This window comes from Watersipora subatra, chromosome 6 (genome assembly GCF_963576615.1).
Source record: "Watersipora subatra chromosome 6, tzWatSuba1.1, whole genome shotgun sequence".
Taxonomy (NCBI): Eukaryota; Metazoa; Bryozoa; class Gymnolaemata; order Cheilostomatida; family Watersiporidae; genus Watersipora; species Watersipora subatra.
In genome coordinates this window covers 4,640,909-4,712,997 of record NC_088713.1, presented here as the reverse complement: position 1 = coordinate 4,712,997, position 72,089 = coordinate 4,640,909, and the positions used below count along the sequence as shown (strand labels likewise).

At 34.9% G+C, this 72,089-nt stretch overlaps 1 long non-coding RNA gene across 2 annotated transcripts; it reads right to left on the bottom strand.

The window, feature by feature from the left end:
* Positions 1–29,647: 29,647 nt before the first annotated feature.
* Positions 29,648–51,452, bottom strand: LOC137398594 (uncharacterized). 2 transcript variants are annotated; one of them, XR_010978973.1, is made up of 7 exons: positions 51,356–51,452; positions 48,770–48,826; positions 46,958–47,014; positions 44,792–44,924; positions 41,699–41,815; positions 34,090–34,227; positions 29,648–30,617 (listed from the first exon to the last, which is right to left on the bottom strand). It is a non-coding gene; the product is annotated as an uncharacterized lncRNA (long non-coding RNA). The 2 variants fall into 2 exon arrangements; XR_010978974.1 differs by lacking the exons at positions 29,648–30,617; positions 34,090–34,227 and adding an exon at positions 39,823–39,859.
* Between the last annotated feature and the right edge of the window lie 20,637 nt (positions 51,453–72,089).

Below are 72,089 nucleotides of genomic sequence, written 5' to 3'. Positions count from 1 at the left end.
ACAAATAAAGGTTTTATGGTATATATATATATATATATATATATATATTTCAGTGCGCAACTAAAGCAAATTTGTTTGGAAACTTTGCTTTCATCACTCAATATCATAGCTTTTTAACAATCTGGTCAGTATACTTTGTTGGAATATTGATTTGTATGATGCAATATTTGTATTTTCCACTGTATTAGCTCATTACATCATTCATGGCAGTGAACTAATCAATGCACTTCATTTGATAAAGCAGTTATCAGTCTGCCATTATGTTAGTTTAGTATAGTTCTCACACAAAAACTTAGGGAATTCCTCGCTGTTGAATTTCCATCTAAAGTTGGTTAAGGGGAATGTTTTAGATGACTGAATGCGGGTCATGCTTGCAATACTGTTGGCCGCATAGGCCTATATATTGTAATTTATTTATAAATATATTTCTCAAAGTCTGTCCGTTCATTTAGATATCTGTTCGTATACCACTATAAAAATCTTAAATATTAAGATTTCACATTCTGCTGGACTCAAACTCACGAAGATTACAACAGGTTTGCAATCCAATTTTCTATCCACGAGACTACAAAAGCTCTTACGGTTCATATGTTTAACTATATACTATATACACCCTTTTTTCGATTGCACACGCTAAATGCTGCATTAATTAAAATTCTATTAACTCTATGAAACCCGACAATTTTTCAAATTTTTGTGAACTCCTATTTCGTGTTTTTTGGTGAGGTTCAACTGTTACATCACGGTTAAGGTCAATACTCTTCACGTAGAGAAGTACATTATCTCAAGTAGGAACAGCCTCTACATTCTCTTTCTATTTAGTCAGAGAAAGACAGTCCGATATCTCATTTTTACATTTGTACCAGTGTTGAGAGCTTATAGTATCAGCCTATTCCAGTAATCAGAGTTTTGAGGGAGAGCTTTTACTGGGACCGTAATTTTTTTATACACACACACACGCACGTACGCACGCACAAACACACACACATTATAAATCTCAAAGTTCGTGTGTGATTCTGTGTATCCAGCTATAGCTATTAAAACCTTGGAATGAAGAATCTGTATTGCTGAAGATTTGATGTCAGAACCTCCTGTGCGCCAGACCAATATCTTATTCAGATTGATGGATTTATCGGGCAATATACACTGTATGTCACTATGTGAGTGGAAATACGCTACTGCTATCAGATATGGTACAACACCATTCTATGCTTGCTCTCACAGCTCTTATTTATAATAGCCGTAGACAGCTAGCTTTTTCAAATTTACCATTGGCATTGTGCCAGAGTAATGGCAAGTGTTCGGCAACTACATCTACTGTTTATAAGCTGATTTCTAATACCCAAGCAATGCCATGCATTTCCTTAGTTGTTACATATTTTGCAAAAAGGCAAGACAAGGTTTATGTGGTATTTTAACTTCTGTTGAGTGAAGAGACAATGAAAACATGTATAATGCTAAATGGTGCTGTGGGGCACTTGTGCATTCCAGTGACACTAGGTGAATCTTGAGAGGGTACAGATACTAAGTTGTAGCCAATAACAATACACCTTTCTTGTTTTATTTTGTGTAAAATGGAATATATTGCTAGAAAATAAACTATAAAGCAACATGTAAATGTATAATATGATAACATATAAAATACTGCCGGCACTTGAGCTACTAATATGCTGGTGATAAGTAAATGAAGCAATGTTTCCTGTAGCTCAATGTTATTATTAGTTTGACTGAACAAGGGTAGAATTATCTGCTGTCCTAAATCTATACTCTCTTACTTAGCTCAAATTGTTCAGAGCGGAAATGAGCCCACAGGCTTTGAGTACAACGAACATAGCAAGTAAAGCTCTTCAAATAGTGCGAAAACAAATATGCATAGGTCTTTGTGTGACTTGAATCGCAGCAACTACACTTTCCAATATGAGTACAAAGTATTAGTAAAACAAAGAACAGACCACCAATTCAGCCATAAAGCATGACAACATTACAAGTAAAATTTCTTTGTTCATCTTGATAAATGGTACCCTTAAAAGTGAAATTAAGTATAAAGACGATAGGCCAATTATAGTTAACTACTCATCGATCCTTTTTCTACCAAACCTAGTAATGTCACATCGTGTGGCTCTTGGAAAACACAGACTCTGTGCTGAGCCACACTACTGACTCATAGTAAACAAGGCTTGATGGAGCAAATGTTTAGCTATGCCTGAACTTTTTTAGTCACTGGTGAAATATGTTTAATTTGGTATTCGCATCAAGATTACTAAAAACTGGCGAAAATGCTGCCTTATAGACCACAAAGCATTAGTACACTCCTTTCTTGCTTACACGAATACCTACTAGTAATCTGCCCATGCAAGGATTAGCACAATTGCGATCTAATCTTAATTTCTACAATATTATAATATTACATTTCTTTTCCCATGGAACACACAGTAGCTCACCCCTATTGTTTTAGAGTGTATCACGTAGCGATCAGAGTAGCAATATCATAGCCAGATTTATACTATGACTAGTAGGATGCAGACAGTGTTTGCACACTAAAGAAATTTGGATAATAAAATTGCTCAAAATCTGCCACAGACATGTACAGTGGACACTCGCCAAAAGATTTTAATTTGTTCCAGTGTTGGCATCGCAAGGCGAAAATTTTGTATAGAGAGGTATAGAAATCCATAGGATATATCTAATGCAAATAGCCTCTGTTACAAATCATCAAAATTTTATATACATACTGTACATATTAATAATTAGTAACAAAGCAGTATGTTAACTTTAGTAACTATAGTTACCTACAGTAACTTTAGTGTATTTAGTGGTTGTGATCTCCAAGAAAATGTAACAATATAATGTAATATGGGTAGTACGTACCGTAGGAAGTTCTTACTTTCAAGGCATATACTATATCACATAAACTTTGAATTTAAGTCAAATGAATGTAGCTTCCTAAACACACGCTTAAAGCTAAGTTTTAGTATGAATCTTTCTCTATTTTACTGAAATTCAACTTTTTCATCGCTAAAATTTTATCACCCATCTGATTCGGGTTTCGTTTTCACAATAACTAATAATGAATAAAGATGAACTGAGTGAGATCGAGCATCTTTACAAACCTATAACAGTAAGCAATCAGTTGAAAGGTATCCATAAAATAGTACTAATAATGAATCGGTTGCATAATAATAATAATTTTTTTCATTGTTTCTGTTCGTATTGAAGTCGATTTTTCAACTCCAAAACTTTTCGTTTCTTTTTGTTAACACTCTGAATGCAACACCATAGAAATATGTAATTAATAACTGAATCAGGCTAGTAGTAGATCCTTGTTTAACACGGTCTTGATACTTCGACATAAAGGAATAAAATTTTACAATGCGTGATAGTATATGAACGACTAGTTTTAGGCTAGAAGTTGGGCTGAGTGCCTATACTAAAGTTCATCATTTGTGCGAAATATAACGCGTGGAAGCTTTGCTCTGCCAAAAAACTGTTTAGAAACAAATATCAACTAGTTTAGCGGTGCAAAAAAGAGTTGAGGTCAGAAAACATTGTGGAAGGCATTGAACAGCGGGAAGATATTATTTACATCAAAAGCAACAATCAGAACTAAACTCTCGGAGCAAATGGTGCAAATATTTTTGCTTTAAAAATGCTAATTTTTGTTTCTGTATGTATTACAAGTATGATTTGTTGATGTCACTTATTTTTAATGTATAATTGTAGCTGTTGACCGATTATTATTATTACTATATAACTTATAAATTTGCAAATTTATAGCATACTATTTGGTAGCATCGTTATGGCTATCTTACCATGGCTTACTGTGTTTTTTCTTCTTCTATTACACATAGAAAGCCAGCTTTGGCTGCAAACTGTAGAAACATGTCATTGAGTGCAATAAGCTGTTATGCGACATTGCTAAGTATAGTTATCGACATTGCTAAGTATAGTTATCGACATTGCTAAGTATAGTTATTGACATTGCTAAGTATAGTTATCGACATTGCTAAGTATAGTTATCGACATTGCTAAGTATAGTTATCGACATTACTAAGTATAGTTATCAACATTGCTAAGTATGGTTATCAACATTGCTAAGTATAGTTATCGACATTGCTAAGTATAGTTATCGACATTACTAAGTATAGTTATCGACATTGCTAAGTATAGTTATCGACATTGCTAAGTATAGTTATCGACATTGCTAAGTATAGTTATCGACATTGCTAAGTATAGTTATAAAATAAAAATATGCCTTTAAACTTAAAATAAAAAAACTTCAAGCTTTAATAAATTGCAAGTAGCAGATATCTACTGATAGAGATATATCTTGGCTTCCCCATGCATATTCATTTAGAGATCTTTGACAAGTTAGAGGTAAGTTGACAGATTTTTTGCAGCTAAAAAGGCTATTATCATCATTAGCTAACATTGGATGGGAATTCAACAGGAAGTAACTCCCCAAGTTTTCGTGTGAGAACTGCACAATAGTAGTATTAGCACAACACTATATTGCCATACCTTGATATGAGTCATATCGTGAACGTAAAGGCTATAGTTGAAAATACCGCATACAAATACTGTATACTAAAACTCAATACGCAACGAGGCTATGGACCAGGTAGTCAAGAAGCTATAACATTGAGTCATGATATAGATTGCAACACCTCTAATTGAGCACCAGCTTCTATGAAGACCACCTCTAATACAACGCCACTATAAGAGAAGAGTGAAACGATACAGTGCCAAATTAGTACAACATAATACGAATAATGACTCAGTTGCATCAATAACAAAAAATTATGTCATTGTTGCTGCAGTGGTTGCCATGGTTTTAGTGATGATGTACCTGAGAAGATTGATCATCACAATCATCAAAACTACACTCTAATTCTAAGTCACTGAAGTCTAAATCCGGTCGATTATCTTCAGATTTGTAAAAATGTAGATTACAATCTGACCGGAAGAATGAAACATTTTGATGATCGATGAGAATGTTCTCGAGGAACACTATGCGACGTAATAGCATGCATTGTTATGGCATATTGAAGTCCAGTTTTTAACACCGGTCTCGGTTTTTGCTTTAAAACTTTGCGAGCGACACCAGCAAAATAATTAATAACTTTATTTGGGTCAATTATTGTTTGGGTCAAAGTAGTTTCCTGTTTAACTTGGTCTGATACTTTGACGTATATGAAAACCGATTTAGCAAAAGTTTTGAGGCTGACAGCATTAAGTTCACTTCGCTCAAAGGAGAGTACAAAATTAGCATTGCTTTGCATATTGTCCTATTAGGAATTTATTTTCTCAACATTCTGAGGAGATAGTGAGCAAATACAGCGTCGCTCTTTATTTGAACATTATTGTTAATGTAAAACCATTATAAGAGAAAGATTGAAAATACATCGCCATGGCATTTAAATAAGGGTTTTACACTATACATATCCCAAGGTGCAACTAAAATAAATTTGCTAGAAAGCCACGTTTTCATCACTCAATGTCATAGCTTTTTAAAACCCTGCTTAGAATTCTTTTGTGTTATATTGATTTGTATGATGCAGTATTTGTATGCGGTATCTTCAACTATAGCCTATCAGCTCATGATATGATTCATATCATGGTATGACAATAGAGTGTTGTGCTAAGATTAGTATAACTTGGGGAATTCCTCACTGTTTAACTTCCACCTAATATTAGTTAAGGGGAACATTTTTGACAGTTAGTTGTGTCTTGTGTCCGCAATACTAATGGTATATAAATATAGACATGCATTTAATAGTGATATAATATACATAGTATTATAAAAATCACTATCTATAGTAATATAGATGCTAACACTGGAACAAAACAAATAAAAGGGCATATGGCGGGAGGGGAAAAGGGGGTTGTCGACTGTATACTTTTGAAAAGACTGAGTAGACCCCAGAAGGTGACCACAACAAGAACAATAAGGAGCTAAAAGTTTAGCGTTTAGTAAAATTCAAGAGACTAAAACACACCTGAATTTTTTAATCTTGTACTTAGACAACCGCAACTACAGTGCACTTTCAAAATATGATTACCCTAATATACGATTTTTTTGAACGAGGCTTGAAACTAATAGGTGATAAAGTTTTGTTGATAAAAAGTGAAAATTCTGTAGAATGGTTAAAATACATACTAAAACTTAGCTTTAAGTTGTTTTTTGGTAAGCTAAACTTATTTAAAGAGAATTCAAAGTTAATGTTATATGTACCTCTGTCTTGAAGGTAAGAACTATTTACATTTCATACTACACAGCGCATCGCAACATTACATTTTCATGAAGATCATAACCGGTAAACACATTAAATACAATGAATTTACTGTAGCTAACTATAATTATTAAGGTTAACGAATGATTTTGGTACAAATTTTTAATATATACATCACTTATATAAGATTCTGACAATTTTTACAAGGGTTGTTTGTTACATATAAATACTATGGTTTCTATACCATTACATGCAATTTTTTTACCATTCGATACCAACGCTGGAATGGATCAAAATTGTATCCTGAGGGTGCCATGTATAGTCGTGGAAAAGCTTTGCAACGAAGTGTCGCCAGACAATAATGTATAATCATTCACATTCAGTTACATAATCATTGCAAACATGAAAAACTTGAGCTTATTCTTTCCTCCTAAGCAGGAAAACTTTAGTGAGCTTGTCCAAAGTTGAGAAGATATTCCGCTAGCTTTATTTGTGATATTATGCGTTCATTGCTTCCTCAAAGATGATCTTACACAAAGTATTTGTAGAGTTCATCAAGACGTATCGGTATTTGTCTACCATTGGCAAGTTGCTTTTGATATATGATGTGATCTTTGATATATGAGATGATGTGAATATACGCTGCCTGGATTTTTCAAGATTAAAATCGACAAAACCTACTTGCAGTTAAAAGGCTTGGAGGAAATTACATGAGCAATTACATCAGTGTTTGTTATTCTGGCTATAGTTGATAGCGGCTATTGCGTTCAAGTTGCAGCATTACGAACCTCTATTATGTCAATCTCTTTGCGACTACAGACCTCATAACCTTGCTTGATATGACTGCTTTAACCTCAATCAAATTTTATTGAAGCTTCCTGAAGCTTCCTTTTATGAAGCTTTCTGACACTTGAATCACCTCTAACATCAAAAACATTCACAAATGATACATGTAAAAATACAGATACTTTCCATTAAAATCTACAATTTTTGTGTACGTTGATCTGTGAATAATCGCCAAGTTGAAAGTGAGCTGATGTCATCAAAAGCATAACAGAATACATATATGCGGCCTTTTTAATGTTTAAGATGAAAAGAGAATACATAAGCTGCTTTATCATAAAAAAACTCGTTATTATTGACATTAACTAACCGTGTCTCATACAAGATACAGGACCGAATGAAACTATTGATAGTTTTGTGGTATTCTTATTCGTGGTTTTGTAGTACTCATTCTTATTTGCAAAAAGGCAATTAAAGTTTACTTAGTAGTTCAACTTCTGTAAAGAGACGATACAATGAAAACACACATCACAAAAAATGGAGTTTTGTGGCACTTGTGTATTCCAGTGAAACCAGATGGATGCTAAGAAGTTACAGACACTAGGTGAAGTTGTACCCAATGGCAATACACATTTTCATGTTTTTTTGTTTAATTGAGTATATTTCTAGAAAATAAATAACAAAATAACGTGTAAATGCGTAATAAAGTAACAGAAATGATACTGGAGGCACACAAGTTACTAAGATGGTGGCCAAACGTATAGTGAAACACTGTCTTCTGTAGCTAAAGATTATTATTATTTTGAATGAAAAAGTGTAGAATTAATTGTTGTGTCTTAAGTCTATACTCTCTTTGCTCAAGTTGTTGAAATGAATCTACAGGCTTTGATTACCAAGAACAAATAAAGTAAAGCTTTTCAAATAGTAGGAGAACATATTCATGCATAAGTCTTTGTGCGACTTGAGGAGCAGCAACAACACCTTCCAATACTAATACACACTAGTAGTAAAATTATAAACAGACCACAAATTGGGCCAACAAGCATGACAATAAAATGCGCTAGTTCTATTTGATAAATTGTAACCATTGAAAGTGACATTAGCATAGACAGTAAGGATGTCCATAATGCAACGCATCCTGTTAAAAGGCAAAAGATGTTGTAGCACAATACTCGTGTACAGCAGTGTTTGTAATAGCATAATTTAATAATCATTGCTACTATAATTACAAGAAGTTGAACAGACGATACCACAAAGTTAATTATGCTGGACAACCTCTCTTTCTCGGACTGTAACTGGACTTCCGCTGCTTCCAAATAAAAAGCAAGAAGTATTCGGGTTAGCGAGATCATGCCATCTTCAATGAGAAATTGAAGAACATAGTTTACCACCGTCCAATGGTGAATAGCACCGCCTGCATTTGAGAAGCTACGGCAAAGTTGTAGGATCACGTAACCGGCAAGCAAGAGATTGCTAAAGGCAACAATAACAGACAAGGCGTAACCCACAATCCACGTGTTAATCAAAGGATTAACGGGTGCAGTAGCATTTCCATCAATTATTACATGTTGTTGGAATGCCGTGAGTCCAATACCACTGAATGTGATGTCAACAAATGACATAACTCCTTAAAGAACATATATAAAAACAATCCACCCGCAGCAAAGTTTGGCTGTAAGACAACCATGGTCGTTCACAAACTTTGTAATGCGGAAAGCTTCAGCACACGAATTGTAGTCAACCATGGTAAATCATTCACCTGCAAAAGAACAACTTTGTGTAGATTGCATTGATAGGTGCAAGGAACACTGCATTGGTAGTCATCTAATTGATTAGAGACAGATTGATCTTATACAGATGGTGGTACCACTCCATCCTGACACAATATAATTCCATGACTAAATCTTTTAAACGTTCCTAGCTAACTACATACAACAAAACAACCACACGTAAAAACAAAATAATTGAAATAATCTTTAACCATGAAGTCATAAACCTTCATGAAATGCTGGTATTGAATATACTTGTTAGTACTTTCTTCATCAAACACTCATCTGTCGGAAACTGGCAGAAAATGCTTTGTATTGATGTGCAACATGAACACATTTCATTGCAAATGCCAATTTTCATTGATTTAATGCCAGCTATTAAATCGCCATCAAAAATTCATTAAAGTATCAGTGCATCTATTTAAGATGACAATATCAAATATGGTTAGTTGGCGAATTGCAATCATTTAAACAAAATGAAAATGGAATCACTTACCTGCTATTTAAAAAAATAGGTAGAGGTGAACCCTGTAATCTATAGTCGTCAATTTGAAAAAAAAATGCTTCAGTCCTTAGAGTCCTTGCAGATATCAGTCTGCCTATATGTCAGCCAATCGATGTCTTATCAACTAACTCAATGGCAGTGTCTATAAGTAACTTCATTATCCCTAGCAGTTAATGAACTGTCAGCCAATCAGTGATGGGGCTGATGCTAGGCAGGCTCAAGCGCTTGGAGGCAATCAACAGACCAATTACATGAACGTGTTTCTAGATGCTTTTTGTGTGCATAATGGATGCACCACCTAGAGACAAAGGCCATCATCTGAACTCAGCACAGGATAGCGAACAGCAACTAAATGTAGTTTTATTACATGAACAGTAGTTTAGCAAAATTGACAACAGTTTAAGTTTTAATAATTATCTATCTACTTATCAAATTCATATAGCTGTAATTATTCTTGAAAGGTTCAGACTAGAAAAATAATAATTGTGGTAATGAAAGAGCCTTATAAAAAATTGCTTTGTATGGGTATCGAACTTATGACACTGAGTTCAGGAAATTGAGCCTTTGTTACCTGCACTAATCAGCTACCTTTAGAAGTTTAGGTAATGCAGAATAACCTTTACTATATTAAGAGCGGTGTTCTGCAATGTTAAAAACTGTTGCTAAAGGAAAGTACTATGAGCGCACACCGCCAAAGCTCCGAACCTTACCTGCAGGTTATTTATTATGAAAAGCAGCCTACTCTAAGCAAAGTCAGGCTAAACTGAGATCCTTAAAACTTTGGTTTTCCATATAAATGCGCCATAACCCATCGGATTACAAAGTCAAAAATGCAGCTTTGATTTTATTTTGTTGTTGTGAAAGCACTGTAGAACTTTGCATTAAAAATACGCAAACAGGCTGCTGGCTATTGGGTTAAAGATAAAAGAAGTTGCAGTTTACTGCTGGTATACATCATATAGGAATAGAACCTCTCCAGACCTTCACAGATGGCCTGCCGGTGACTAAAAGGTGGTTCACTCTGATTCATTGTTGATTATGTAATCAGTAAATCAATGGCATCGACAGAGCAACATGAATATGTCGGGAAAGTTTTCAGCTGTCAAACTTTCCATATATTTCACTTAGCATCGACGGCGCTTTTTCAATGTGAACCATTTCAGCGATAGTAATCTCAATCGCGGATAGTGTGATTTATTTCCGTTTATGATAGTTCCTTCAAGTCTAGTTTTTAATTCGAGCCAAAAAAGGAGGTTGTTTGCAAAAAATTAAAAAGAAAAATAGCAACTCTACATTCCGGTGTATTTGCTAATGCAAATGCAGATGAGTTTGTGGTAGTATGAACATTGTTATTATCGATGATCACCAAAATATTGTGGCATTAAGGCCGAGATATGGCAATATATTGTGAACCAGCCATCAAGATATGATTGCGTCAAAAAGTCGATCAAATGAAATTAAAACCAATAAAAGGCTAAAATATCTGCTACAGTTTGATGTCACTTTTGTCTGTGTAAACTTACCTTGTCTAGAGATATAAGCGTTTGAATAAGGCCTTCTTTTAGATTGCTCAGATTCGAGACATAACAAGTGATACATGTTGAACGAGTTCATGAGCAATAAATATAAGATCTCTTCTTTAGCCAATCATCAGCATGAATTTTTTATTTAGATCATAGTAATTGTTATCACTGGTAAAACGTGTTTTCTGTGATCTCGAAGTTAGGGATTTAACTTTATTAATAAATCGCTTAGACATTGATATTTACTAAATTAATTGACATTGTTAATTTACTGAGTTATTCAATTGAAATGTTTTATTTTATGTTATTTTAGGTTTATTTTTATTTTTTATGTTTTAAACAGAATTACGGGCATACTGTTGTGATTATATTCAGATTAAATTTCCCTGTTTGAGACTACAATGTAATTTCCTATGCCCACATGCGAGATACAGATGCACACTTAGTTCTTGACAGCTTTTTTTAATCTATAGCATCTAGCAATACAATGGCTCAGATTGATGAACAATATAGGCTACTAAAGGTAATAATTTTAGTAATCATGGATACATTTACTAATTGATAAAATCATAACTTTTTGCTATCTCTAATCATTGTTTCATAACTTTTTTATCTTTTCACCTATTATATTTGTTTTAAATTTTCTTTGGCAGTTTTAACTAATAAATTAGATTTATGATTAGACTTTATGTTCATTTCTCACTTGTAGAAAGTGAGTAAAATAGAATGATCAATGCTTATCATTAACTCCCGGAAACAAAGCTTCGAATAGTTGGCTTGGCTTTCTTATGCTTTTGTTAAGCATTTTTTAACTTTAAAATTAAACTCGTAATCTTATCTAACTCTCAATTTAAAAGCTTTCAGTAGACATGCGCTAGAACGGAATATCAATCAATTACATAAATATTTATTGCAATTGTTTTATTAATTGCAAAATGTCTATGTGATTCCACCAGCAGAGCAGTTTTGTCGATCTGGAAACTGCCATAAATGGGAAAGAGAGACATGAATCTGTGCTGCACAAACCATAATATTTTTTGTTTGAGTTTGCTGAAGTAGATTAATTAGTCATATTGTATGAGCTAAAAAAATGTTAATGGCCACGACTTAGGTGAATATTTCAAATAAAAACTTTATGCCGAGATGAAATTGTTTTGGCCGGTAAAAATAGTTTAATGAAATAGTACTGTTGAATATGATACAAAACATGATTTGCAGAACGTTGAATACATCATAGTACCATTGCCACCTGTGCTGAAATCCTGTCTGATATTTGGATTTATGAAGTTCTAACCAGAGCTGTATTGACAAGTACTTTTGCATAGCTCAACTCAATTTCAACGGACTAAATACATGTAAAATGAGCTCACAAAATTTTATGCTCCACCCTACTAAGTGAAAACAGGCGAGTCCACAAACTGCTAACCAAGTGTAAGAATGGTTTTATTAATCCTTTGCCAGAATCGGTGGGCTGATTTATTTCAAAGAAATTGACTCTTTTTGCTCAGTATTTTGGTCAACTTATTAAACTATTTTTTTAGTACTCAAATCAACTAATCAAATATGACCAGTAAATTTTTTTCTACAAATTAATACCAATAACGACTCGATAACCTTGGCTACACATAACTTTTTAGAGGTGCAGTTTGTTTCGACAAATATTCAAACATATTCTTTTCAAAGATGCGGCTTTGCTTATTTAGTTTCCAGTGGGGGTAGCGACAGAACTGCGCCGATAAAAAGCCCTTGTTCTACTTAATTTGCTTGACCTAATTGTCGTAGACCGGTAGACTTGGTTGTCAGTACTCAGATGTTTACACAGCATTTAGAGGAAGCTAATATGACCAGTTTTTACTTATTTTTATTTGAGGCGTTTGAGACGTTATCTGTAGCTGGATTTAAAATTTTATTCTAGCCAACATGAGCAAATACAAGGTAGTGTAATAGTAATAGTTCACGCGCATTTCTCTTCTGAGCATTTTAACTGCTGTCAATTTTATCAATTTTAATCTAGAAACATCATTGCAGTCAAATCACCTCAAACATTAAAAACAATTGCGAATGATAAAAAAATATCGATATTTTCAGATAAAATTTGCTAAAATGTTACGCGAGTGCCTGATAGTAAGTTACTAGATTTCATATCGCTGCCTCTGCTCAATTACATGTGGCTTGAAGCCAGGTATGTTACAGATGTTATACCCTAGGAGACTTATGTATTCGCCTCATCTAACTTTTGCGTTTTTGCGGAGTCATCCTCTTGCGAAAATTTCATGTACGAAACTAAACTATCATAACGAACGAGCGAAAGCGCAAAATTAAGTACCTTTGTTCATTGATAATCCAAGAAACAAATGGCAGCAAGCGATCAAATTGCATTTTTGATCTCGCCCACACCATTCTACCTGCGGTTCACAATTACAAACTAGTCCCAAATTGAATTTTTTTTATCGGTGAACTGAACCTGAGGAATCTAATTATGTTTGTTCCACTGCATTTATTTTCACATCACTATATTTTAGCACTCATCAGAGCTGCGGAGTTAAGTACCAGAAAATTTTACTCTGTATATGACTCACGAAACTAAATACTAGCGAAATATAAGTGTCCTAAGGTATGACATAGTTGAGACTCTTTGAAATATTACTCTCAAGGCATGTACACACAGGTGTCCGCAGGTATGTTGAAATAGTTGTATATGTATAATGAGAACACCTTGACACAGAGCATCCAGTGATGTGAAAATCTATACATACATGGAAAAAGATGTAGTCATATACTGATAAGAACAGACATACGCTGTTAATAGCTTTAACAATAAACCTATAAATATAAATCTCAAAGTTTGTCATCGTTGTGTGTTCAGGTGTCTGCCTGTCCAGCTATAGCTATTAAAATCTTGAAACAAAAAGATACCTGCATGCTGGATTTGAATTCACAGAGATCGCAACCACAAATTTCAATTTCAACTTACAGGCTAACAAGCATATTCACCCAGGGCCTTTTGGACAGTTATTGCAACTACAAGGGCATCTAAACACTATTTTGAACTGAGTCATGCTGATGCAATGATGGATGGAATCCCTAGAGCAATGGAAATTCCCATTCAGGGATGGCATGATCGCTTGTTACTAGGAATAGATGTTGCTTACTGACAGCGCTGATGGAGAACACCTAATAAGAACTCACAACCAAAGGTGATGAAATATTTATTGTTTATTATGCTAATTCAGACCAAATTTGTTATGCCAACATGTTTGGCAAATGAATCTTTATGCATTTAAATTATTAGACCTTAAGAATTTTACTGCCTGAGCCAACTGATTCATTTACATTCTATGACAAATGGAACCCCAAGACTTGTGGAAATTCCCCATTTTCGCAGTAACACATAAACCTATTAACTACACTAGACTAGGAAATTCAAAACCATAGTGTCCTACATAATAGCTACAATATTTGTGACGCCATGTCATCGCTTTGTTCACTTTCACCTAGTCAGGCAAGGGAGTCATCAATATTTACATTGAAAGCATAAAAACATTTTTGTTGCCACATGTAATTTGACATAACTAATAAAGTACGCAAGACATTTGTTTCAAATTTCAGATATGAAGCGTATACACTATTAATTTTCTACCTTGAAAATTTAGTAACATAAAGTAATTATTTCATATATAAAGTGCAAGTACAGATATATATTGATCCATTCCAAAAAATATTGCAACATCATCAATGTTGCCCTATACAATGGGCTAACATGTCAGGTAGCTAAGTGTACAACTGATTTCAAATGCATACACACTGATAAATAGTACGCTGATCACAGTCAGCCATAAATATAAATGTGTGGTCTTGGGTGTTACGCAAAGCATCTCAGCTGGGAGTTTGACTTCCATGGTCATATCTTTCCAGTTCATTCGGTGTTTTGTCAGCTTATTAGCAAGTCTTAGCCGATATCTTTCTGGATTTTATGAAGGTTTTCAATGTAGGTATAGTTTACACCGCCTTCTGAGGATTGAAATTTTCGCAAAGTGCCCAGTGCATTCCTCGCTAACTTTAGCATGTGTACCCGGCCTAGTGTAACATACGTTTTGTGGTCCATCATTGGGTGTGGAAAGTATGGCTTTTCTGGAATTTGTGCACCTACTTTTTTCAAAGTGGTGATGTTTGCTTGTGCGCCATATCGCAGGTTATGTTTATAATCCTGATTCCATGTTCGGCGGTAAGGCGTAGGCACTGCTGTATCATTTGAGACTGTAAATCGCTGTCAATCTTGTCTACATAGAGGTAGACAATTGAATGTCGTACACCGACCATCACTGGAACAAGAAGAAATACCAGTGACTTGCTGGCTAAACTAGTTTTGTCCCCAATGGTAACATGGCCCTTCACAAAGTCGGTTGACTTTTCATGATGAAGCTGCTTTCGGATCGCAATACTATCTATAACGAGACTGTATACACCGATGGCACATGTTTCTTTACTGATGACTTCAATGACATCTGTTAGAAAGCCATGATCATATTTTACAGACTTGAGCCAGCATTTTACAGTTTGTGTGTTAGGAAATTGGCACAACGTTCTAAGATAAGCATATGCTTTTGGAGAATAGTGGTACATGGTGATAGCACAATTTTTTTGCTTTTCAGAGTGTAAACCATTTTTGCTTTTAGCTTCATTTTCTACTAGCTCTTGCAGCCAACTATCTGGTGAGTCAAGCTTAACACTTTGGATTTTATTTTCTTTTTGCAGGGATACAGGCAATTTTTTCTCAATACGTGTGGGGTTTTGAAGCCTTTGAAGCTTGTGGTTAAGCATATCTACTTTTTTTAAAGATTCGGTATACATATCTCCGGTGCGATATTTGGTCTACCTCATGGGCACTTATGTATAGAGTCATGAGTGACCTCTTCAAATTGCTTAGTGGCTTGTGGCTCTTCAGAGCAAAGTGAAGGTTTTATGGCTGGCTCATCTCGGTGCAGTTTAGATGATGTAGATGGTGTTGGTCGGCATAGCAGTCGCCTATGCTTTGTTTGAGTTAGTTGTAAGTATTTTGGCAGAGAATCAAATAGACTTGGCACAGCAGTTTTCTTGAGTATGTCAGCCATCTTCATACCAAGAGGTCTACAATACGAGTCTTTTGTGAAATGATCACTGAAGAGTGGAGAGTATTTGGAAGGTATTTCACCATGTATATCCACTTGTTACGTTTGTCTAGGAGTTTTTATTCTGATGGAAAAGTGTAGAATTTTATTTTACTGTCTTTTGCTGGAGTATTAGAGCACCCAAATGCACAGTGTTATTTTTACTCCTTTACTCTGAAAGATAATCAGTAAATGGTTAAATTCTTATGAGACCATCTTACAGTAAAAATATTTTTATGTGGGTGTAGCTACACTCTTGAATATAGCACAGCTATCACACCGTACTCAATTACTAGCTGTTGTTCCACTGCCATGGTGATGAAAAATTTTATGAAATGGTAAACACTTTGTCGACTGTGCACTTAGCACCTCTTTGCACGAAACGACTTTACAAATTGTAGTGCCAGCAATGAACTTGAAAAAAACATTTTAGAAAAACCATTATTTATACGCATATTTCTACACAATTCACAGGATTCCTTGCTAAATATATCTAGATACCTCTCACAATCAACCTTTAAAACAATAAAAGCAAAATTTATTTCTGAATCCTTTCTTTTACTAGTATTTGCTCCACTCTCCATGGTTTCCTATTTCAAATTATGGCCTAGACGAGGTAAAGTAAATAAAGCAATGGCGTTGCATCGCAAAGAATGTAATTATTTAAGTGGGACAAAATGCTGAGCTGTGATGCATTAAGGCTGGTTCACACTATATCGCCGTATCTTGGCGTTGATGCCACAATACTTTGGCGATCGTCGATGGTAACCATGTTCACATTATCACAAACCCATTCGCGTTTGCATCAGGAAATACTCTGTAACATTTATCTTTTTTAAATTTTCACAAAGACACCTCTTTGTCTTCGCATGCGGGAATCAAAAACTAGTCCCGCAGCGACTATCGTAATTGGATGTGAATAAATCATGCTATCCTTAATCGTGAATTACCATCACCGAAATAGTTCACATTTCAAAGGCGGTCGTCGATGCTCGGCAAAGCATTGGGAAGGTTTGACAGTTGGAAACTTTCCTGACAGGTCCCCGATGCTTCGTCAATGACATCAATTCACGGTTCACATAATCGACGACCAACGCCCAAGTGACAACGCCAAGATATGGCGATATAGTGTGAACCAGCCTTTAGATTCTCCGGTCTAATATAGTTAGTGGGTTTATGCAGTAAAAGCTGATACGATGATAAAAGATGACCTAGTGGTAGTTAGATAAAAATATTGGCTAGCAGACACGAAATGACCAACTAGTTTTTTCCGTGTGTCACCCCTTTTTAACAACAGGGAAGTGGGTTTGATGCATTTAGACATCAATTCATCCATAGGGATGGGAAGAGCGTAACATAAGCCTGACACAGGTTTGAACAAACAAAAACATGAGCTATTACCAAAGGCATTCGGAATTCAATCATCTATATCTGACAATCGTAGGAAAGTTGTGACCATTTTTGGGCTGATTGAAGTACATGAGAGGATGGAATAACTGAGTCGATTAAGGTCCATTGACAGTGGATAGGCACATCATTAGAAGTCAGTTGATATATAGGTATGGAAGAGCGTAACATAAGCCTGACATGGGTTTGAACAAACAAAACATGAGCTATTACCAAAAACATTCGAATCTCAATCATATATATTTGACAATTGTAGGAGAGTTATGACCGTTTTTAGTGAATGTTCTTAGTAAATGTAGGCTGCGATAACCAAGCCGCTTGCTTTATAACGTGTTTTGTGTTTGCTTGAATGTTTAACTGAACTCAGTTGCAGACAAATGCTGAAGTTAGGCATAGATCTAGTTAGGCATACTCGCATAGGCCTACACTATGTTTCCATGACACAGTCACTATGTAAGTTTGCATCATCTGCAATATGGAAACCGCAAAATTTGCAGGCAAGAGAGTTATGTTCCCCACACATATTTATTGACGGTCTCATGTTTGCGAAAGATGTAAACGGAACTTGTGAATGATGCACAACAAGAAACTACCATGCTAGCTATTCCATTTCAAGTTTTTCTACACTTAGCCGTTCTATTTCGATTTGAGCAGTTTCAAATGAGGCGCCATGACCTCTGATGTAGAACTAAGTATACTCTAATGTACCAATGTTTGTATTCTTTGATTATTTATGATCATCACACCTGTATGTCAGCTGATGTAACGCATTATGTGAATCAACAGTTTTTACAAACTAGTGCAGAAATGTTTCTTCGTTATGCTTTCAATGTGGCCGTCCATAATATTGTTTCTCTGATTGTGTGTTGTCTGATTCATTGCTGACTTGTTTGTGACAAAATTTTTCAGTGAAATAAATTAGTTTAGTTTAGCACATCAAACAGTCAAGAAGCTCCCTGTGCACTTCTAACGATTATTAACATATAAATGAATACATTAACTTGGCGACAAAGGAAAGAGTTTCTAGGCTAGACTGGAAAAAATGGCAGCAACAGGTGGAACCACAGCTTCAGCGGCTGCAGTGTTTGGTGGGAAGGTGGAGACGTATTTGCAAAAAATTTGGACAGTGGTTATGCATTTCAGGGAACCAAACCAGACAAGAAAAAACATGTGCTTATCATGGGACTGTCTGAAGAACAGTATGAAACGCTGGCCTGCCTTACCGCACCAAGGAAGCCAAAAGAAGTGGATACAGAGGATTTAATCGAGTTGCTGTGAAAGCATTATGGAGCAACAACAAATAAAAAGATGGAGCGGGCAAAATTCAGAGATGTGAAAAGAAGTTCATCAGAGTCAGTTTTAGAGTTTGTGTTGAAACTATGGGCTCAAGCTCAAACATGTGAGTTTCAAGCTAATTTGGAAGAGAATTGTTAGTACAGTTTTGGATAGGCGTCAACAGTAAAACAGTTTGGGACCAGATTTCAGCAATGCCACTTGACAGACAAGCAGACCTTTCCGAAGTGATAGCCATAGCTCGACGAGTAGAGGTTGAGGAAAAATTAGACTCGATGAGCATCACCACCCTACCATCAGCCGATGTCTCAGCTGTAAGGAAGCAAAGTAGGCATGGTAGGAATTCCTACCATTAAATCATTTACTCCTAGTTCTATTGTTAAGAAGAGAGCATGTTTTTGGTGTGAGAAATGTTTTAGCAGCAGTACAAATTGTCTAGCCCGGCACCGTAACTGTAACACATGCCACAAAAAGGACACTTTGCGGGATCTAAACTCTGTAAAAAAAAGTCTGCTACGGGGACGGATCTCCATTTGCTTTAGGGGCAGTGCTTGTACGGACACAGCTTGGGGTTAACCAGGTGATTGCTTATGGTCATAGATCAATTTCTGATGATGAGAAGCATTACAGCCAAACTGGCCAAACAGGCACTTTCATTGGTGTGGGCATGTGAACATCTCAGGCTATATTTGCTGGGCTCAGAGTTTGAGCTGATAACTGATCACAAGGTTTTGCAGTTTATTTTCAACAATCCCTGTTCTAAGCCAATGTCCAGGATAGAGCGATTGGCATTGAGCTTAAAGTCATTTGGGTTCAACGTGGTGTATCAGAGTGGCAAATCAAACATAGCAGATCCATTGTCTAGGATGGTGAATTGAATTGGTGATTCTCTATTTAGTAGCAATGTTACAAGTGAGAGTAATATGGAATATACAGCTCGTGATTCTGCTCCGTGAGCTATGACATGGGAAAAAATAGTTGACCAAGCTAATCAGTGTGAGGAGATCAAGCTTTTGAAACAGGCCATTTATAGCAATTATTTTGGAAGTTGTCCTTCCTTGTTCAAAAGTGTGTCTATGGACCTTGGTGAAGTTCAGGGTGTTGTACTGAAAGGTAAGAAGATTTTTATACCCAAAAGGTTGAAAGATAAGGCTGTGGAACTTGCCCAGGAAGGTCATCAGGGTATTGTGAACACCAAACAGAGGCTACGAACCAAAGTGTAGTGGCCAGGTATTGAAAGAATGGCAGAGAGCTATTGTAGGAAGTGCATTGAGTGTATGACGGTATCTCAACTAGATCTATTTCAGCAGGTGACAATGGCAGTTTCCAGATAAACCATGGCCATACTTGAGTGCTGACTTTTTACCAGATGGTAGGTCAATTATGGTACTTGTCGATTATTACTCTCGATATTTTGAATGTGCATTTCTAGGCTCTACAAAGTTTACAAAGATCATTGAGTTTCTAAACATCGTGTTTGCTAGGTTTGGGTACTGTGAGACTCTGAGAACGGGTAATGGTCTTCAGTTAATATTAGCAGAAGTCTAGGAATATGTAGAGTGTTGCAATAAAATGTAGATTCAAATACCTCATTGTGGCTTCAGGCAAATGGAAAGGTAGAAAGGGTAAATCGAACGATTTTCAAATCCTTGAAAATTGCACATGGTAAATAGGAAAATTTAGGCAAGGCTTTGAAGGATTTTCTCATGGCATATAGATCAACATCGTACAGCAGTAGAGGTGTGGCACCATCTAGCATTCTGTTTGGTAGTCGTGAAAGGAGGATTAGACTTTCTGGTTTTTGCTGTGAAACTGATCCAACTGTGTTTGAAAAAGTAGCTGATTTTGATGCAAAAGCTAAGCATGTAAACAAAGAAAATGTAGATAAGCGTTTATCTAGTAAGAATATTGACATCGGAGGACAGGTTTTGATAAGAAAAAAGAAAGGGCCAAAGCTAGATGGTAATTTTGAACCAAACCCAAAACAGATGTAGCTAAAGAAGGATTCAAAGTAATTGTTAGGGATGAGAGTAGGAAACAAACACGTAGAAACTCCAGTTTTGTCAAAGTTTTGCCTGATGCAGTCCAACCGGGCCTTGGTAACCAACGTACCTTCCGGTTCCCAACATGGCTGACTGTTCTACTCCACTGGCTCCTGACCATTATTCTACTCAATCGCGTCACCCACCAGAGAGATATGGGAATAATAGGGTACATTAAACAGATTACAGTAAGATAGTAAGTAAGTACATTTCTACCTTTCCTTGTGGCATTTGAAGCTGAAATCTTGTTAGCCGTTGGCTTTTTTATAGCCAGTCTTATTTTATTCTGATTAAATATACATGTTCTTTACTCTGGGTGTTACAAAGTAGCTTACAAGCTGGTGCAGAAATATTTCTTTGTTAGGCTTTCAATGTGGCAATTCATTATATTGTTTCTTTGAATGTGTTACCTGATTCATTGCTGACTTGTTTGTGACAAAATCTTTCAGTGAAATAAATTAATCTAGTCTAGCACAGCAAATAGTCAAGAAGCTCCCTGTGCACTTATAATGATAATTAACATATAAATGAATACATTAAATATACATAACAATCTAACAGTTTGAATTGTTAAAGGCGTACAGCAGATTTGATGGTTGGCTTCAAGAGTTTAGAACAAGAAAGCTATATATACATATTTGTCTGAAAGCTTGAAAAACATGCTACTGTTAAATTTATGTTATATCCATGATCAGGAAAAAAATTGTAGCACTTTTTTTAAATGTAAATGATTTTCGTGCTTCAAACCCAACTAGAACCCTAGTTAGTGTCAAAAGTAACAATTGTGTATGACTGCTTGCTGTAGCTACATCTTTGTAATTGTGAAAAAAATGTCACTATTTATCTCATTTTTCTACTATATAGTATAACTACCTGCATTACCCATCCACAGGAACAGATTCACATAGAACAAGAGGTTTATTAAGAGTTGTCTTTCATACTGTAAAACCACTTCAAATATGTAGTCTACGGAAACTGTTGTGCTGATCAGACTGCATACACATATGCAGTCGTACATGTCAATAATTTTGGAGAAACCAATAGAAATTTTACAATGTGTTTTACAGCTAGTCTACAATGCATTAGTCTTGAACCACTCAAATCCGAATTGTCCTAATTTTGTACATAGAACTGACAATGAAATTGACATTGCTAGGCAAACTGAATTTCTTCAAATTGGCAGTATTGAAAATTTTTACATATTTTAAGAAATTTTAGAAAATATTTTGCTATTGCACTGCTTAGCTATTGCCAGCATTTATTGAATTGAGACTTCTACATGCTTAAAACACTAATCATGACTCACCAGTTCTTTGTCTATAGCCTGTGTTTTGACATAGTATATACTAACTGTGCAGCAGTAATGTGGTTGTGTTGATAAAATTTATTATCAATAAAATCTACTATATAAACTACATATATGGCCTCTTGCCTTTCCAACGTAAGGCATTACATCTGGGGCATTTTTAGACATTCGTCCTATTGAAAAATTTGGCCCTATACTGTGCTGCGAGACTAGTCAAGTGCCAAGTTTTCTGCACACACACGGCGCCTGGTAGCAGCTGCTGTAGTTAGTGCATCTTGTTGTTGTCGCCGTTTCATCTGCCTTGAGAATTCAGCTCGCTGAGCAGCTGTTGTAGCTAGTGCATCATGTTCTTGTCGCCGCTGCACCCGCTCAGAGGTTTCTGCACGTTTGCCCGCTGTAGCGGCTGTTCTGAGCCATTTGAGTCGCGGCTGAGTCGGCTCAGCCGTCTCTGCACTTTTAGCAACTGTGTTTGTTCAGCAGTTTCTGCTCTTCTAGCAGTTGCTATTCTGTTTGGTTGTAGGCGTAACTGTGTTTGCTCTGCAGTTTCTGAACTTCTAGCAGATGCAGTAGCTATTCTGTTTTGTTGTAGGCGTAGCTGTGTTTGCTCGGCAAATTCTGCTCGTCTAGTTGCTGCTTTGCGAGTTCAGTATTTTTCTCTACAGGAATCAATCTGTTCTTGTGTTTGGGCAGTAGGCTTTTTGGGAGGCATTGTACTGTTTCAAGTATTTCTAAAAGTGAATGAGATGGTGGGCTTTTTTTTAATATATTCTGCTCACTTTCTTCTCACCGTCACCTATCGCAATGCTTGGAGTGCCCGTGCAAGCTGTAGTAGCTGCAGTAGTAGTAGCTGTAGTTCTGTAGCAGTCGTAGCTAGAAAAAAGTAGCAGTAAGTCAGCTGGGGAAGGAAATGAACATGCTTACTATCATGAACAGTTGCAAATACAACGTTTTTAAGTAATAAAGGTGTGGCAATTCATAGACAATAAAACATTGAATAAGAAGTACTAACTTTTTTGATGTAGAAATCTAATGGGTAAATGCAGTAGCAGTACCCGAGCAAGTTCTGTAGTAGCTGTAGTTATGTAGTAGTCGTAGCTGGAAAAAAGTAAAAGTAACTCAGCTGCAGAAGGAAATGAACATGTTTACTATAGCAAACAGTGGCAAATCCAACGTTTTCAACCCTTTTACTGAACTTCAGTAAAGGTGTTGAAAACGTTGAATCTATTTCAGTGACTGAAATAGACTCCTTTAGACACATTTTTGCGACTTTCCCAGCAATTCCTCGTAACTGAAGTTTTTTATTCGTTGATAATATAATCATTGATCTTTAAGAATTTTGCGGTAGTGACAGTGTTGTCCAAAGATTTCTCTATAAAACTAGGATAAAAGTTAATTTTAAATTTTTTTTGAGATTTCCAACTTGAAAACAAACATTTTTTGTGTAAGTTTTGAAAACGCCACCGAGTTAGAAAACAATTACTTATGTTGATGACATTTTAGCCCATTCAGATTTTGATTTTTGTAATTACACAGATAATGAGAATAGCAATAGCAGCACTGACTCTGATGGTGGTGAATGTATTGGTTTTGTAAGAATAAGGGACACTGTAGAGGATCGTTTTAGCTTCGTAGCCTCACATCGCTTTAGTATGTGAGGCTATTCACAAAGTATAGATACATTGAATTTTTTGCATAGCAGTGTTTGTTAACATGTTAGCAAAATCTATGATACAACCAAAACAAACGTTCTAGATAGAGTTTCAAATTGAAAAAATATCATGAAGCAATATCGGCAAAATGGCTAGCAGTAGGCCGATAGCTAAATTTGTACATAGACGCAAGTGAAAGGGTTATGTTGTGGAGGTGTGGCAACTCATAGACAATACAAGATTGAATAAGAAGTACTAACCTTTTCGAAGTAGAAATTTAGTTGGTGAGAACAGCGTTTTTTCCAGTGGCCGTAAAAAACAAACTTCCATGTGACCTTCCCGGTACACGTTGGCAGTAAATATTAATTACAGTAGATGTAATTTACTACTAATTAATTTAGTTAATGAGTAATAAATTTTATTTTATTTACTACTAATTTAATTTTTCTACTTACTCATAATAATTAAGTTCGCTTCTTACGACCAAGTCGAAAAAAGAAAATACCGCTCTATATCTATTTACTACTCATATTAGTTCAGTTGGCGCACTAACCGGAGATTCCTGTTAATGCGTTCTAGCGGTGAAAGAAAAAACCACAGAATAGCCGCACTCCTATATAAGCTGCATGGCTCAAATCATCAGAAAAAGTAGCGGCTAATAGTCCGAACAGTACAGTACTCTATAAGGGGATACACAGACAACGATTGCCGTTTACATAGTAGATAAGTCTAAAGTTCAAATGTCAAAATTTAAAAGATTTTGCCTTTTGTTTAATTTTTAAATTTATTTAGAGCATAAACACTAAATATTGACCAAAAAAAGAAAAAAACTTTTGTGCATCATGTATTTTTGCTTTAGAAAGTGTCAGTACTGAGATATAGTCTTAGTGTAGACTTCTTTCTACAGATGTTTTAGTGAATCACTTTAATACTACTTTTACAATGTTGTAGTGGCTTCATTAATCATAGCTAATTAATAAGTGTTCAATAACATTATATTTTTTGGGGTGGTTCTCTCTGTGAAATCAGAGAATAGCGAGGCCCTGGGCTAAAGACAACCATTGTGGCGAGCCTATTCTGCCGAGGCTGAGGAAGCTATTCGGTCTCACCAAGCTTATAAAGACTTAAAATCGCTAAAAACTTAAAAACTTAAAACCGGATTAAGTCCAGAAAAGACCAAAATCTCCCATGATTCAGCTAAAAGCACTAGTTGACCGTCAGCCAGTAAAGGACAACTCAAACGGTTATCAAGTCAGCAACTAAGGGACCGATCTCTTACCGAGTCAGCTGGTCTTCCGAAGAAAAGGTGGAGCTTGCCAATGGGAAAGATATAAATGGAGCCCGATGAGCAGAGAGCTGCAGAGCACAAGAAAGCACATAATATGTGCTTTCTTAATAATATAATACATAAGCACATAATATGTTGCATATTATGCAACATTAATTACTTATTTGAAACACTATACTTGATACAAATATATCGTATGGACGCCAAGTCTATACTCCAAGTTTATCATAGAGTTTGTTTGTTTTTGCATATTGATCTAATAAATTTGTTACACACCTTTGGGTTACCTGTGTGTGCTATAACTGACTGGATGTAAATGCAAAGTGTCAACCGTGCAAATTCGGCCATGGGTGAGATTTAAACCTTCAACTGGAAGTACATAAGTCATCTTTCAGCGCCATCCCGGCACCCATTAATTTGACCTTATATAGTCTAAAGTGGTTTGGTTCTCTGTGGAAAAATAGAGTTGCAACAAATCCTTTCATTTCTTTCTGTTCGGGTCTTTACATGTCAAATTATTTGTTAAATAAACCTTTGCAATTTTTTTGTAAACAAAGCATAAAAATAAAACAAAAGCTCAAAACAACTAGCAGAATATTTCGAAATAGAGTTTGTTTACCCGTATTTTTTACATTATGCAAAAGACATCAAAGTTTAATCTCCTAGCAAAAGCAAAAAAGCCTAATCATGTAAAGCTTGACTTTATTAACTAGCATAAATCATATCAAAAGAGTGTTATTAATATAATGATGTTAATACAATAATGTAGTTTGAAGGTAAACAGGTAAGTTTGTAACTTACTAAATGATTTTTTTTGGACTCAATCTAAATATCAGCTATTCAAATTATCAAGTGCCTAAGGATTCTGCATTATATTTAACTTCATTGCTTGCTGTCATTGTTACTTTAAAATTAGTCCACTTTTTTTCACAGTTGTGTTGATGTATTGCTAAGATATGCATGTAGAAATACAGCACCAAATATGATTTACATTTCTAGTTGATCCCACATGCATTTAAACTCATTAGAACTAATTGTATTATTTTTATTGATAGCATTATAATATACCAGCAACATGTAAATATTTAGTCGAGCAAACCTGTATATAGCAATAAAAAGAGTGCAACCAATTTTTCTACTGCAGAAATTTTTATAGTCAGAAATCAAAACACTTTACATGAGTAAATACGCAAAAAAATACAAATAAGTATATATTATAATGTACTCAGCATATATTTTAAATTTTAAAGAGCACTTGTTAAATCTAAATGGTTAAATTAAGGTTTTATGTATTTTTTGGAAAACTTTTCATGCAAAAAATAACCATTTACAGCGCACTAAAATTTCACTAAATACGTGTTTTTTATGTACAAAAGTTCCGCTAATTAATTTCCAATTGCTGTATATATATAATTATAATCAAACATTACACCATACATAAAAAACTAAATCAGTTTGATAAGCGATAAAAAAGTTTTAATTACAAACTAGATCATTTATCATTTCTTTCCTTAGCACGTTGCATTGCTTTAAAATGAATCTTATATGTTAAAAAAAAATTTGGCATCTAATATAATGTTGAGATTTTTTTGTTGCATAATGAAAAATTTTATTGATAATATATTTTATAAAGGAAAAGTGTAGAAATGCCAAAAAGAAACAGAGATAGGTGACTCATTGGAAGTTGCTTCCTCTTAGATTCTCTAAGTGAGCACAACTCACAAAGAAAAATGCAGCAATGAATTACTGAAGTTGTTCAAATAAAGGTAATTTATTATTTTTTTACTGAGCATTGGTAGATTTAGTTAAGTGTTTGACAAAAATTAAATATTCATCTGACAAGAGAAAAACAAAAAAAATTATTTTGGTTTTGTCTTTTTTTTTGAGCTAACAAAAACCTTTAGCTCAAGACAAACATATATTCCATTTTATTAAACTTATATTCAAACTTTCTGTTTAATTAAATTGAATTTAAAACTGTAGAAACTTAAATCTTTACCAGGTTTTTATATCTAATTGAAGGTAACAAATGAGAAGTTCTGTAAGCTAGAATGAAACCATAATAAGCAGTTTTTACGGCAGCAACTAGAATATAACACTCAGATTTATTTTAACCTATCAGCAAAGTCATAGACTTCGTTTCTGAGTATCGATCAACCGTATTGAGGAGTAATTTTACTATCATCAATGTTTTAATATTCAATAGGTTTTAAGGTACAGGACCACTACATCGACCGCAAAAAAGAATCCTCAAAATCCACCAAGTTGCATGTTTACAAGTTGCTTGTATAACAGACAAGACCACAAATTTAATCTATTTGATGTTTAGATTATAAAATATACTCAATCACTTGGAGTTCTTAAATCAAGTTTGCTCTAAAATCAATTAGACCAACAGCATACAATATTTTCCTATAAATTGTTTTGCTACTGTCAGACCACTAGTTACTGTTTTGCTACTGTTAGACAACTAGTAATTGTTTTGCTACTGTAAAACCACTAGGAACGGTTTTCCTACTGTGAGACAAGTAGTAATTGTTTTGCTACTGTATGACAACTAGGAAATGCTTTACTACTGTAAGACCACCAGTAATGAACCATTCTAGGACTTGTCTAATCTTGTATGTCATGTTGTCATTATGTTGGCAGAAAGTTTATCCAAGACTATTTTAAGTTGAATTTTATCAAATCTAATACTGAATAATACAGGTTTGTTACTCTGTGTATTTTAACCTGTTTGGTCAATGCTTACAATTTTAGACTGTAAGCTGGTAACTACTCAACTGTGGACTGTGAATCATTTTATTTGAGTCTAAAGGCGTGGCCACCGAGCGTCGAACCGAACTAAATGACGCAAAATGACGTCGCTCTCAGCTGTAAAAAGTTCGGCCGAAGACATTTCTAGCCGAAACGAACTATTTCGGTACTGCTCGAAATTTCGTGCCGAACCCTTGCTCTTATTGGCTGGTTAAAATTCTAGAATTCTAGCGAGCACGCGTCACATTTCTCCTTACGTGCGTGTGAGTAAAGTTAAAAAAATTGGACGATACTTTTATTTCGTTAAATAAACAACATGAAGCAATTTACGACAAGGTTCACTCGGACTTGTGATTGGGTTGCATAAATGTAAGATGTTGCACTTAAGTTTTGCATAAAGGTAAGGGAATGGTTGTGATTTTCTTTCGTGTGAAATATAAGTTATGTGTCATCTTCATCCTGATGAAGTATCGTTGACTGATTTATTTATGTAAAACCACAGTACTATGATAAAGACCGTTTTTGTTTGTTATGTACTCAGCATAGAAAAACATTCATATGTTATTAAAAAATATAATTATGTTGATGGGAAGGGTTAGCAAAATCAACCGATCCTACGTCGGTTCGGTGCTCGTGTGACCACGCCTTTAGGCTATACCAATTATGTATTGTTCCATGTTTCCTGCGTAGGCGTTGGACTTAAAGAAACCATGAACCAGAACAATACTTTCAGGCGAGGGAAAATTTGAAAGCTGATATGATTGGCAGATTTATCCGATTGACAAATAATGGTTGCCGGAATGACTTCTATTTTGATCAAGGAATATAATTGGTTGATTTGTGCTTTTGCTCCAGTGAGTCCTCTCCAAGTCTTCATAATGTAAAACAGTTTGTTCTCACCTCTGAGTACATTTACACAAAGAAGGTTACTGAACTTTGAAATCTCACAGAGAAATGTATGTTATCGTTATACATATTTTATTAGACTGGTTTCGCCGTTGTTATTTTTAATAATATTATTGTTGTTCTCATTAGAGTATAATGTGTACTCATCAATTGGATTTTAATTCAGAAGAAAGAGCAGTATAAATATATATATATATATATACATATATATATATATATATATATATATATATATATATATATATATATATATATATATATATAGTCAAATTAGATTGAATAGGAGGCCACTTTGAAAAATATATCCACGATATAGGGCTTTTGGATAATAGGAGGCTTCTGATAGGAGGCTTCGCTAGAAACATGCTTAAACAACTCTACTCGTCATGCTGATCGCATACGTATCTATTTTGCATTTTGCATAAATTTTGCCGGAGAGTTCAACATTTTGGAAAATTTTGCAGGTTAGGAGGCTCTGTAGTTTGAAATGGAGGACCTCCCATTAGCGTAAAATTTGAAAACTTTTATACAAAATTCTGAGTTGTCTTCTCTTTTGCAAGAGAAGTTATCTTCTCATTAAATTCAGGGCCTCCTATTATGTTTTTATATCTTGAATTAGATAGTCCTAGTTCCAAGCTCTACTTCTTCTTTTTGTATAAATTTAGCTAACTATGATATTTAGTTTGGTTCTTTTTACTTGTAATGAACCTTTATTGCATCATTTAATTTTCTATCAATTGGTTAAAAAGCAAACTAATCCCTGAAACCCCATTTCAGGGATTTTGCCAACAGAACCTAAGAAAACCGATTTGCAGGCACATCTGTGTGTGCTTTGATCTAAAGTTTATCATACGTATTATTCATAAAATTGAAAACCTATGCTTTCCCTTAATAGCTTGTTAGTGGGCATGCATGGCAAAAACAAGCACTTTGTCCATTTAAAAAAAGTTGTAATAAGTTGCAATAAACGCTAGGATGGTATTGACATCATATAATTGGTATTGAAACCATCCTAGTTGTCAAATAGAAAACTTTTAAAACGTATATTAATTAAAACAGTGCATATATTCATGCTGCCAAATATGCCTGGTAGAGTCAGAGACACCCAATTTTTAAAACATAAATGTCAAACATGGGAGATTTGCATACCTGTGGCCACATTTATTACTTATAAAATTTGATTTAGTCAATTCATTGCTACTGAGGCAAAACTGGGAAATATAGCATATGTGGGGCCCTTTGGATTATAAAAGGTTTCAGATAAGAGCTTTCGATGAAACCATGCAGTAACATTGAACACACTGTGCAGATTGCATGCATGTATATCTAACTCGCATTTATCAACATTGGTCAGCATATTTCTTTAAAAAAGCCCAAACTTACTCAAAAGGAAAAAAATTGACTCTTTAAGCAACCCCGTCAAGGAGTTGAGTTTACAGAAAAGGAAAGCTCAATATAAGTACGTCAAACAAATTGCTCAAGTGAGTGCAACGGTGACAAATAAAATATTCTTAAAACACAATGAGTTTGTATAAATCTGAAAGTCTTTAGTGCAAATGGAGCAACCTATCAAAAGCAGGCCAAACAGCTGTTACATTACCAAAAGATTAAAAATCAAAGCATTCACAAGAATACCATAAAACATTTATCAACAAAAGTGGACTATTTTATTTCTGTCAAATAAAGCTGTAGAGCTTCAAAACACTGAGCTCTATAATTGTCTTGCAAATTGTGCGACCATCTCCTGGCACCTCGAGTATAATGTGTGAAGTTGTGGTAGCTGTAACTAATGGCTCTGCACAACGTTTAAAATATGATTTTAGCTAGAGATCTTAAAAGCGATTCGCAAGAGAACTTTGTTGATTGTAGACACGCCCAGCTACAGAAAGAACTTTAAGGTTGGATGTCATTCCAGTCACTTGATGCCTTTTTGGAAATTGAACATCAACTTGTTGTTTGAAGGTTAGGCAATCTAGACCACTTTGCCTCCACTGGTAAATATGCTGCTCTACCTGCAAAGAAACCAGTTATTAACCTGTTAGTATAGTTAAAAATTAGGAGAATGTTGAACACTACTCATTTTACAGACTTTCCCAAGATATCAAACCAGCTTTAAAACAATACTGACTAAAAAGTGTGCTCCATCATGTTGTTTTAGAACGCTTAGGAGATTGGCCAGAAACTTGAAGAGTAGGCTTTTGCAGCTAGCTATATTGGTGGCTGTACTAAATGTAGGTCACACAGAAGATGCTTTCCTACTGAAACTCTGCATAATTATGTTTGCCCTAAAGAGATTGCAGTTCTCACTATGTTGATGTTATGCCTAAAACAAATTAACCTAGTAAGCCTTAAAAAATTCTTGTTTCGATGTTGTTAACACAAGTTAACTCAATAAAAGTAAAAAAACAACAAACATTATCATTAATGCTTTCTTTTAAGCTAAAGCTTTTTTGTCAAACTATTAGGTAAGAATGGTATCTTTTAAATATAAAATGTAATGAATAGTTGGGTTAAGAAAAGCTTTATTTTACAAACTAATAATTACAGTGTTACCATTCCTCTTATTTTTAAGCAAAATGCACCAAAATCTACAAAATTTTACACATTCAGCCTGTACTGTGATGAGAACCGTGTCTGTCCATATAAAGCCACCGTTGGATAATGGAAAAATATTGCATCCCGCTGGATTTGAACTTGCAACATTTACCTTGCTAGACTGACACTACAAAAACTATGCTAATTAACCTTGTAATAATTTGCAATATTTGAATGCATAAATATTGCAACTGATAATCTTTTACAGCACTCTACACTGCCAGGGTATTTGTTGGTACAAGCCAAGTTGATTCAAAATCTTGAGCTGAGTAAAATTCCTAACTGTCTACACGGTCAATTTTTTCCATGCACAGATTGACTATGAGTTGTATAAAAGTCCCTTTTCATTCAGTTGGCCTTTAACACTGTAAGGTTGGTGTGTATGAATATGCCTTTCACTGCAATGCATATATGTACAAATTAAGCATAGGGTTACTGCCAGGTTACTCTGCAAAGCAGAGTTGTCCTCTCGTGCACTCCAAACAAATCCTAAATATTTAGGATTATACATTAATCATTAATTATATAGACATTATTGAAATTCTTTAAATAGTTTAGAAGTTTCTATTAAAACAGATTTTCAGCTTTTGTTTACACCATTTAGTCTCTGCTTATATGATAAAGCTACTCTTTGCCATTAGCATGTCTGTGCAAATGCACTCGTTTATAACAGTTCATCTTCGTGGACTATTTGAGATGACCAAAATAAATTCTAGGTCAGCAAAAAATTTAACTCTGATGCTCATATCAACTGATTTGACAATTAAAAAACATTCAGTTTTGAAGGTAGTAAACATGAATTTGGAGATCAAACAGAAGGTGAGGTGAATAAAAGCCACAAAAGACAGGCTGATACTTGTTGCGGCTAGCTAACAAAGTAAAATCAGTGTCTGTATGACTTATCATTTATCCATCATCGGGAAGAGCTTGGGAGCAAGATAGATTTTGATGAGACTAGATATCATGACATTCTGCTTGGTATATACAGACGGTCTCCAACCTACGAACGAGTTACGTTCCGAACAATTGTTTGTACAGTGAATTTGGTCGTAAGTTGCTTCAGTGCTATATTTTGTATTATACCTTATGCTTAAGGCCTACATGTATATAAGTATATTGAAGGTTTATATTAGTATGTTTAAGGCTTGTATAAGTAACCTGTAAATTGGTTTGTACTGAAAAAACTTTTTAATAAAATGGAGAGAATACTGTGGTGGACGCCGGGCCATGACACAGCATTTCTTATTGATCGTATGTGTTGTCCTTTTTTATTATATCGTTGTTTTAATCGTTATGCTAGAACTTATCTTTGTTGTCCTTTTTTATGTGTCGTCCTTTTATTATACCGTTGTTTCACTCGTTATGCTATTGTTATATCTGATATCATGTTATAACACTATCATTTATCGTCACTTTTATTGTTGTCATACCAACTTGCTAGCGGTCCTATTTATTCACCTTGTTAGCCGGTGTTCTCACCGTTTGCCGTTAGGACGGAACAGTTGATATTACTGAATATAACGGAGCGCTCTCATTTATTTGAGCAGAGCAGATAGATGTACGCTCCTCGAATAGTGAAATTTCCTTCGCTAATAAAAAAGCTGAATGAAACTACACACACTCTCTTCTTTTTATTTATTAGTCTAGATCGTGCCAAGTAAAGGTCGGCAAACTCCTTTACAATACATACAGGAAAAATAAAAAAGTTCTTTGCGCACTTGGAGATACGTTCACATACTAATGCCCTGCAACGAACTGGGCAGAGGAAGGTGGATGCTGGGTGATGCTTCTATGTAGCGCCTCTTTCTGCCGCTAATAAGTCGGTAATACCGTCGGTATTATCGATGAATATACGCGCAGACCTGTTCGTATGTACCGTTGTGTGTAACTCGAATGTTCGTAAGTAGGAAACCGTCTGTATTAACACTCCAAAGCTTTCACTGATAGATCCCCTTCAAATATTTCTGATTTCTTGCGAGGCGAATCATTTTACATATTTTTGACAAAAATGACAATCTCTAATGACAAACTAGTTTAACAATGTATTGGTATCTATAATAGCGAACCCTATGCATCTCATCATTGCTCAAGTTTGGCAAGAATGTAAGCAATATTTTTAAGGACAACTATGAAAATTTTGTTAATAATTTTGGGAACTTTCACCAACTTGACACTTTACCCTATATGGCATTACTTATGTTGGTCAAACAAAAGCTTTACATAATTTATTTACATTGAGAGGAATTTGCGTTATAATAGGTATACATGTACATTATAGCAAAATTTGCTGTACAGCTATTCCAACCAGATAAAAATCTGACCTATGCCCATACTACAAAAAATTCATAATTTGAGTTAAAATACTTGGATTTAAGTTAGAATATGACCTAAAAGTCAATGAAAGGAACTTAAGTTTACTTTTCACATAGGAAACAAATACATTATGCTTATGAAACAATGCAAGTGTTTTGGCCTTAAAGTTTGGCTTATTAATGTATATACTTAAAAACATTACTTTTTATTTTGTGGGTTTTCACTGTCCACAAAAGACCCTGGTCCCCGTTAATCCCGAAAATTGAATGGTGACTGCAAAAAACAGCTATGACAGGCCGAACAGGATTTGGAACAAAAGGTACATTTCTCACAAACAGAGATTGTAAATGGTACAAAAATGCAAGTTAAGCAATACGAGTGTCATTCAGAGTTAAAAAAGCTATAGCTTGTTGCATACTATTAGATACATCATCCAAATACATATTATTGAAATTTTCGGACTAGCACAAAATTTTTCATATCAATATTTGTAAAATACATTTAAAAAAATATTGTTTTTCACCAAGGTTCATTCTATGTCACTCAATATTTTGGTGTTTTGACACTCTAATTTACCTTCACTAAGTTCCTTTGTCCGCTCTCCTCTGACCAGAAACCTCCCCAAATATGTAAGCTTTTGTAACCTTGAATCGCCAATTCTTTAGATAACTTGTCTAGCACCAGAGTGGGTGCAGAACATGTTATAGCAACACCCTGCAATTAGTAATAACAAAATAAAAATATCACATTTTTTGAATGAATGATTTTCCGATTTAAATTAAACTCTTTTCATAGCTAATCAATTGAAAGCTCATTGCTTGCTGCAAAAAAGGAAAAAACTGAGCAAACAGAAGTGCATCTGATATTTTAGCTTATGACTCTCAATCCCAGCTTTGATATTTGTCACCATTGTGATTTGTAGGCAATAGAAGAACGCGAGTTAAGCAATGTAAAAACTTATTCATATTCTATTAAAAAAAAGGACTTCAAATATTGAAGTGGTATTTCAAAAGCAATTACTCATTCGTAAAATTGATAGTCAGTAGTCTGACCCTGATCTGGACTTGGCTTTTAGATATTATTGCAAAGTAAAGTTTAGAGCTGGTCACCATAGGTTTTAACTGTGAGTTTCAGTTCCTATCCCAGACACTATGCTTACATATAGTCTGTACAAGTGCTATCATCAGTGGACAGGCAACCAGAATGCAAGAACATGACAACTATAAACATGCAAGGGTGAATAGGAGCTGTATACACAATTAAAATAAAGCAGTTATTTCACAAGGCATAGTCCAATTTGTAAAACGGAATAACTAGTAAATGACATTCAACTAAATTGTTGTTGATGACAGCTCTGCACAAGCTTCAGCTAAACATTCACAGATAATAATTACATAAGAAAATACACAAAATAAAAAGCAATAATACTTAGTCAATACTAAGAATGATTATGAAGTTTAAGAATATTAATCAAAATTACGTACAGTGGCACTCGCATACCGTTGTTGCTTGAAAGGTATGTTTCCAAAAGAAAATCTTGTCATTTTTCTAAAAGATTACTAATGCTTAAAGGTTGACTTGCAACAAAATTCACGCTACAGTTATTTGGTATCAAAAGATTCACCATGTCTTACTCTGTTGTGTTGCATGTGCAATATATGTAGAAATGTGATAACATGCTCTTAAAAGCTCAAAAGCGAAAGGTTAATCGCCGCCATCACGAAATTGCCGAAGATTAGAATCCCGTTCCAAACATGGGTCAAATGGAACGTAGCTCAACAAGATGGCTTCTGTTTACACTTTCATGCAACCTCATTCATTCAAATATTTTCACAATTACACTTCACGCATTCAATGAAACGATGTCTATTGTCCTCAAGCATCTGTTTCCTCATCACTGTATTGATGTCACTTTGAGCACTGATATCTCAAAACCTACCGTAAAAAATGGTTTAATTTTTAACCTTAGCTCGAAGGAATGCATATCATCATCTGATAAGCATGACAAGCCTGTTGGTCACCTGTGATAGTCAAAAAATGCTGCGGAAATTATGCGCGCTGTTTGGCAGGAAGCATGGGTCACATGATCAGATTGCGACTAGACGATTAGATCAACCCAAAACAAAATTGTAAACTAGCGAGCATCTATATTTGGTAAGAGCTCTTTGGCGAAACCCAAAGTTTATGTCATAAATTAGTGCTACAAGAAGTTTTATATTGAGCCTTTTACGGAACTTACAATTCATGTGAGAAGATCACGTGTCAAAACAATAACCAAATCATTTTACTATGTCAGAGAAATGAATTGATTCCAATCTACGGCGGTTTCGGGATCGCGGAGATTAACTGTTTCTTTTTTAGCTTTTAAGAGCTTGTAATCACAGTTCTCCATATTTTGCACACACAACACAGCAGAGTAAGCCATGGTGAATCTTTTGATACCAAATAACCGTAATGAAATTTTGTTGCAAGTCAACCTTCAACAAGCAAAATGATAACAAGCTCCAGTACCATGCATTGACAACTTGGGCAGCTAAGTCGTACATGCAAATCAGATGAGTATTTTACGGTATTTTGGAAAGGCCAATAATTAACCAATATTTGAGTTTTCATCAAATTAAAGTACATTTAATGGGCCATTTTAGCAGCGCAAAGAAAGCACATTTCTGATGACCATTTGCACCAATTTAGGGCAGGTAGTAGGAGTGAAACAAATTGGTTCGACTTATTTTAGTCAAAAATGGATACAAGTATTAGCCAAATGAAAGTTTGTTACGGAAAGTTCTATCATAAGAACATAATTTGAAATAAATTCTATAATAAACCTCTTGCAGTTGCTTCATTTTGTCCTGCAAACACATTAAAATCTGTAATAGAAAACAAGACACCTATACAAAATCAAAACTGGTAGTTAATTTCTGTTAGTGATGACATATTTTTTATTGTAGTTCTACAATAGCACTATAAGTTCCAAACAGTGCATTAACTATTAATATGTGTCATGATCACAGAATTCATGGTAAGTCGGGATTACAAGATTTAGCAAACAAAATTTTGATTTTAGCCTAATTACAGCAGATTATATGGTCAAAAAACTGAAGCACGTTTACCATTAGTGCAAAAACATAGTTCCAAGAAAACTGGTATTAAAGTTTGAGAAACGAAAACCAATGTAAAGTTTTGTTTACATTTCAAAACGACATAGCAACCAATATCAAGATATTGTGATATTTATCTAGATTTCTGTACTTGGATCCAAAAAACTATGCTGAATTTAAAAATCTAAACAGATTTTAGCTGGTTGTCAAAGAAATAGCTGTATATTTATAAGAAAGTGTATTACTTATTTTTGCAGATATTAAAAACAGCTTGATTGTATCGCGATATTGGGCACACCCAAATCATCAACCAAATCTTTAGAAAATTAACAACAGTAACATATTGCACACCATCGGTCACTATATACTTCGACCTTGCAAACTCGAATAATTATTCTCATAACTAAATCTGATTATAATTTTATAAAAATTGAATAATTATTCTTATTATTAAATATTGTAGTAATCTTGTAAGAATCGTTAGGAAAATATCACCACAACTCCCTTTACTTTCACTGCTTTTGACATCAGTTAGTATACCAAAGTACTCATTACAAGCATCCAAAATGTCAAAGTTACCTTTAAAATCGGCAAAAAAGAAACAATTATTTTTAGCGGACACCATTTTTCAGTACTTCTTGTTTAGCATAGCAACGGTTTTAAGTTTTTTTTCGATAGTAAAATACTTTTATTGGCTAAACTGACTTCAGATTCAGAAAGATCATTATTTGATTGGTCCAGACCTACAGGTTACAAAATTTGTTACCAATATTATAAGTTCAGTTGGTGCAACTTCAAAGTCGAATAACTCAACTTCGTGATTTGCGACTTAACCATGTTTTCTGTGACCGCAACCCAAATGATCTACCTGCTGATAACTTCAACTCCTTTACTACCAAATGGATCTCTCTACCGCCAAATAAGTGTTTCGTGAAACTTAATTTCTAAAAGAGTGTATAAATGGTTATAACTTTACACCCCAATTGTTTATTAACAATATTTTTATAGCAAGTTTGTCAGCATAAGTTTTTATGTTAGTTCATGCCTCCAAAAATATTACAAACGAGTTGTCGAGTGAGAGGGACCACTTTTCGTCCATTTTGAAATTACTGTGAGGTAAGCACAAAACTCTAGTCGGATGATTTATGAATATTATTAGTTTACATGTTAATTAATCTGATGAACATAATTACTCTCATTAGTACTATTGCTTAATAAAGTTGCTCAGTCTATAGATCTGAAGTTAGTAACCATTTATGGCTGTATTGCTTCTGAAATTACTGGTCATCAGTAAGAAGATTTCATAAAACAAGTTTTTGCAAAGCAAAACTATGCTCAGGTTGTAAACGCATTCTTATTTGCTCAACATATGCAAATAATAGCTTTTTTCAATCAGGTATAGATGTAATAAGATAATTTACTAATTAATCAGTAATCGGAAACAATTTGTACAAAAGCTTGCTAAAGCCGCATCATGCAGCACTTGGCCATACAGAAACACATTGCCAAACGAGCTGTACTATTGGTAGTTTAAGAGTTCACACTGAAACAGCTTCAACATAAAATTAAGACATAAGAAATCAGTGCAAAAACTGCTTCGTATTACATCTACTTCATGCCTTGTTGTAATTGAGCATCATACTGCGTGCACAATTAGGAAAAATGGCTGCAAGATCAAAATTTACCAAGTCTTTAATTTGTTAATGAAGCCGTGATAAAAAACAATTTAGACAATTTATGCAGAACTTAAATGCAACTGCATTTCATCAGCATTTTTATAAGCAGGCTTAGTGTAAAAAAAACAGAGTAAGAGCCATACTACAAGTTCATGAAGTTTTGAACAAATTGTTACTTTACCCTTCAATATGTTGTAAAATGCTAAGACAAGGTTAAAAAATTATGGACGCTGTTGGAAGAGAGAACGTTTCAAATGCCTCTAGATTTCATAAAAAAACAGCTAAAAATGATGGCCAGGGTTCTTGAGGACACTTTTATTTGTATGAAAGATTGGTAGATAGAACATTATTACACAAACAGACAATTCCAGAATTAAAGCGCAAACATTGTGGCCATAAAGGGTAAATAAAAATTGTTTCAAAGTAAAAGCTAAAAGGCTATTGTGCCTGGTAGTAGTAGCATCATTACCATATCATTTTTCTATTGAATAACGTAATACACTTTTTATTAGAATAGAACAGACTTTGGTACATTAATTTGTCCTACATGTGATGGCTCTTATTAAAGACCTAATTTTCACCAATGAAGTGTGCCCTCAGATTAAGATGACCCTATTTATGAACCACACCGCCTATCAGAGTTTTTTAACATACACATTAATCAGCAGAAGGTTTTACGCCTAATGTTACCGACAAAAAATCTAAAAAGTGTGTTGCAGTATGAGCTTGGTCAGGTTCTCATCCTCTTTTGCTGATACAATAGGTAGCAATCAGTAGTCCATTTTCCAAAGGTTTATTTATTGCCCATTTCTAAAACCTTGGTAGCTGTAAAGGTCTAACACAGCTGTTTATTGCAATAATAAACTGTAAAAACAAAAATAACGATTCTCAAAAAACTTTGGTCGCTGTTGGCTGTTAACATGTTTTCTATTAGTTAGATGCAGGATGGCGATTGGTTTTTTCCTATTAGGTACACATATGACCGGCTAACTAATTGCCTACTCACTAATAAGAAATGTTTTGTACAAATATTTTTTAGCGCATTGCTCTTGGTTATAAGCGTACATTGTGCTGAGCTGCACTGCGCAGCCTGTTGTACGCACTCAGTTAATGGACTAGACCAAAATCTGATTGTGTTTTATACTTTTTCCATTCGGAAAACCCAGGCTACACTCATTAAGAAATACATTCAATCTTTAAAAATGGTTAATATTTTAATACTTTGATATTGTATTTGTACAATTTAAATATCAATTGTACATGCCACTCCATACATGGTTATTTTGCTTCATAACTATTGTTTTACTGTTTTTTGCGGATTGTCAGTGCTATAGTATTTTAGTGTAGCCAACTACCCAATGTAATGACTGCAGTCTCCAGAGCTCACTTTAGTCATCAAAGCCCAATTTAATTATCAGAAGATTAGGACTACAAAAAGTAGAGGACTCATCAACTTACCCTTCAGTTTTTCAAAACACTTGTAGGCCAATATGATTAGTTCTGTGAGAACATGATTAAAGAACAATAGTTCTGCATGGTGAGCTCATCTTCGTTCTCCAGATTAAACAACTTCTACAAAAGAACAAAGATTTTAACATTGTATAAAAAAATAAGTTGATGAGGACTTTATGCACAGAGTCTATGACCACCTTCAATTTGGTATTGGAAAAAATGTTGAAAGTGAGCTACCGTTAAACCTATATTTGAATGCACCTTGATTTGATTGGCACCGCTATTTGGGACCACATCAGGAGATTGCTTTGAAAATCGAGCGCCATCTTTTTAATGAACGCCAACTCTATTTGAGGAGGTAAGTTACCTTATTAGTATATGTATAGGTTTAGGTATATTCGCCTTTTGTGAAAATATAGCAAGGAGCTTTTAAGGTCCAAACACACTAGGCGATTTTATTGCAAGCGTCATGAGGGCGAAGATATCGCTGGTGCGTGCATAAACACACTCAAGCGATTTACTAGCAAATGATATAATGGGCACGCTCACAAACTGCCAATAAAAATCTGTATCATTAGTTTTTTCGGAGTTGTTGATAAATTTAGGCCAGTCAAAATGTCGTCGTCTAGGCTGCAACATAAACAACCTCCACATTTGTTATTAAACCTATCTCCCTTTCAAAGAGTGTACACTGCCTACACTACAAGAAGACAAAAGAAAAACGATTCTTGTATTTTTAGCTGTATTGTTTTTACAATTTTTTATACATATTTTATTTTGTAGTGGTTTTTCATATTTAATATATTAAATATTTACCATTCTCAAGATGGTCAACCGGCGCAACGATTGACTCCGGATGTTGGTTTTCAACTCGGTTTTTTTTAAATTTTGTTATGATGGACAGAACTGGGAGTGGTATTATTAAATTCATGAACAATTGAGTGTTCGTTCTGAAGATGTTTCGTAACAAAATAGAAAATTGGAGCTGTTGTACGTTGTTGAACATCGGTAAGAAATAATTACCCGCCGTAAAATTACATTCTGGTAAGAACTAACCAATCGAAATGCATCTCGTTAGCAATAAAGTTGTGTAGAGAAATTCTAGCTTTATCGCTCTGCATGAACACGCTGAGTGAATTTTAACGCAGATTAGCTCTAACGCAATATCGCTCTAATTATCGCCTAACTTGTTTTCACCTTAAAGCCTGGTTTCCATATGACAACGCAATGATCGCGCGCGGCCCAGCGATCGTGCGCAATGCATTTCTTGGGCCGCGAGGCAGTGTTTCCATATCGCGCGTAAGCTCCATGCTTGCATTGGACAGGGTGGATATTTTCCTTACTTTTTCGTAGGAGAGACATAGTTCTTCGGAAAAACTGACCTCCGTTGCGAAATTACGCTGTCATATAAAAATCAGGCTTACTCTTTCGTACGGGAGACCGATTTCTTCGGAACAAAGCCTATCGCTGGAATTGTGGGATAGGTTGAAAAGGTTTAGCGGTGTATTGTGGGATACATAATCGCACGCACCCATCGCAAGGATCCATTCTGTTGGATACTTGCGATCAGCGTACGCACGTCGCGCGACCGTCGTACGTTGACGTTTCCATATCACAACTGGCCTACGCACGACGTCGTGCGCCTTGTTGCGCGCCTTGCGCTGTCATATGGAAACCAGGCTTAAGAGAATGCTTCAGCGATAACACTTGTTCTATTGAGTCAAATATTCTACAAAGCAAAAAATTACTCTGAATTTGTTGTCGGGGTTTTATAAAAACACCATTATCAGCTTTTCAAATGTCTTAACCGCCAGTACATCAGCAGTCATAATTAAACATTGTCCCAAAAACAAGCGGCCTCAAACTGCCTAAAATATCGTACTAATCAAACATTCCATGTTAAGTGGAAAGAAAATGGGATAAACTACAGCATTGAAATTAAAGCACTCTCACACTCACTTCATGAACAGTTCTGTCAAAATCTTTACTGATAACTCAGCTTGCACTTTTATTCCATAAGTGCCAGAGTCACATCTAGGAGCAATAGGTCGGCTTTGCGCTAGAGGACAAGCAAGGCTAAAAGTGATAAAAATTAGATAATACACAATAAACTTTCAAGTTCAATTAGTGATGAGGGAGCAAAAGTATCCTACATGGGAGCTATTGCACACTTTAAACATGATATTTGTACCTCACAAACTCACATGGTCTTTTAGAGTAAAGTAGATGCTCCTATAACGTATACCTCCTATAGCATAAATTCTAGAAAAAGTTGGGCAATTTTGTGAAGTTTTTGCTTCGTACCGCGTAAAAAACTCCATATAACTTAAAGTGTATCATCGGGCGAGTTCTAAAGTTTGATTTGAGTGTTAGTCTGTCTCGCCACACCTGCGAGAAAAGAAAGCGACATACAGCGGTGTCAAAAAGTATTTGTCCACCTCAAACCTCACTGCCCATTTTAGGTAAATTTGTTGTAGTAGTCATGTAGAGGGATTAAACCCTGACAAACCATGCATCATTTAAAAGTAAATTAACATTAGATCTTGTTGACACCATCAGTAATAAAATTACGGTTAATCAGGGATCAATAATCATTTATAGGCCAATCAATGTGAATCAGTGCTTATTAACTCATTTTCAAACGCAATATGACATTATTAATTTTCAAGTGGAATATTATCACAACAATAAAGATCCTGTTGGACAGCATGTGCAGCAAAGGTTTACAGTTTTGCTTGTTAAAAGAGGAACAGCTAGAGATCCCAGAATTCATACCAGCGTCAACATCAACCATGGATAAGAAATGTGTCAACGACCTCATCATTCGCCTGCATACGATGGGCAATCTGAGCAATAGAAAAATAGCGAAGAAGCTTAGAGTATTTCAATCTAAAGAAAATTAAGTGGTAAAGAAATGAATGCAGCATCAAACCACCAAAGATCTACCACGATCAAGGCGTTTGAAAAAAACAGCTGTCCAACATGATTGCTGGTTTCAGATTATGAACACTCAAGCGCTCGTGAGGCTTGTTCACAGCATGCCTAAGGCTGCAGAATGGTTATAGTCTGCAAAGGCTACCAGATAAAATATTAAAATGCAAAACAACCCCAATGGCTTTTTTCTGGGCCCATAACAGTACAAGACTGTTATTTTCAATTTAGAAAATAATTAAAGAAGAGATAATAACGAAATTTGCAATGACATATTTTCTGGTATGCAGTGCGAAGTAGTAGGCAGCGGTTGATACAATAGAAGATATTTGGCAATTTTAAAATCTAGTTATTTCTATTTTTCAGCTCATTAGGATTGTTTTGATACAGGGTTTTATGTATGCGGTGCAAAATATTTCCAAATTATGATGAATTTATTGCAGTGCTACACTTACTTAAACAGGCAGACAAAGATTTTTTCCCCACACTGTACATAAAGCATTATACATATAATACATACAATTTCCATGACATTCTGACTCTTGTGATAATTTGTCTGAAGTGACAACGGAACAGAGAATAGGTACATGTAGCAGTGCAATTGTTGATAAATACTTTAAGGCTATTGGTCGGTGCATCTGAATGTCACGAGTTGGAGTTGCAATCTTGAGCTCTTAAGAACGAATAGATGACGAAAAGGTACTATCGCTTTTTTATAGTGAAACTATTTTTTCTTAGTCAATTGTTGTAAGTCGCTGTTGCGCCAAACTATGCGCTCTTCATCAAATTATTGTCAAATTACCACAATCATGGTCTATTAAACCAATGAGGTTGATTATGAAAAGTTGTCGATGAAAACCAATAATACAGTTAAGGCACCGCCAATACATTCAAAAGAATTTAAGTCGGATTCTCACATGAGCGAGTTTGGAAAGGTCCTGAAATGGTTTAGACAATTTACATGTATGTTAACATTCTTATAATGAAAAATCCTTATCATGTAAACGTTCCTAGAACTGATCATCTCATTTTAGCAGCGCCTACTGTACAGTCATGTCTGATATGAGAGCAAAATGCATTCTGGGACAAAAGCTCGCAAGTTAATTTTCTTAAAGTCCTATCTCAAAAATGTTTTTTATATAAATTAACTAAAGATAAATTATTGTGTTGCCATCCTCTAAAAAACTACCAATAAGAGATATTACAATGAAAAAATACATGATTTTATCTATTCATGCTCTATACCCATGCCCCGAAGGCTACAAATACCTATGTAAAGGTTATGGTCTGCATTAAAATGTAGCAGTATTATGTACAACATAATTTTGAGTAGTGGCAGTATGCAGCAGTCCATACAGTAGCATACCATATGGAGTTCTTACCTTTCAGAGAATCATAGCATTACTGATTGTGAGAGAGAGACCTGATGCAACACGCTTGGTACGCTACACTTTTGTGGCATCGCATAAACAAACTTAAAGTATAAATTTAATATAACTGAATTCAGCTTAATTAAACATTCTTGAAAAAAACATTCTGATCTTATATTAGAGCTAATTCTATTTTTTCTTCATTTTAATTTTTAAATCATCTCTTCCTGGCTGGAAACTTCTCGATTTGCTTATACTCTCATTTTCAGCCAACCTTTTTAAAACAAATCTGAAGCAGACCTGACGGGAAAACCAAGTGATGTAGTTTCCGTAACTGGCCTTTCGCATCTTTGGGCATTTAGTGATACATCAAAAACCACCTTGCAAGCTCGCATCTCTAATTTTCTAGAATTTCAAGGCGAAAGTGGGTAGTGAGATAGTGAATGGTACAGAATTTGTGTAAACATAAATTGCTTGAATTCTTAAATCTATTTATTGGTTATTGTTATATATATATATATATCAATATATTTATTTTGAAGGTTTGGGGTAGACTGACGCAATCTTCTGAAGAATCAATTGATTTCCTATAGCCGGTTTGTGTATTGACTCGTGTTCGCTTCAAATTCTGTATCATTTACGATTTTGCTACCCATGAAAGTTTATTATAAGTTATGACTAATGTGTTGAGAGTATATGGGAGGTCATTAAGTACAAAGCCCATCAAGTCAAGTAGTCAATGATGACTTACCAGCTGTTCAAAATTAGGTTGGGTACGTGTCTAATGACAGGGAAGAAGCGTTCAACTGACATTTATGATCTACTCATCGCCAAAATCTTCCGGAAGACAATGCAAGGAAGAGGACCTTGATGACCGCCCAGGCCTATATAGATGAAAGAACCGTGAGTCACCACCAGTTTGTATGTCAATGAATTTGATATAGAAATACATAAAGTGCTGGTCAAATGAAAAGCAATACATGAGATGTTATGGATGAATAGCTATGCAAATGGCTTTGTGCTAACCCTTGGTATGAAATATTACCCAAGCCTGTGTCATTAGACAGCAACCACATTTGCTAGTTAAAGCTCTAATTTTCAAATAAATTAGACAATGCTATGTAAATACATGTAAGATAATATCATAGTTGTTAAATATAAATACAAACTTGTAAAAATCCATGATACGAAACCGAGTTTTAACCCGTTGATCCTTGCTCGATCTAATCAATGCGTGTCAGTAAACCTAGACAATATGTCCAGCAATCCGAAGTTATTAATTTTTTACCAAATATAGCTAAACGTGCTAACAATGCAATGATATTTGGTGAAACAGCAGTACAAAACATCGGACAACCTACAGCAGATGTCATCAAACAGAAAAAAACAGTATGTCACCATTATTCGGGCTAAAACTATAAAAGTTTGCACGATTTTAATTACTCATTAAACATTTACAGATAATATTCATCCATAGCACACTCATCATCCTTTCATGACTCAAAATATACTGGAAATTTATATTTATTATCATAAAATTCCACATTTGTATCACAGTCATTTATGACCTACCAGCGAATGAGTCATATTGATTGTTTCGCGATATCATTCTAATAAAATGTGTTATTATAATGAAAGAAGTAGATAAAGATAAGTGAAAAATGTTACAAATGGAAGTGAAATTCAGAATCTAACATCCTGCAAAAAAATTAATTTTATTAGTTTTTGCTGTTGCTTAAAAACATATTTTGTAAACAGAACCATATGGAAGCCTGTATTCCGCCATTAAGGTTTCTGCCACAGCCTACGCAATTCCGTAATACCAGCTGTGAGGGTTCAGAGAGCTAACATTGATGAGATACTGCATTATTTACTGTTTTTCTTAGTATTGTTCCTTATACCTAAATTGTAAAAACAAATGAAAAATAATTTTCTTTTGTTTTGCAGGTACAACTACAAAAACATTGACAACAAGCGTGATAATCTCAAATCAGAAGATTGGAGACTAAAATTATAAAAACACTACACCATTCTATGTCATTTTAATTGAACAAGTTGAACTGACTGAAACATGCTACATCTCCGGTGTTTTTTTTTGTAAAACCTAACTTAATACATGACACCAGCATAGTCAGCGTGATATTTAAATGCAACTATAATTATTTCCCGAGTTGCATTAGTCCATAGCAAGCATAGTTGCTGAATATTGCACATCTTTCAAGTGGAGTAAACCCAGCACTTATACATTCTGCTCAAAGAGTTCTTATGCCAAATCTCAAACTCAGCAGTCAAAATTCTAGCCAACAAGATAAAAATACTCAAACTTTTAAATATCAAGATTTGAGAGAAGATAATTCCCGAATTTCCAGTGAGTATAATACTACTTTTTACTAACAAAAGTCAACCAAAATACCATGAGAACAGTAATACACAGTGTGGGTAAGGTTAGTCGGCTAGGCTATTAAAAACTAGATGAAATCATAATTGTTATATACAGGGTTTAGCTTTATAAGAGGGTCAGTATGATGTAATCTCAAGAGTTCAAAACTTTCAAGTTGGAAACATTGGAAAACATTGAAATCAATGTTCAGAGGCTAAGCATGACACTAAACCACAAAAATTTTCATTTTAATGTCATGACCAGAGCTATATTGATTGCTATTTATGATTTTTGTTATGTGGGTCTACAGAAAAAGCTATATTAAATAGTACTCCACCCTTTCCTATTACAATTAGTTAAAACAATATGATTTTTAAATTTCTTGTTGGCATGAGTAACAGTAACAAAATAACAAGAAAAGAGGGCGTTCAGCTAAAGACTAAGACACAGTTGTTATCAAAATTATAGACCATATAATTAAACCCTGAAAATAAAATTGAAAAAGGAGTCACACTGTTTTATCTTGTCAGCACATACCTGCAACCAAAAGCAAGTCAGGCATCATAGCATCATTACGAAACACGATTGCAGAATCTACAGAAAAAAAAGACAATTGATTGTGAGCATGCATTCATGTTGACCAAGATAAGTTAGTCAGTACATCACAAGTTAGACAAAGACACACGAGTAACGCATGTAAACAAGTGCCAGCGAGGTGTTGACAGTGGCTGATGGGATTAGCCATTTCTCTGAACTAAACAATCACCAGCCACGCTATTACATAATGCCATACACTCAGCTATACACAAATGGATGTTTAAATAATGCTAGCTACTAGATTATGACCTTCAGTTCTTGAACTGGGTAATGTCTGGCTCTGAAAGCTAAAGCTTGCAAGATACAAAAGGTGTCCCACAGCACATTGGAGAACTATCAAGCAAATTTAGTCATTGATTTTGCTAATGCTGCACACAAATTTGTTGCTAACTAGCATATTAATGTGTATACAGAGAGCTTAATTATTTTGCATGTATCTGTATCATGGTTCAAAAGCTAAGCTTGCTGAAAAATTATTTAGTAATTCATATCTACCAAAGCATTATGAATTATAGCAACTCTCGACTACTGCCAATCGCTTGACATTTCTACAGTTTCTTCGGCTTTTATGACTACAGAGGTTTTTTTGGTTTGCGATTAGGTTATCTGGAGTGTTCTTGTCCCTGCATGCACATATATCTTTTTTGATCACTCAAACCTTATCTCTATCTCTTCTTCGAGTACATAGAACAGTTTAAGTGTTGTTCAATATATATACTTAAATTGTAATTTTACAGGTGAAAATAACTTTTTATCATTTTGCAGGTAGAACTACAAAAAACATTGGCGACAAGCGTCAGAATCTCAAATAAGAAGAATGGAGACTAAAATTATAAAAACACTACACGACTCCATGTCATATTTAATTGTACTAGTAGAACTGACTGAAACATGCTATATCTATGGTGTTTTATGTGTACAACCTAAATTATTACAAGACACCAGCTTAGTCATCATGATATTGAAATGCAATTATAATTATTTTCATAGTTGCATTAGTTCGTAGCAAGCCTGGTTGTTGAATATCACACATCTTTCAGTCCCAGTAAACCCAACATTAATCCATTCTGTTCAAATAATTCAAGCACCAAATCTCACACGCAGCAGTCTAAATTCTAGCCAACAAGATAAAAATACTCAAACTTTCTAATTACAAGATTTGAGAGAAGATAACCCCATGAATTTTCAGTGAGTTTCACTGCTAGTGCCAAACCCTAATTTGTACTAACAAAAATCAGCCACAATACAATCAGGACAGTACTACACAGTGTGGGTAAGGTTATTCGGCTAGGCTATTAAGAACTACATGAAATCATATTTGTTATAGACAGGGTTAAGCTTTATAAGAGGGTCAGTATGGTGTAATCTCAAAAGTTCAAAACTTTCAAGTTAGAAACATTGGAAAACATTGAAATCAATGTTCAGAGGCTAAGCATGACACTAAACCACAAAAATGTTAATTTTAATGTCATGACCAGAGCTATATTGATTGCTAATTATGATTTTTGTAATGTGGGTCTACAGAAAAACGCTATCTTAAATAGTACTCCACCCTTTCCTATTATAATTAGTTAAAACAATATGATTTTTAAATTTCTTGTTGGCATGAGTAACAGTAACAAAATAACAAGAAAAGAGGGCGTTCAGCTAAAGACTAAGTCACAGTTGTTATCAAAATTATAGACCATATAATTAAACCCTGAAAATAAAATTGAAAAAGGAGTCTCACTGTTTTATCTTGTCAGTACATACCTGCAACCAAAAGCAAGTCAGGCATCATAGCATCATTACGAAACACGATTGCAGAATCTACAGAAAAAAAGACAATTGATGGTGAGCATGCATTCATGTTGACCAAGACCAGTTAGACAGTACATCACAAGTTATGGTGTGTTTACACTGGCCAGGACCGACTCCGATTAGGTGCCAATACTCTGACTCAGACCGGTACCTCAGACATTTCACGTATGGGTGCCGACACCGACTCCCCTTTACATTGCAACGATCGAACCATTTTTTTCGGTACCAACAGCCAATCACAGCGCTTCGCCGTTCTGACCTTCACCCAACCACGCAAAGACGAATACACATAAAAATCAACGCGTTTGATGTGGAAAATTATATACTAGTACTACACTATTACTACTGCTCCTACTACTATCGCTAGAAGCAACTACTGAATGCCGAATGGAATCTTCCGATGACGATTAGATTTTGTTGATGGCAGGATCAGCTGCGGGAGCTCTGACAGTCTGTATTATATGTAATTATATGTTTGTATATATTTTATGTCTATAATTATTTTATTATATGTGTTTTCCTTTTTATTATAGCCTTGTTACTCGTTAGGCTATCAATTGTCGTCGTTTATGTTGTCATATCAACGCACTAGCGGGCCTAATTATTGGCCATTTCAACATTGTTACCTGGTGTTCCTACTCAGTTCCGTTAGCCGGAACGGGCATTTTATTGTATATAAGGGCGCAACGCTCACTTAGTAGACAGAGCGAATGGCCGTACGCTCCTCGGCTAGTAAATTTCCTTCGCTAATAAAACCTTGAATAAAATCACACTCAATCTATTTCTGTATGAAATAATTTAGATCGTGCCAAGTAAGGGCCGGCAAATTCCTTTAAAGTAGTACATGTAGTTGAACTAGTAGTAGTACTAGTAGTAGTCATACAACTGGCTATTCACTTTTAATTAATTTAAATAAAAGCTCACTATCAGAAAGAGCACTAGGGAAAGTTTAATGACAGTCTCCTAGCCTCTCATTAAACCTAGCCCTTTGTTTCATAAACTTAGAACTGCCATTAAAGCTTAGGCTCATTTAATCAGAGGCTCCTAGCTTATGATTGGCTGATGAGCTGCTGGGATTCACCAACACCGACTTTCAAATCAGCACCAACACCGATCTCTCTGCTCACACCTACCGATGCCGACACCGACTCATCAAATTGGTCTGTGCTCGACAAAATGGGTGACAAAATCGGCCAGTGTACACGCACCATTAGACAAAGAAGCATGAGTAATGCATGTAACAAGTGCCAGCGAGGTGTTGACAGTGGCCGATGGGATTAGCCTGAACTAAACAACCCCCAGCCATGCTATTACATAATGCCATACCCTCAGCTATATACAAATGGATGGTTAAATAATGCTAGCTACTAGATTATGACCTTCAGTTCTTGAACTGGGTAATGTCTGGCTCTGAAAGCTAAAGCTCACAAGAGACAAAAAGTGTCCTGCAGCACACTGGAAAACTATAAAGCAACTTTTAGTCATTGATTTTGCTAATGCTACACACAAATTTGTTGCTAACTAGCATATTAATGTGTATACAGAGAGCTTAATTATTTTGCATGTATCTGTATCATGGTTGATTAGCCAATCAAAAAAATGTTCAAAAGCTAAGCTTATGGCAAAATAGTCATTTTGTCTTAAGTAATATCTGCAACTGGGAATATTAATAATATCATTCAATAATATAAACATCCATGGTAAAAGATTTTTCTCATGTCATGCGTATCTAATATCCTTCACAAAGCCTTGTTAGCAAAGCTGATGCTACATGTAGTTCTAGCATTATACAATGTTGCTCATTTTACATCCATTTTTCGTCCTAAATTTCTATACTGAAAAATGAACTATTGCTAACTTTTGCCTTGCAATGGAAGCTTTGATAAGCATATGGTACGGAAATAATTTTTGTATGAATACTACAATATAAATTATATACCATTTCACTATTCAGTTCTTAAACATCCTTCTGTAAACCATATTATTGAAACAGTTGCTGTACATTTTTGAATCCCTTGAAATCTTTGAAAAGTTGAAAAACTTATCATTCGCGACCTTGAAGCTTTAATGTAAAGCATGCATCTAGCAACCAGTTAGCAAGACAACATTTTTCTGTAATCCATATCTACGGAAACATTACCAAGGATAGCGACTCTCAATTCTTGCAAATCACTTGACATTTCTACAGTTATCTTCAGCTTTTAAAACTACATATGTTGTCTTGGCCTGCGCGGTCAGGTGAGTTTTTGTACCTGCATATTTTTTGCTCCCTATAACTTTATATCTAAGCATTCATAACAGCCTTTCTCTTCTTTGATTTTCTGCTTTTCAGTTGTTATACGACTAACACATATATAAAGTCAGAATGACGGCGTTAAAAACATGAACATGAAATAAATGTTAGGCTACAATCATTCAGGCTTCTAATAAAAGTCCTAATTTTTTGTTACTTTGGATGAGTGACAACCACAAATTCTTTAGTTCAATGTAATCCCCAAGGTACATGGTAAGCCAGAGCTAAAGCATAAGCACACATACCTGCTACCTCCACTATCTGTCCTATTTCTTAAATAGAGTTTTAGCCTATCCTTGTTTGTCTAAATCAGAAACTAAAGCTAAAATCCTGACTGTAACGAGATGGAATGAGGTAGATTTACAGCCTTACTTAGGCCTGGTTCAAACCAATATGGCATCTAAGACACGCGTGACAGAGTACCTGTTATGCAAGCGATCGCTCATGGACTACAAGCTCAGAGTGCGCGACTATTATGTCCTACAGAAAGAAATGTCGTCATTTGCGCAATTAAATTAATTTGATGCCCATACGCAGCTACACAATTTGTTTGCTTTCCAGCTGTTGGATACATAATGAGTCGAGATTACGCAGCTGTCCCCAGGTCTGAACCCGGCCTCACCTTAGCATGCGCAGACAAAGGAGTGCCACACTGATAATTTCAAGATAAGATAAACTTCACTACAGGATCTGTAAATTTTTGATGGTTTTAATTTATACGCTACCACGTGCACAATAATATATATATATATATATATACAATATATCATTATATTTTTAAAACAACAACTGCAAGAGACTTGCCAAATCATTAGTTCAAAAGGCAATGATGAAAGCGGGGATGAATTTGAGCACAAATTTAAAAAACAATATATGCATAGCGCATAAAATGCTTTAGAAAAAAATATATCTGAAGCATATAGGTGTCTTTTAATGCTTTTTAAATGCTTTCTGGAAGGCTCACCTATCTGGTATGTCTATGAAATTTATTTTAAGACTGCAGGGCTTTCTGCAATGCTTTAAAACAGTATACAGTTCACAAGCTATCGGCATGCTTAATCCATCATGGCTAACTGATTGTCAATGACAGTAGTTTAAAAACACTGCTACATTAGGCAGCAGTAAAAACTTTTGTTAAATCTTTTCTTTTTCAGTTTAATATATATGATATCTGAGTAAATACAACATCTTTAAAATTTATTGAAAGCCTTTTACTAAAAGCATTGGAGTAAGTAAGAACGTCAAAGTTCAGAGTGACAGTGAAATGGCCTTGCCTCAATTAGTGTGTCTCTATCAAAGCCGGGCACTGCTACACTTTTGCTGTGTCATTTGCTGTTAATTTCTCTCAACCTTTGTCCAGCTGGAGACACTCCATAGGTATTACGTAATTACTCTCGCATTGAGGGTCTGCTGCGCCAAATTGGACATTCACTGATCCCCATAGCTCGTTGCTCTGGAGTGATTATTTCTAATCACAATCATTCTAAACATAGATGTTTGGATTCATCAAATTGAAAAACATTTAAAATCCCTAATTGGAAATTATGCAACTCCTATTAAAACGTACATGATAATAATTGAAAACTACCGTACGATAGAACAATCTTGTGCCAACACAATCTGTTTGAACTATTATAGCAATAACAAGTAACAGTTATTAGCGGAGAACATTGGCTAACAGAACATTTCAGGGGTTGATGTAGATCTGGCCATCCATAGGAGCTTATTTGAGAATTGAACAATGAACCACAGTTTGAATGCCAGGAGTTCTAATTGAACAGGCAACGGCTGTCTAAAAAGATAATGAAACTTATGAAAGGTTGGGAAGTTAAAAAGGAGCCTAGCTTAATCATTCTCCAAGTTTGTGATGACAGCTCACACCTAAAAAACAGAAGAACATTGTTTGGTTTAATCCAAACTTGTAAATACTAATGATTGGATCCGATAAGCGCCCCTAGCCCATATAGGTTGCTGTTTTTTTAGGTTTGGCTAACAGCTGAAGCCAAATAAGTAACTAATGTATTATTATTATTGTACCAGAAAATGTGGCCAATATCTTATTATTGGGTTATATAACATCTATAATAGATGTTATATAACTCAATTATAAGATATTGGCCAAATTTTATGGCAAAAATTTCATTAAGAGTTGAAAAACATGTTTTCTTGAGTTGTTTGTGATAGATAGCCAAGCTACTTAATTGCAACGCAAATAAATGGCATTTTGTGCATTTCAAAAGCATAGTAGCCAGAGCTAATGCTTTCACTTCTACATATACAGTTAGGTAGTTGGTATAATGAATCAATTTAGGAGTGGCTACCGGTTTCTGTCTAGATTGCGTAATAGCAAATGTGCTGAGGTTCTACCGTTCTGCTATGTCATACTCTGAACGTTTGCTGAGCCCTATAGTTTGTTGTTGATCTGTATTTCATTTTCATAACAATAATTTTATGAACCTATAAATCTGGAATATTTGATATAAAAAAATTTCATAAAAGGCTTTTATAAATAGACTTGGAAACAATATTTCAGTTTGTTTTTATAACTTTTTTGTGCATTGATAAAGCGATGTAAAGTACAATCACTACAAAGCTAAAACAATCCTCCTCAATATTTCTTACTCTTACAAAAATATTACTTTCACTACCATCAGAGTCAGTGTTGCTATTTTTTGTCGGTTTAATGAAAAAAAAAGTAAATCTGAATTAGCTATAATATCATCAACATAAGTAATTATCTGTTGTCTAATGTAAGTTATGTATCTTGGTCTACTAAAATTCACAAAATGTCTCTCATCTTCAGCTCTGTTGTGATGCTCTCCTTTACTGTTAAAGCATACGTAGCTCACTGACTCCAGCAAAACAATGCTACTAGCATAACTCATCAACGACAAAAACAGATACAAAAACCACAGCATAATTGCTTTATAATAGCATACCATAACATACCTTAGGCAAGACTAACTAATGACGAAAAACATCACGAATACTTTAACAGATGATTGAATGTGAGCCAGTGCTAAAACTAATATTAATGACATATTTAATGACAGACTTAATCCTACTCTGCTTATGATAGGTAATCCAGTTCACATGTATCTCGGAAGGTTCTTACATAAAACTTACACAATAATGTTGGTTTTTTCGGTTGGAAATTTCCAAACAAAAATCTAAAATTATCTTGTGATTCAATGCTAATTTTATACAACAAATTTTGGACAACATTGTCAATACCATAAAAGTCCTAAATATCACTGGTTATGTTGTCAACGGATAATAAAATCAGGCTACTACGCAATTACTGGGAAGTTCGCGAAAATGCGCAGTCGACCATATATTTCACATAACTGAGCATACGGCAGTGAAAGCGTATACGACACTGTATATTGTTAGTCATATGTATATTTAGTGATCGAATCTTAGGAAAACCAGAAACATGAGTGTACCAGGACCTTTGAAATTGAAATAGAAAATTGAAAATTGAAATCCATTGAAAACTACCAACTAAAAATGTATAATGGTAAAAATTAGATTTAAAAAAAACAAAACACCAAAGGTAATATCAATTAGCTACCTATAGGAAGTGCAACTTTGGCTTTTCCAATCGTTGAAAGAATATACAGTAGGCCTACATTACGAGCTCCTGCAGCATAAATAATATTTTCTAGTGAAGTTTACAATATATTGATTGTACAATATAAGAACAATAAAATACATGTGAATTGCACAACCCATTCAAAGACCTTTCCAAACTGACCTTTCGGGCATACAAAGAGGAAAAACTTGACGTAATTTTTTTTAAATATGTGGGGTGTACTGTAACTGCAGTAATATTAGGGTGCATTGACAACTTTTCTCTGTTTTTGATCAACCTCATTTGTTTTTTACCATTTTTCAGTACTTCCACAATAACTTGGGGAGCGTACATCTTTGACATTCATTTACAACGATTTACTAATTTTTCTAAACAGCAATGTATAATCTGCAAAGGAAAACTAATAACAAATATTTTATGTCTACAAGGAAACAAAACAACAAAATATTTTACAAAAGCTGTTCTGCCTGCTCATCACCTATCTGTATTCAGAGGTCAAGGTTAGGAAAAAATAGAACTAGTGATGATACTCCCACTCGTTACATTCACATTGGTGGACTTACGCTGTAACACCTGCGCCAATCAATCGCCTTTATATTTATGAACATTGCACAATTACCCTATTCTCTGTTTTGTCGGTACATCTGGCAATCTGTCACAACCAACTAGATTGCTACAAAAATTATATACATAATATGTATAATGCTATATTCACATAGTCTTCTCTCTTACATGTGAAGCAATCAATATAAACTAACGTTTAAATCAAAGTTGAGAACTTACTCGACTTAGCATGTAATATGGAATTTTTTTGGTAGTCGGAAGCAAAAACTTTACAGAAATGTATGTCGTCTAGACTTTAGTTCTAAGAGGTATAGGCCTACGTTATAGGAGCGTTTACTGTATATGGTAAGAGTGATGGGAGTGATAAGAATGGCTTAGCCTTGTGGTTAGTCACTCTTGTTAGTAGACTTGCGGTCTGAATGTCATGAGTCCAATATACTGCAAGGCGATTTTCTCATTGCTAAGGCTTTATCGCTATAATTTGGTGAATGAATGACAGACAGACAAACATTGAGATTCGTGTATATATATATATATATATATATATATATATATATCTGGATTTAACCCTGCATTTATTTATTCTAGCTTGTTCAAACTGCCATTGTGTTATCTTAAAAATTCTAGCAGCAAGGCCAAACGGCTAACATAAATAATATACAAGCTAGGGCCCAGACAGTTCTATTCTCCAAACAGCTTTCTGTAAACTGCATCATCTGATTTGCTCTAAGGTCAGCATATAGCATGCATGCATATACCGTAACAAAAATAGGTATTTTTAATGTTTTATGTTTGAATGTACATGTTGGTTCTAGTAAGTGTTACAGAGCATGCTTTATTATTCACATGTGTGTTCTACCACTCTTTAACTAGCTCTGCCTTAAGGCGTGGTCACACGAGCACCGAACCGACGTAGGATCGGTTCGGTTCGGAGGCTGGTTCGGTTCGTGGCACATGTCACACGGCCACCGAAGTAAATTCGATTCCTAGATACCATACGTATAGAGACAGGACACGGTTTCATTAGTAGTTGTTATGTATTTGAGTTAAACATTTCTATTGTAAACAAAAAAACTTTGAGGAACAATTATAAATTATAATTACACAGCAGATTTATCAGAAGATCGTTCGGCTGCTCAAAATAAATCACTCGATACAAATATTTTGCTAACCCTTCCCATCAACATAATTATATTTTTTTTATTAACATATGAATGTTTTTCTATGCTGAGTACATAACAAACAAAAACAGTCTTTATCATAGTACTGTGGTTTTACATAAATAAATCAGTCAACGATAGTTCATCAGGATGAATATGACACATTACTTATATTCTACACGAAGGAAAATCACAACCATTCCCCTACATTTATGCAAAACCTAAGTGCAACATCTTACATTTATGCAACCCAATCACAAGTCCGGGTGAACCTTGTCGTAAATTGCTTCATGTTGTTTATTTAACGAAATAAAAGTATCGTCCCATTTCTTTTTTAACTTTACTCACACGCACGTAAGAAAAAATGTGACGCGTGCTCGCTAGAATTCTAGAATTTTAACCAGCCAATAAGAGCAAGGGTTCGGCACGAAATTTCGAGCAGTACCGAAATAGTTCGCTTCGGCCAGAAATGTCCTCAGCCGAACTTTTTAGAGCTGAAAACGACGTCGTGTTGCGTCATTTAGTTCGGTTCGGTGCCCGTGTGACCACGGCTTTACAAACCTGGCCCTTCAGGCTGAGAGCCACATAATGGGTATATAACGAGTATGTGATAATATTTCAAAATACTAGATAAGCAGCTGTAATAACATTGGCCTTGCTTTGACTGCAGCAGCCGTAAATAACATCTCTGTCACATCTAGAAATACTGTGACGATCAGTGTTAGTCTTGCTTCATAAATAGGTGTATTTATAGGCCCACAGGATAAACCCGGCAATCAGCTGAAACTTGACCACTCCGACCCATATTTCTCAGTCCATTGGTCACCTGCACCTAAATTAGGCAGGGCTAAGAATAAAGGGAGTAACAGACAGAAATTTGTGCCTGTCCCAGCAACTATAGGCAATGAATTGGTACACCACAATTAGCTCTAAAGGTTAGCTCTGAGGTTGATTAGGTAACATTGTTTTATGGACTGGCTTGATGATCTGGCCAAATACAGAGCTGAATGCAAGCTGATTATACTAATTAATCTTGGCTTCACTCACATTTCCATTGCTACATCATCCAATACGACTAATGTTGAAGCATAATCAAAATAACTATATTATAGCATTTGTAGACTCCTCCCCTCCTGATACATGGAGTTTTTAAAGAAGGTGCAAACCAACGGTGAAGGCCTCAACATCGCTTCAAAATTTTATAAATCGCACCGTCAAATACTTCAAAACCACTCCTGTCTCTTAAATAACCCATCTAAGAACTGTGGTAACTGAAGGCCAAAACTTCATGCTGGTTGCTTTCATGACACCAAGGCCAACCTTGCGGGTTTTCAAAAAGGGCACCTGGCTACATAGATGTTAATTAATATTGAGGTCAAGCCTTTTCACTTGTGGCTGCTACATGCCAACAGACAGCGTGTAATAAGAAAATTGTGATAATAATTGAATTTTCGCATCTGGTTGCATTTTTCCAACAATTCATCTCAACAACTATTAGACATGGTCATGATAAAAACACTCTAAAATAATTTGAGTTATGACATACTGAACTTTGAAGTATAAAGAATTTATTGTATTATAAACATTTCCAAGTTTTCCTAATATTTTTTCCGATATATGGTAAAAGTGAGAATCTTTTTGTCCCCTTGTTAATAGATGTTTGTGTGAATCCCTGTTGCTATCTTCGTTCAAATGTCATTCATGGACAAATTAAAAGTATGTTGGAAACTCATTAAATAAAAATGAGACTGTAAAAATCAACCATTTCAGTTAAGCACACATGTTTTGGCTTTATATTAAAAATTGTAGTTTTGCAAAAATATATTTGGCATATAATTTACCAAGTTTAACTAAAAAAACCTCATAGCCTCAGATTTTGATGATTTTTTTAATATGTTGTTGCCCATATTGAAAAGCGCTTGTATCCCAAATTTTGATATTCTAGGGTCATTGGTTCAGGTGCTAAGAAGATTTCAACATTGACCATTTGTAGCCCGAGTTTGAGGGCATAGCACATCTACATGTAGCTGAATTTAGACTCATATGATCTGAAGAATATACAAGTTAAATATCTAGATTTTTGTGTCTACACAAAGTTTCTATATTTACACAAACAAATAGGTTTGAAATTTTTTGGATAAATAATGGGGGAGGTAACTTAAACCAAAAAGGTACGAAAATGCTATTTTAGCGACTATTCAAAAACAATTATCCCTCCTATGATATAATTTGCCTTTGTTTCTGTTATTATTTCTGAATTTCTCCATGCCTCAGCTATCCAAAACTAGTCTCATCTTCTCTGTAGATGTATCAGGTCAGCGTCTGGAAGCCATACAAGAATAAGGTCTTTGTCGAATTACTGCAAAAGGAGAGGTCAAGGTCAACTTGCGGTTTCAACAGTCGCACATTTTTCTCATGTTTTACACCAATTAGCATATGCAGATTTCATTAAAACTATCAAAAGTTTGTGTTTCAGCCTGTAAAATGCTGAAAATTGAGTTACAAATGCCCTCCAAACTCCTTTAAAACTTGCCTCAATCAAATGAGGTTATCCCCCTTGTCAAGCTTTAACTTGACTGATTATTAGAATATTATCCTATCAAGTTCAAATATGCCGTGTAATTTTGATTTGTGATTGTGATAGTAATGAGCCTAAAATATTTTCTTAACTTACATTCCTCAATGTTATCAATTGTTGTAGCTTCAAATGCATATGCTTTGCCTGAGTTGGTGGTAGATGGCGGCGCCACAGCTAATAGAACATGCTCTTGTGGTACCCAGCAGATGTCATCTTGCTGTGGCCATGTGAAATTGTTTGTTGAGCCTTTGCACATGAATCTCACATTAACACAAACGTTCTCTCGATCATAGCCAATTGCCATCCTCATATACCATCGACCATCATATATACAGGCCAGATATTGTCCAGGTTGAAGTGTTAAGGTATTGCTGGTAACATGTGAGTCATCAGTCTTCCCAACTTTGTATTCTTGTAGCATACATTTTTCATCAACCAGTGGTGAAAGTTTGCAAACTTCAATAGCTGTTCTACTGAGCGGCTTGAAACAGTGCAAGTTCTGAAAACCAATGACTCGTTGTGCTGCCTTGAACCTTGGTTTTTAATTCGCTGCTTGTTCTGCGACTTCTTCAGTGAGTACATAAAACACCTCCACCCCAGCAATGTTTTCTCTAGCATACTTGCACAGTGGTTTAGCACTGAGCAGTCTTTCTTTTTCTGACTTAACTAACTGCTTGGAGTGACGGGTGGCCAGTCTCTTGACCACCTCGCAAATCCCATCTCACGGACCTTTTTCATGTGAGATGGCAAAGAAGCTCCAAGATGCTTTAAGATTGAAATCAAGCTCATGGTAACATAAGTTGGCAAAGTTCTTGTAATTCTTGTATTGGGCGCCAGATCCATCACTGAAATAATTCACATGAGTCACTTGAGGTAGGTTTTTTTAATGAATCTGATGAGCGTTCTCTGGAATGTATGTATACAATCTAAAATGCGTTATCCGGATTTTACGCTTTGGATTGTAACCGAAAAGTGCTGCAGAAATTGTTTGCGATGTATTGGGTCACATAATCAGATTACGACTTGCCGATTAGACCAAACCAAAAGAAAACGGTAAAGTAGCAAGCATCTATATTTGATACGGTGTCTTCGGTAAAACCCGAAGTGTTTGTCATAAACCAGTTCTACGATAAGTTTTACATTGAGCTTTTTATTGGCATTTTAATTCACATGAGAACATCACGTGACAAGACAATAACCAAATATCATGTCTATGTCCAAGAAATAGAGAGATTCGAATCTACGGCAGCTTTTCGTTTTTGAGCTTTTAAGAGCTTGTAATTACATTTTCACACATTTGGCACCTACACCACAACAGAGTAAGACATGGTGAATCTTCTAATACCAAATAACTGTAATGTGAATTTTGTTGCAGGTCAACCTTTAAGTCAGGAAAAGAAAGACTGCTCAGTACTGAGCAACTGTACAAGTATGCTAGGGAAAACATTGCTGGGGTGGAGGTGTTTTATGTACCCACTGATGAAGCCGCAGATTAGGCAGCAATTTTGGAGCCAAGGCTCAAATCAACACAACGAGTCATTGGTTGTCGGGAACAGCACTGGTTCAAGCCACTCAGTAGGAAAGCCATTGAAGTTTGAAAACTTTCACCACTTGTTGAAAAAAATGTATGCTACAAAGATATAAAGTTGAGAAGACTGATGACTCACAAGTTACCAGCAATACCTTAACACCTCAACCTGGACAATATTTGGCCTGTATATATGATGGTCGGTAGTATATGGGGATGGCAATTGGCTATGATCAAGAGAACAATGATGTTAATGTGAGATTCATGTGCAAAGGCTCAACAAACAATTTCACATGATCAAAGCGAGAAGACATCTGCTGGGTACCACAAGAGCGGTTTTTTATTAGCAGTGGTGCCACCACCTACGACCAACTCAGGCAAAACATATGCATTTGAAGCTACAACAATTGATAACATTTAGGAATATATGTTAATAAAATAATTCAAGCTTCATTACTATCACAATCACAAACCAAAAGAAAACAGAAAATTTGATAATGAAAGGATAATAATCAGCCAAGTTAAAGCTTGACAAGCGGGATCATCTCATTTAATTAAGGCGATTTAAAAAGGTGTTTGGAGGCCATTTGAAACTCAATTTTAAGCGGTTTACAGTATGAAACACAAACTTTAGATGGTTTTAATAAAATCTGCATATGTGAATTGGTGTAAACATGAGAAAAATTTGTGACTTTGTTGAAACCACAAGTTGACCTGGACCTCTACTATTGCAGTATTTCGACTAAGACGTTAATCTTGCAGGCTTATGGCTTCTATACGCAGACCCGATGCATCTACAGAGAAGACGAGACTAGTGTTAGATAGCTGAGCCTTGGGGAAATTCAAAAATAATAACAGAAACAAAGGCAAATTATATGTTAGGAGCAATAATTGTTTTTGAATAGTCGCTAAAAAAGCATTTTTGGTCATTTTCGGTCGGAGTTATCTCCCACATTATTCTTCTGAAATTTTTCATTCGTTTGCTTGTGTAAATATACAAATTGTGTGTAAACACAAAATAATCTATACCTCTGACTAGTATATTCTTGAATTTATAAGAGTCTAAAGTCAGCTAAATATGCTATGCCCTCAAACTCAGGCGAAAAATTGTTCAAGTTCCCCAAGTTTCATGATCAGATAACGACTAGATGATTAGACCAAGCCGAAACAAAGCTGTAAAGTAGCGAGCATCTATATTTGATATGGGTTTCTCGATAAAACCCGAAGTGTTTGTCATAAACTAATGCTACGAGAACTTTTCTATTGAGCCTTGTATTGGCCTTCAATTTCACGTGAGAACATCAGTTGTCAAAACAATAACCAAAAATGCTGGACTAGCCTACGTCAGTAAAATAAATTGATTCCAACCGGCGGCGATTAACTGTTCGATTTAGAGCTTTTAAAAATTGCAATTACATTTACACATATTTTGCACCAACAACACAGCAGAGTAAGACATGGTCAATCTTTTGATACTATACACCTGTAATGTGAATTTATTTTGTGCAAGTCAACCTTTACAGCTTTTGATTAAAAGCTCTTAAATTAAAAATTAGATTAAAATTCTTGTTATATATGTTGGATGAAATGTGGTGTACTCTTGCATGTGTGACACAATAGTTATGATATAGTTAACTAAAAAATTCACACACGTCTAAAACCATCACTTTTTGTGAGATTTGCAATGTAGCTCTCTGTTTCAAAGTTCAATGTATTACACGAGCTAATTATATTTATCAAAGCGTTTTCATAAAAAGATTAAAATGTTGATATCATCGAAAATGTTGCAACTCTCACTCACTATTTATTGAGTAGGACGTACAACTAATATTGATGTCATTATTTGGCAAATACTTCCTATAAACCTTTTAAAACCAATATTTTGAAATTGTCCATTGCATAAAGTTTTAAAAATCGTTATATAATCATTGTATTTTCCTTCTTTTGACTTTCTGCATGTTGTTTTATGTGATTTGGCTGCAGGGATGTTTCAAAATTAAAATTGAGAATTTTTGATTGCATTGATGAAGTTCAGAAGAAAATGTTTACTCCAAAAAGATGTCAATCGTTGCACTTCCTGTTCTTCATCCAGTGATGTCATCGGCTATTGCAGCCAAGTTGCGGTATTATGCATATTTATTGACGTACATATTATTTGTGTTTGCTTATGAGTGTTTAGATGCAAATTAGAATGTAAGCCTATCCTTAGATCACTGCTATAGCCAGTTTCAAATATTATAAAGATAGTTTGATTAGAATTAGTCCCACTGGTTTGCTTTAAATACTGTATGAACACATGAGTATCCATTGATAACGTGACAGTATGTCTATTTTTATAAACAACTAGCATGACTATGGATGTAATTTTTGGAGAGGTCTGAGCACTTTTTTTGTGTTAGCATTGTAACTGGAATTGAGTTTTGCTAATTTTAATCTTAAAACATCCTGTCTGTCAGAACACCAAAAACAACCAACAAAATTTCAAATGATGGAAAAACTTCAATACTTTTTGACCAACTATTTTTGAATTTGACAGGAAAAGAGGCCGTTAAGACATCGAAGCAAATGAACTATGTATTAAAATTGAGACTAAAATGTCACAAGCATCTTAATTACTGTTTAAACCGTATAATAATTGCTGACATTTCCAGAAGCACAGCAAGCGTTATATTAAAGTGTAACAGACAGCAAGGAGAACCACACGTTTTTAAAAAGCTTGCGAAAAATCATGGCAGCTTTGACTATCCATCATCAGTGGCCTCTAAGCACAAGTTGTCTTATCCTGCATATATGCACAGCTACAAGCAAGGTGCCTGGATGATTGTATTGGTAGTTCATTAGTACAGCCTTTTCATTAGCCTGTTCTCCATCAAATACAAACTCCAAGCAGTTCTACTTGTAAATGTATGAGAGTGTAAACTGATCAGTTCTTTAAAATATTTTTTACAAATGTTTGTTTGCATCTCCTTGCTGATTTTCTACTCATAGTACAAGATTGCTGGGACTGTTCTTGATCAGTGTGAAAACCTAATTTTCTCAGCTGTCGCTATCCTTGTGCTTTTCCTCTAGCTGTCTCTGGCAGTGATGTTTCATGAACGGGCTGAATTCTAAAAACTTTACCTCGGGAAATTATCAAAGCAACAATTTATTTGTAAAAATTAATTTTTTCGTTGCAACTTTTCAATATTTACCCAGTATGAAACCTTACCTATTACGCAACGTTTTTCCCAAACCTCCAACCATGGCTTAGAGCAGAAGGAGGCCCAGAATCCTTATTACAGAAAAACTGGTACCCTGTCAGTCTGGCAAGCTGAATTTGTAAAATTATTACACATAGGCTATGGGCCGAGCAGGCAAAACAGTTCTAGAAATGATGTTCCTTTGGCACCCCATTTCGGTGGCATTTTCTGCAGTGATTTAGACTAATTTTGGTATGGAGAGCTCAAAACTGAAGAGTTGCCACAGCTGCCATTCCCACTTCTATGATAAATTTGATAAAAAGAATATATTAGGATTTATCTCCCCTGTAAATTAAATTATTTCCATAGAAGCGTCAGATTTGCAACTTTTTATCATAATTATTTTGCTGTAATTTAGGATGTCATTGGTGAAGTCGAAATTTATCTTCTATCTATTTTCGAACATTCCATATCGTACTATTGTTACACCCACATGTAAACTATATACATGTATATATGAATATGTACATACATGTATGTAAATAATTGTATGGTTTAATAGCTTTATTTTACAAAAACTATTCAAAACACTATAATTATGTTTTATAACCTGACACAGATTAGTTATGTTTTATTACCTGACACAGATGAATAATAGAAAATAATAAGATACAAGATAAGTGCATTCACTGTTTTAGCTTTGACATGATTTGTGTAGCTCACATACATGACTCTCAAAAAATTAACTTAATAAACATTGACTAGTCACTGTCTAGAAAGCTGGAAAACACTTTTAAAGAGCCTGAATGGTCTGTTTCAAATAGTGTACGCTTCAAGTTGTCTGCAATCACTACTAGATTCACAGAACATATGCCATCAGAGACAAATAACAGCAAAATTGAGCTTGTTATGAGAAAACACTGTGAGGTGAGTGAGTATTTCAGAAGTCGGCCTTCAGCAGGTAATGAAAGGACTCTGGGAATCATTTAAGTTTCAAAGCGACTTTATTCTCTCTGTGAAACCTACACACGCAGACTCTATGGCCAAGGAGATAGCACCCAGGAAAATGGTACAGACTTCAACTGACTAACAGACCGGCTGTTTGTGTCTAGGTCTAAACCAGTCAGTCTCTCCCTTCAATCGCTGAAAACCATGTGCATTGTGTCAATTATGTAGCAGCTATACATACATGTATATGGAAAGGGTCAACAACACAACTTGCCAAAGCACAATTTCCTTCTTTACATTGGTGGATACTGGGTAAGGAAAATGATGAGTATGCAGTAAAGTGTCATACCAGAATTATCGCCCCACCTGAAATTCTACAAGCTGTTCTATGGGAGTGTCAAAATCCAGGTCCCGAGGGAACTGATGTGCCAGTATCATGGCAGAGCTGCCTTACACAGAGCTTTACACATGTATGCACTGAAACAAAACTGTAGCAGGAGTAGCAGAAGATGCCGATAGGGAGGAAAATGATTAAGAACTAAACATATTGAACAAATAGTTAGGATATGCGATATTTTGAAATATCCCAGCTCGTTTTGTAAGACTGCTGATATTAGCTGTTAATAATACCACTAATAATAATGCTAATAATAATCACCAATTATTATATTCCATGATTCATCAGTTTCAGGTTATAAAACATAATTAAAGAGGTTTTGAATTTTTTGTGTAAAATAAAGCTAATAAACCATACAACTATACACACATTTACATTTACATATACGTATATAGATGTATATAGTTTACATGTGGTTGTAGCAATCGTAAGATATAGAAAGTTAGAAAGTAGATAGAACATGAATTTTGACTTCACCAATGACATCCTAAATTGCAGCAAAATAAATATTATAAAAAGTTGCAAATCTGATGGTTCTATGGAAAGAATCTTATTTACAGGGGTGATAAATCCTAAACAAAATTTTATCAAATTTTTTTCAGAATTGGGAATGACAGCTGTGGCAACTGTTCAGTTTGAATTATCCATACCAAAATTAGTCTGAATCACTGCAGAAATTGCCACTGAAAGGGGGTGCCAACGGAGATGCAAGAATAAACTGCCTTGGCCCACTGCCCAACATAGCTGCAAGGTGGTTAAGCTGAGCCGTTTTTAGTGTTAGTTGTTAGTGTGCACAGCTGCTCAGCCAAAGATTTGAGTTCAATTTCCCATGCAATGTTTTTCCTATCCTCTATATCTAGCTTTAGACATATGGACAGACACTGCTATTATTTATATTATTAGTGTCATTCTAAAAACTGTCTTCACAACCGGGTGGCTGGTAGGAGGTGAGCCAAGGCCTTAGCCTGATGATTTTGACTTTAACGAGTCATTTTACTGAATAGTCTTCCTTAAAATCTGACCAGCTCCTAGCAGCACTGTTTTCTGAGTTGTTTGAAAGACTGTTGAGCACTGACCTCAATGAGATATGACACAAGCTGGCTGAATAATGTATCAATCACTCCAACCACTACATACATTATATTACTTTCGGTTGAAAATTCTACAGCCTTCGATGCTCAAATCTTGCACTTTGTACATCTCCTTTATATATTTCCTTCTTCTTTTTACTCTGGCATCACATATGATGGTTATACAACTAATCTGACAATCTGTTGTTTCTTTTTTGATCAGTACTAAACCTTTCACTTTGTCATTCTCAGACACTGGCTCTACCCTATGATTATACTATTATGCTGTGTGTGGTATGTTATGCTTCTTACAGATACTCCAGTAATCTGCTGAGGCCACTTGATCAAGTCAGAGATTGTATTCAGTTTGTGCAATCTTTGAGCACTTGTTTACAATATGGCTGTTTCACCCTTTGTCTTACACAACCTGCACTTAGTTACCATTCCTGGAATTGGTTTGCAGTGCTTAGTCTTGCGCTGCTGTTATTAGACACCCTGCCTCTTTCTTAAGGCCTCTTTTTGTCATCCACTTATGCGTCCCCTACTGTCTGATTGCTTGTTTTCATTTGTTATAGTTCATTCATTAGTCTTGGTGTTCATTATCTAGCATAGCACCTTCTAGTTTTTTTTTTCTAAAATCTATCTTACATGTCTTATTCATTGTTAGTTATCAGTTTATTTAAAATATGTATATGTATGTAATATGTATTTTTTCAGACTGCGGCTTTCATACTTTACAATTATCATTGTATTGTTATTACTAGTACCCATGGCAGTCCGCTGTACTTTGAGGGATGGTCATGCGTGTTGATAAAGTGCAGAGAATAATTACATCCACAATTATTCTACCCTTAAAGAAGACAGCTCATTATTGCATGTGTTAGGGTAGTCGACTCTTAAGCTGTATGCCACCAGTGGCCAAACCAATAAAAATAGTTTTTTTAATCTCTGCCCCTAGCTTCAGAGGCACAGACAAAATTGTTGCGTACTATAGAAATTATTGACTACTGTCTGCTCTGTTTGATGTTTGCCTATTAAAACCGGTAAAAAAGGAAAGCCTGAACCTGTTCTTCATTAGATGAAGTAATTCGCTTAACCACTCTCCGCTTGGTGAGGTAGCAGTTTATTGACAAACAGCAATGTTTTATTCAATACAAATATATAAATATAAAGTGCTAGTAGAAGCAAAAAAATGTTCTTTGTAACTATTGATGCATTGTTGTAATGATAGCCAATGAACTAAAATAAAATAACTGAATTTTTGCTGCCTTCATCAAAAAACTAGCTGCAAGCGATTCTTACAGTATGTTTGTAATAATGTAGCCAGAACAGTGTAAGCTTTTTAATTAGTGGCTTTCCTAATGGCCTGTTCATGGTTTTCCAAACACTTGTTATGAAGTCAATTAACACTTTGATGCCGTATAGGCCGTGGGCCAAGACAGTTTATCTTGCGTTTCCATTGGCACCGTTTTTCAGTGGAAATTTCTGCAGTGATTTAGACTAATTATTGTATGGATAATTCAAAGCTGAAAAAGTGTCGTAGCTGTCATTTCCACTTCTATGAGAGATCTGGAGAAAATGACATTTTAGGATTTATCTCCCCTGTAAATATGATTTCTTCCATAGAAGCATCAAATTTGCTATTTTTATCTAAATTATCTTGCAGTGATTTAGAATACCAGGGGAGAAGTCAAAATTAACAATTTATCTATTGTTGAACATTCCATATCCTACGATTGTTACATGCACACTAAAACTATATACATGTACATATGTATATGTATATGGATATAACTGTATAGTTTAATAGCATCATTTTACAATACGAAATAAAACATTATAATAATATTTTGTTTTATAAACTGACACTGATGAATCATAACAAATAATAAAAACACATTGTGAATACTTTGTATGTGTTTGAATAATAATGTCTCTACTTTTGTAGAATATATCTTTTAAATTTATTTGGTATTATATCGTTTTTGTAATTAAGTATCAATATGTTGTTGATTTCTTAACATTAATATCAAGAGATGATTTTTTAGCGTAGTTCTGCATGATCATACTATGTTTGCATAAATGTGTTGCTGTTTGCTATTTATTTTTAGCACTGTTGTGAAGTAATAAAATACAAACTATTTTAATTTGTTTTAATGCATTTACAACTTTTTGGATAAAAATGTTAGGTAAAACAGCTGTTTTAGTACCTACCATTCAGTCCCTTCTTGCCATGACAATAACCAGTCAGCCAACATCCACATTTGCAAACTATATTTGTTGTACAATAAATAAAATGCTATGAGTTTTTTATATTGAGGAAAAGTAGCCAATTTACACATAAGTTCAAAAGATAGACCACAATCATCGAAATCAAACCATCAGTTTTAAAGGTTTATATTCAAAAAATAACTTCTTGCTAATTCAATTCATAATTGGTTTGTTTATTATTCACATCACATAACACTTTGATTTCATGCCTGATAAAAACCTGCCTATAAAAGCTCAGCTGGCAGCCATCAGTTGTGCATTTTATTGCAAAATTTGGAGTAAGGAGACTTAACTCTTAAGTGTGTAAAAATTTTACCTATGAATTCATTAATTTTGGACACATATCCTTGAGGAGACAACTCCAAGTTCAAAACTACCTCTGACGAATTTAAAAATATATCCTCGATAAGAGGCAAAAATGTTCCGCCTCCTATTATCAATTTGCTATACACATTTTAGATAATTTATATATATACGAAGGCCTCTTATTAGGGGGCCTCCCATCCTACATATTTTGAGTATATATATATATATATATATACATCTATATACATCTATATATATACATCTATATACATCTATATATATATATAATTAAGAAAAAAAAATTGTTTCCTCACCCCGGATACCCCATATGGGTGGTAAATTCTGCTCTAACTTGGGTCTCCTACTAGAGACCTGGGAGTTATATATATATATATATATATATATATATATATATATATATATATATATATATATATATATATATATATATATATATATATATATATATATATTGTATTTATTTTTAAAAATCAGTCTACGGCTTGGTCACCAGCAACAGGTCACCTTTATGATGCTAATACTTTTATCGCTAATTGGACAGACAACTTCTGTCAGTCAAGTTGATTGTCTCATTTACGTATTTTTGTTTTGGTGCTCGGAGTGCTCTCAAAACCTGTGTGTAACAATGTCTCAATTTTAGTGACAAGAGAGTTGGCCGAGTATATGTGACTACTTTATGATGATAAGTCTTTTTGGTTTCAGATTAGATCAGACGAGTTACAGTAAAATCAGCAGATTTATCACAACTCAAGTCTATGTAGAGGGTTAGTAGTATCTTAAACATTCTTGGTCTGCAAAGCGAAACTACTTTCAGTATGGGATTTAAACATGTTTTATTGGTTCAATGCATGCAGATAATTATTTGCATACACGTACATGTAAGTACAAATAAATTGGGTTATTAATTGCTCACTTATGAGGAACGATTTGTACAAAGTCTGCTAAACCCGCATCATGCGACTCTTGACAATACAGGAACTTTTTGTCAGGCTGTACCACGCAGCTTGTGGTAGGGATAAAGCTAAGGAGTTGTTCTCTCAACCTGCACATTTCAACCTTTAACTTTTAGTTGGCTATTTTTCTCTGTTTCTGTTTGATTGAAATCTTAAAAGGCTTTTGCTTTTTACAACTTTTTTTGTGATCTTAAATGACATGGTCAGTTTTTCCTGTAAAAAACGTTCAGCTAAAGCAATTGAAATCACTTCTACCCTTTGTTCTGGTTTTCTATCTTATCTCAAATTCAAACTGTTGGTGTTTCAGATTTGTTTCTCATCATTATTGTTGCTAAAAATGATTCAAACTTTACAACTTCTGTAAAATAAAGTGGCACTTTCATTAAGTTTGCTATGGCTGTACTTTTTGAAAACAAAAAATATACTTCACCAATTATAAACAGTTTATGAAGCTTGCAAACACTAGATATTTTTATTAGCAAAACTGTAACAATGGTGTAACTGTACATGCTAGCGTTGGGCCGGTATATAATTTAGTGACGAATAGGATATCCTTGCACTTTTTTATTGGTTTACCCGGTGTCGGTATCCTTGGTATTTACCATCTTCGGTATCCTTTGCCAACTAAGAAAGTTTGGTATTGTAGTTCGGTATATGGTTTTCAGTGTGTGTTTAACGTCAGCTTACTTACTGCCCATTTTTATATAACGCAGGTGGGGGGTTTAAATCAAATATAAAATGTATAAATATATCAAACGTATCAAATATCAAACGGGGGTTTTATAAAATATAAAACGTAATATACGCTTTATATTTGATAAAATATAAAATGTATATTATGTTTTACATTTTATCAATGTAAGAAGTAATATAATACCAGCAACCTATTGGTAAGCATGGTAGTGTTCGTTGAAGAAAGATTTATAATATAATTCGCATGTGTTGTGTTTTCAGAATGTCTGAGAGAAAAGTTGTGACGGCCAATGTGCGCTGAGCGACTCTATTTGATTAGCGTGTTCGTCAAAGATGCGTTTTTGCTATTAACCATAACATCAATTACCGCGTGGTTTTTCTTTTTCGTTTTTCTCATTTCTTTGTCATTCCGTTACATAGCGGTTGTGGGCAAGACATCAAATGAGCTCTTTCATAAGCAGCTCTTTGTGCAGAAGATTCTCTCGTGCACACGTCGCTGGTAATGCTGTAGCCTGTCAAATACAAAAATCTTTCCGGATAACCAATTACCGATAGGCTTTTACGGATAAATACCGACTATATCAAACCGGCCACGGATAACTAGTTGTCACCGAAAATGATTGGTTTTTTGACAGCGATAATCACTCGGTGTCGGTAAAAGCGGATAACTCCTTACCGGCCCAACACTAGTACAGGCTGACACTCATTTGATAATCATCATTCTTCAACACAAATAAAACTTTGCTTTGCAACCATGCTAACCAAATGCCTGGTGTCACACGCACGGGTATTGAAAAACAGCTTATCAACAGTAGCAGGTATTGTAGTTGCTTGTCACTTGCTATTAACCTGGAACATTGCCAAGGACTAAATTGAGTAGGTTAAATTACTATCCATATTGCTGTACTTATTAGTAACAGCTACGAGAGCAAGCTTTAGTGATGTTGTGTAAGTCAGAGTAGTATGCTTATTTTAAGCACATACCTCATATTGCCTAATGAGCTCATTACATCTCATACAACTTAATTGGTTAGATTATCACTTTATGAATGGAAGGTTTATTATTAATAATTAATTAAATTCTAAGTCTGACTCATACCATATCAGAGTTTTAAGACAGCAAACTTTAAGGTTTTGGTGTTTTAAGATGCCAAAAAGTTAAAAATTCCATGCAAAATATCAGGTTAGAAAATCTAATGTATTTTAATCTTTTTTTCTTGTTGAAAACTTTTGAATTGAAGCAGCAATGTGTATTGAGTGTGCTGACTGCCCGGAAATACATGATTATGATGAAAAACTGATCAAGTTTTTAAACTTTGCTCTAAAAAGTAAGAGGAAGCAGGATGGCAAAATTTCCAAGCCTGCTGTACATGTAATAATAGCTGTGTGTTTGGGATCCTTTCTTGCCTTAGGAATATGGGAAACAGTCGCAGAGGTCATGGCTGTCAGTGAACTTGCTAAGCATCTAGCTGTAGATTATCCAGAATTGGATAAAAATCATCAAGTTTTTAAATTGGAAGCTACTTGGATTTATTGCGTTGTTGTTGATGCAATTTTTAGAGTTTTTGACATTTTATTGTACAGTTTTCTTTCCATGGCTAAATTCCAAGGAAGAAAAGCTTTAGGTATTACATGTTTAGCAGTTTGGATTCTTTTAGATGACATTGTTGAGTCTGGCCTTGAAACTATTGTGTCTTCTATAATCATGATTCTTGC